The following is a 72,089-nucleotide window of genomic DNA, read 5'->3' as shown; positions in this document are numbered from 1 at the left end:
CAGGAGACGGGCAGCGCTAACAATGGGGGTGCTGCGTGTCATTAAAAAGGAAAGTCACACCTCAGGGACATTGTAATGGTCTGTAATGAGACACATTTTGTACTTGTTAAGTTCCACGTGTGCAAGCAGAAAAAGTCAGCCACCTTGTACAAATGCAGCAGTACTGCTGTACAAGGTGGCTGTTATACATAGAAACACCTGGGGGGGTGGGGGGCAGGCTCCCTTCAATTTCAGTTCATGTGCCTGCGTGGCGTTTGCAGGACACGTTGCCAGCTACACAGCAGGGGAACAGCTGGCGGTGCTGAACCCCACTAACACATTGGCTGGTGTTTTTCTCTGTGCAGCTAGCATGTCCGGGCAGAAACTGGCGTTGTTTGAGCCCAGGGTCAGCAGGAGGAGGAGAGGAGCAAAGTGTAGGCCGAAGCCTGCACTGGTGGCAGCTTTTGGTCAGTTGTGCCAGCGTGGCTTGTGCTGGACACGTTGCCGACTACACAGCAGGGGAACAGCTGGCGTTGCTGAACCCCACTAACACATTGGCTGGTGTTTCTCTCTGTGCAGCTAGCATGTCCGGGCAGAAACTGGCGTTGTTTGAGCCCAGGGTCAGCAGGAGGAGGAGAGGAGCAAAGTGTAGGCCGAAGCCTGCACTGGTGGCAGCTTTTGTTCTGTTGTGCCAGCGTGGCTTGTGCTGGACACGTTGCCGACTACACAGCAGGGGAACAGCTGGCGTTGCTGAACCCCACTAACACATTGGCTGGTGTTTTTCTCTGTGCAGCTAGCAGTTCCGGGCAAAAACTAGCGTTGTTTGAGCCCAGGGTCAGCAGGAGGAGGAAAGGAGCAAAGTGTAGGCCGAAGCCTGCACTGGTGGCAGCTTTTGGTCAGTTGTGCCAGCGTGGCTTGTGCTGGACACGATGCCGACTACACAGCAGGGGAACAGCTGGCGGTGCTGAACCCCACTAACACATTGGCTGGTGTTTCTCTCTGTGCAGCTAGCATGTCCGGGCAGAAACTGGCGGTGTTTGAGCCCAGGGTCAGCAGGAGAGGAGCAGAGTGTAGGCCGAAGCCTAGTTGAACCAATTTCAAAGGTTACCTTTAACCCCCCCTCAGGTGTTGCAAGGTACAAGAGCCACACCTTGTGCAGCATTAATGCTGCACAAGTAAAAGGTTGCTCTATTTGTTTTGCTCCTTGCACACGCTGACTAAAACACGTACACTATTTAGCCCATTATACTGTCAAACAGTTGTGGAGGCGTGACTTGTCTTTTTAAGGAGACGCAGCACAGGTGTCAAAATTTGCACCTAGGTACTGGGCGCAGATTCCTGAGCGTTGTTATTTGCTGTACAGGAGTCTGCGCTATTGTGATCCCTTGGCCATGCGCTGTGAGCGCTTCCTGTCTTCTGATCTCATTTCATGTTGGCCGTTGCGGTTAGCGATGGACATGAATCCCAGACCCACAGTGTGTTTTCAAAAAATCACAATGCGTGGCTGGGATTCGTGGCCTTGTGCAGTAAATAGGTTTGCCGCTTACACATGTCCTTACACCTGCTCCAGACTGGGCGGCCTCAGCTGATCCCTTATCGCCTACCACAGCCAGGAGGCCGCACAGTCTGAAGAAGGCGGAAGGAGATGAGTTAAGACAGGCGAACATATGCACTGCTCGTGCCCATAAACCACACCCTCGCTGACAAAATAAATATGACAACGAGGGGCGTTGTTTCTAGCAGGGCGGATGCACAGGCGCAGCCAGCTAACCATGATGACAAAAGACGGGAAACGCTACCAAGGGGGGTGCTGCGTATCATTAGAAAGGAAAGTCACACCTCAGGGACAGTGGAATGGTCTCAATGAGACACATTTTGTACGTGTTGAGTTCCACGTGGCCAAGGAGAAAAAGTCAGCCACCTTGTACAAATGCAGCAGTACTGCTGTACTAGGTGGCTGTTATACATAGAAACACCTGGGGGGGTGGGGGGCAGGTTCCCTTTAATTTCAGTTCCTGTGCCTGCATGGCGTTTGCAGGTCACGTTGCCGGCTACACAGCAGGGGAACAGCTGGCGTTGCTGAACCCCACTAACACATTGGCTGGTGTTTTACTCTGTGCAGCTAGCACTTCCGGGCAAAAACTAGCGGTGTTTGAGCCCAGTGTCAGCAGGAGGAGGAGAGGAGCAGAGTGTAGGCCGAAGCCTGCACTGGTGGCAGCTTTTGTTCTGTTGTGCCAGCGTGGCTTGTGCTGGACACGTTGCCGACTACACAGCAGGGGAACAGCTGGCGGTGCTGAACCCCACTGACACATCACCTAGTGTTTTTTCTGTGTAGACAACACTTCCAGGTGGCAACTGACAGTGTTGAAACCCAGGGAATCAAAGAGGAGCAGAGTGTAGGCCGAAGCTTGCAGTGGAGCAAGTTGAAAGTGAACCTTTAACCCCCCCCCCCCAGGCATTTGTTGCTGAAAGAGCCATCTTGTACAGCAGTAATACTGCACATGGAAAATGGTGGCTCCGAAAATTATGCTCCTTGCAAACGCTGAAGTACACACTCATATAATGTGTCCCCTCACACCGTCAAACCATCCCGGAAGTGGGACTTTCCTTTGTAATGTGACACAGCACAGCCATCATTCCAACCCCCTTGGTGCCGGGCGCCACCTCCTCAACGTTGTTTGGTTCTGTCACGGAGCCCGCGCTGTAATGTTATCCCTTGGCCATGCACAGTTAGCGGTGCCCGTCTTCTGACATCATGTAGGTGTCAGGCTGGCAGTGCCTGTGCGTCCAAGCTGCCCGAGATCCAACCTTGCAGTGTCATCTAATGTAGTCCCACTGCGGGCCAGGGATCAATGGGCATGCGCAGTGCATATCATCGCCTCTCACTCACCTCCTTCCTGCTTCTTCAGACTGTGCGGCGTCACGGCCGTGGCATGCTATTAGGGATCAGCTGACGCCGCCTAGTCTGAAGAAGCGTGAAGAAGGGGAGTGAGAGGCTAGTATATGCACTGCGCATGGCCATGGATACCAGGCCCACTGTGGGATCACATTAGACGACACTGCGAGGTGGGATTTCGGGCAGCGTTTACGCACAGGCGCAGCCAGGACGACAACAAATGATGTCAGAGGACGGGCAGCGCAAACTGTGCATGGCCAAGGGATAACATAACAGCGCAGGGTCCATGACGGAATCAAACAACGCTAAGGAGGCAGCGCACGGTGCCAAGGGGGTAGCAATGACGGCTGTGCTGCGTCACATTACAAAGGAAAGTCCCACCTCCGGGACGGTTGGACGGTGTGAGGGGACACATTACATGAGTGTGTAGTTCAGCGTTTGCAAGGAGCATAATTTCAAGAGCGACCTTTCCCTTGTGCAGTATTAGTGCTGCACATGGTGGCTCTTTCAGTAACAAACGCCTAGGGGGGGGGGGGACAGGTCCCCTTACATTTTAGTTGTGCCAGCGTGGCGGTCGCATGACACATTGCCGGATACACAGCTGGGGATCAGCTGACGTTACTGAACCCCAATAACAGAGGAGCGACTGTTGACTGTGCACACAGCACTTCCAGGCACCAACTGGCGGTGTTAGAGCCCAGGGACAGCAGGAGGAGCAGATTGGAGGTATTGCCGCACACACAGCTGGGGATCAGCTGACGTTACTGAACCCCAATAACAGAGGAGCGACTGTTGACTGTGCACACAGCACTTCCAGGCACCAACTGGCGGTGTTAGAGCCCAGGGACAGCAGGAGGAGCAGATTGGAGGTATTGCCGCACACACAGCTGGGGATCAGCTGACGTTACTGAACCCCAATAACAGAGGAGCGACTGTTGACTGTGCACACAGCACTTCCAGGCACCAACTGGTGGTGTTAGAGCCCAGGGACAGCAGGAGGAGCAGAGGAACAGAGTGTAGGCCGAAGCCTGATTGGAGCAAGTTGAGAGGAAACCTTTAACCCCCCCCCAAGACGTTTGTAGCTGAAAGAGCCATCTTGTGCAGCACTAAGGATGCAAAAGGAAAAGGTTGCTCTTTTAATTATGCTCCTTGCAAACACCGAAGTAAACACTAAAAATGTGTCCCTTTATACCGTTAAACCGTTCCGGAGGTGCGAATTTCCTTCGTAATGGGACACAGCACAGCTGTCATTCCTATCCCCTTGATGCCGTGCGCTGCCTCCTCAGCGTTGTTTTAAGCTGTCACGGAGCCTGCGCTGTTCTGTTAGCCCTTGGCCATGCCCAATTAGCGCTGCCTGTCTTCTGACATAATTTGGTGTCAGGCTGTCAGTGCCTGTGCGTCCACGCTGCTCCAGATCCCACCTCGCAGTCTCATCTAACGTAATCCCACTGCGGGCCTTGGAACCATGGGCATGCACAGTGCATAACCTCGACTCTCACTCCCCTCCTTCCCTCTTCTTCAGACTGTGCGGTGTCATGGCCGTGGCATGCTAGGGATCAGCTGACGGCGCACAGTCTAAAGAAGGCGGAGGGAAATGAGCGAGAGCCCGAGGGGAAGATATGCACTGCGCATGCCCATGGATCCCAGGCCCGCAGTGTGACTCAATCAGAAGACACTGCGAGGCGGGATCTCGGGCACCGCGGCCGCACAGGCGCAGCCAGCCTGACACCAAATTATGTCAGAAGACAGGCAGCGCAAATAGGACATGCCCAAGGGATAACAGAACAGCGCAGGCTCCGTGACAGCTTAAAACAACGCTGAGGAGGCAGCGCATGGCACCAAGGGGGTAGGAATGACGGCTGTGCTGCGTCACATTACGAAGGAAAGTCCCAGCTCCGGGACGGTATAACGGTATCAGTGAACACATTTTATAAGTGTTAAGTTCGGCGTGTGCAAAGAGCTAAAAAAAAAGAGCTACCTTTTCCTTGTGCAGCATTACTGCTGCACAAGATGGCTCTTTCAGTAACAAACGACGAGGGGGGGGGACAGGTTCCCTTACATTTAGGTTGTTGTGCCAGCGTGGCGGTCGCAGGACACATTGCCGGCTACACAGCTGGGGATCAGCTGACGTTACTGAAACCCAATAACACTGGGTCGTATGTTTTTACTGTGCAGCCTGCACTTCTGAGCCGCAACTGGCGGTGTTGGAGCCCAGGAATAGCAGTTCAGGTGGTAGAAAGATGAACACAGCAGGAGACCTGGATGACACCCAATTACTTAATCAGGCAGAGGAGTGGCAAATTCCTGCGAGATCCAGGCCTGGTTCATTTTCAGGAAAGTAAGCCGGTCAACGTTATCGGAGGATAGTCGCATGCGACGGTCTGTTAGTACACTACCTGCGGCACTAAAGACACGTTCCGATAAGACACTAGCCGCAGGGCAAGCCAGCACCTCCAATGCATACTGGCTTAGCTCTGGCCATGTATCCAGCTTAGAGACCCAAAACTTGAACGGGGAAGAGCCGTCTGGGAGTACAGTAAGAGGGCAAGCCATGTAGTCTGTCACCATCTGACGGAACCGTTGCCTCCTGCTGACTGGAGCCGCCGGTGATGGTGTAGACATTTGGGGCGGGCACACAAAAGTGTGCCAGAGTTGTGCCATACTGGGCTTGCCTTGGGCAGAGGCACTGCTTCTGCTCCCTCTTTGGGCAGAGCCTCCCCCACTGCCTCGACGCACTGAGCTGCTTTGTAAAGCACTAGCAGCACTCCTCTCAGTTGGACAGGAGAAGATGATGGAATTCACCAGTGTGTCGTGGTACTCCCGCAATTTACGCTCCCGGGTCAACGCAGGGATGAGGTTTTGGACGTTGTCCCGGTAGCGAGGATCGAGGAGGGTGAACACCCAATAATCAGGCATGTTGAGAATGTGGTCGATGCGGCGGTCGTTTCTCAGGCACTGCAGCATGAAATCCACCATGTGCTGCAGAGTGCCAACTGGCCCAGAAACGCTGTCCCCTGCTTGAGACATGATCTCTGCCCGCTCGTCATCACCCCACCCTCGCTGTACACACTGACCACTGGACAATTGTGTCGCTCCCTCCTCTGGACGGAGCTCTTCCTCCTCCATTGACTCCTCCTCATCCTCCTCACAAATTGGCCCCTGCGTACCCCTTTGTGAGGAACCACGTGGCGCTGACTCTCCAGAAGCTGATGGAAAAGGTGACTCCTCATCCTCCACCTCTTCCACCACATCATCCCTTAACCCTTGCAAAGTTTGCTGAAGCAGGCAGATAAGGGGGACAGTCATGCTGACTAGTGCATCATCTGCACTTGCCATCCACGTGGAATAATCAAAAGGACGCAAAACCTGGCAGACGTCCTTCATAGTGGCCCACTCTGTGGTTGTGAAGTCTGATCGGCGCTGATTGCGACTTCTTTGCGCCTGATGCAGCTGGTACTCCATAACTGCTTGCTGCTGCTCACACAACCGCTCCAACATATGTAACGTGGAATTCCACCGGGTAGGTAGGTCACATATGATGCGGTGTTCCGGAAGGCGGAATCAGCGCTGCAGAGCAGCAATGCGGGATCTGGCCAAGCTGGAACGCCGCAAGTGAGCACACTCTAGGCGGACCTTGTGCAGCAGGGCATCAAGATCCGGATAGTCCCTCAGAAAACTCTGCACAACCAAATTTAGCACATGTGCCAGACATGGGATGTGAGTGAGGTTGCCAAGGGCCAAAGCTGCCACCAGATTTCGGCCATTGTCACACACTGCCATGCCTGGCTGGAGATTCGCTGGCAGTAACCACACATCGCTCTCCTGCTTTATGGCATTCCAGAGCTCCTGCGCTGTGTGGCTTCGATGCCCCAATGAAACTAGTTTCAAGACGGCCTGCTGACGTTTGGCCACGGCTGTGCTCATGTCGGTCATAGGTAAACGTTCACGGGTCCATGTGGGGGTGGACTGTGACGGATCCTGCAGAGAGGAATCAGAGGAACTGGTGTAAGAGGAGGAGTCGATGCGTACAGACTGGATTCCTGCAATCCTTGGAGTGGGCAGGACACGTCCTGCGCCACTCGCACGATCTGTACCTGGCTCAACAACATTAACCCAATGGGCAGTGAGGGAAACATATCGCCCCTGTCCATGCTGACTGGTCCACGCATCGGTGGTGAGGTGGACCTTGCAACTGACGGCGTTCAGTAGCGCATGTTTTATGTTTGCCTCAACATGCCTGTGCAGGGCAGGGACAGCCTGCCTGCTGAAGTAAAAGCGGCTGGGCACCTTGTACTGTGGGACTGCCAATGCCATCAAGTCACGGAAGCTGTCAGTCTCCACCAGCCTGAACGAGAGCATTTCCAGGGACAACAGTTTGGCAATGCCTGCATTCAGAGCCTGTGCTCGGGGGTGGTTGGCCGAGAATGCCCGCCTTTTCTCCCATGCCTGTACTACCGATGGCTGTAGAGTAGACTGGGAGTGTGAGGATGACTGGGAAGGTGGTGCTGTGGGTGGAATTACACAAGGTCTCTGGGAGGAAGCCAAACCAGCTGTGCGTGAGCTGGAGGAAGAGGCAACACGAGCTGAAGAGGTGGTAGCTGCCGCTGTTGGTTGGCCTACATCTTCAGTGTGTTTCTGTAACTCCACCGCGTGCCTGGTCCGCACATGTTTCCACATATTTGTGGTATTGAGGTTGCTGACATTTTTCCCTCTTTTTACTTTATGATGACACAGCTTGCATTTGACAAAACAAATGTCATCTGCAACTGTGTCAAAAAAGGACCAGGCACTGCAAGTCTTGGGAGCGCCCTTTTTGGCTTTGGAAAGAGACAGGCTCCTAACGGGTGCCAAAGTGGAGGCTACAGGCTCCGCAGTCTTCCCCCTCCCTCTCCCTCTTTGGCCCGTAAGAGGAAGCTCTTCCTCTGAGCTGCTCCCACCACCTTCCTGTTCCTCACGCCACGATGGGTCAAGGACCTCATCATCTCCACTACCCTCTGCCACCAACTGCTCCTCCTGGGTAGTCTCAGCAGCACAGTACGCACGAGAAAGCGGCACCTGAGTTTCATCATCAGATGCGTACTGCGCTGTGGTCACCGGAGGCACTTGCCCACCTGCCTCTTCAGAGTCAGAGAGAAAAAGCTGTTGGGCATCACTGCACACTGCCTCTTCTTCCATTTCTCCAATGCTGCTTGGCTGGCCCCCTGTTTCCAAGCCAAGAGATTCAGAGAACAGAAGTAGAGACGGCTCCTGTCCTGGGCTCTCTGACTGCCTGGCCAATTTGGCAGGTGGTGAAGAGACAGATGGCTGCTCTCCAGTGCTCTGTGCCTGAGAGGATGTGGCACTAACTGAAGTCGATGCCGAGGCGTTAGCTGCCATCCACCCGACAACGGCTTCAATTTGGTCTTCACGCAGCAGCGGTGCACGGCGCTCTCCGACAAAGCTGCGCATGAAGGACTGTTCCCTGCTGAAACTGAGTGACGACGAGTCACCGGCGCCCGCAGCAGGCACAGAATCACCACGTCCTCTCCCTGCTCCTCTCCCTGCTCCGCGCCCACGCCCACGTGTCTTACTCCCTGCCCTCTTCATCTTGGTTGACAGATAAAGATAAGCAGAAAAGTACTAAGGCCTTAGTGTGCTTATTCCTGTAATGCTCCTCCTAACAGGTGTAAGAAACACTAATGTTGTAAATTGTGGACTAAACTTTATTATTTTTCAAATGTGGCCTACACAAGTGTTAAGTTGTGTTTGGTGAACTTAACCTTTTTTTTGGTGCAGATCGGGCTACAGAGCTAGTTTAAATCACACGGAGACCGTGCAGACAGCCGTAAACGGCGCTGCAAGGCCAAAAAACCCTCCCCTAGGTTATCCTATATAGTGTTTTTCCACTATTTAGCTGGATACAAGTGGAAAGACACTAATAGGAATTTTTTTTTTCAAATTTTAAACTGGCTGCACTATTTGAAAAAAAGGAAATTGTTTTTCAAGGTATGAGGCAGTAACGCACCCTGAGCTGAATCCAACCGGCTATGGCTGCACACAGACTACAGGGCGAGCTGCGCTCACACAGAGACCGTGCAGACAGCCGTAAACGGCGCTGCAAGGCCCCAAAAAAAACCTCTAGGTTATCCTATGTAGTGTTTTTCTACAATTGAGCTGGAGACTGGTGGAAAGACACTAATAGGAATTTTTTTTTTTTCAAATTTTAAACAGGCTGCACTATTTCAAAAAAAGGAAAATTTTTCTCAAGGTATGAGCCAGTAACGAACCCTGAGCTGAATCCAACCGGCTATGGCTGCACACAGACTACAGGGCGAGCTGGGCTCACACGGAGACCGTGCAGACAGCCGTAAACGGCGCTGCAAGGCCAAAAAACCCTCCTCTAGGTTATCCTATGTAGTGTTTTTCCACTATTTAGCTGGATACGAGTGGAAAGACACTTATAGGATTTTTTTTTTTCAAATTTTAAACAGGCTGCACTATTTGAAAAAAAAGGAAAATTTTTCTCAAGGTATGAGCCAGTAACGAACCCTGAGCTGAATCCAACCGGCTATGGCTGCACACAGACTACAGGGCGAGCTGGGCTCACACGGAGACCGTGCAGACAGCCGTAAACGGCGCTGCAAGGCCAAAAAACCCTCCTCTAGGTTATCCTAAATAGTGTTTTTCCACTATTTAGCTGGATACGAGTGGAAAGACACTAATAGGAATTTTTTTTTCAAATTTTAAACACGCTGCACTATTTGAAAAAAAGGAAAATTTTTCTCAAGGTATGAGCCAGTAACGAACCCTGAGCTGAATCCAACCGGCTATGGCTGCACACAGACTGCAGGGCGAGCTGGGCTCACACGGAGACCGTGCAGACAGCCGTAAACGGCGCTGCAAGGCCCTAAAAACCCCCTCTAGGTTATCCTATGTAGTGTTTTTCCACAATAGAGCTGGAGACTGGTGGAAAAACACTAATAGGAAATTTGAGAAAAAATGTGCAGCAGGCTGCACTAAGAGCAAAAAAGAACAACTGTGTGAGGCAGTGTGAACCCCCCCTGAGCTGAATACAACCGGGTATATGGCTGCACACAGACTACAGAGTGAGCTGCACACACACACACACACACACACAGAGACCTTGCAGAACGCTGTTAAAACAGCGCTGCAAGGCAAGAGCAAGGTGAACAGTGAAGAACACACAGCGTTTTGCTAAATTAGCCTTTGGAAAGGAAAATAAAGCAATTAGCAAGCTCAACTGGCCCTCAGTTAGAACACAGCGTCCTGTCCCTAACTGAAATCACAGCAGAGTGAGCGCAAAATGGCGGCAGCGCTTTTTTATAGTGCAGAGTGACATCATTTCAGCAGCCAATCCCAGCCTTGCCAGTACTTACATGCCCACCATGCTAAACAGGATGTGCCCACACTTTCATTCATTCCTCATTGGCTGCTGCGTTCAATTTGAATTCTGGGAACTTCCGATTCCGGTATCCGATACGCGGGAAGTATCGGAATTCGGTATCGGAATTCCGATACCGCAAATATCGGCCGATACCCGATACTTGCGGTATCGGAATGCTCAACACTAATAGGCTCAGGTTTAAGCTCAGGTAATACCGCCAAATGGTGCACAGATTTACGCTCGCGCAAGCGTCGACCGATCTGAATGGCCAAAGACATAGACTCATTCAGACCAGCAGGCATAGGAAATCCCACCATGACATCCTTAAGGGCTTCAGAGAGACCTTTTCTGAAAATAGCTGCGAGCGCACCTTCATTCCACTGAGTGAGTACGGACCACTTTCTAAATTTCTGACAATATACCTCTATTTCATCCTGACCCTGACACAGAGCCAGCAAATTCTTCTCTGCCTGATCCACAGAATTCGGCTCATCGTACAGCAATCCGAGCGCCAGGAAAAATGCATCGATATTACTTAATACAGGATCTCCTGAAGCAAGAGAAAATGCCCAGTCCTGAGGGTCGCCACTCAAAAAAGAAATAACGATCCTAACTTGTTGAACTGGGTCACCAGAGGAGCGAGGTTTCAAAGCCAGAAATAGTTTACAATTATTTTTGAAACTCAGAAATTTAGTTCTATCTCCAAAAAACAAATCAGGAATAGGAATTCTCAGTTCTAACATAGAATTCTGAACCACAAAGTCTTGAATACTTTGTACTCTTGCCGTGAGCTGATCCACACATGAAGACAGACTTTTAATGTCCATTGCTACACCTTGTGTCCTGAACCACCCAAATGCAAAGAAAAAAAAATGGTCTCAGAACTTCTTTTTTCCCTCTATTGAGAATCATTAGTACTTGTGGCCTCCAGTACTGTTATGAAAGGTAATTCAGTACCACAATGGATATAGAGGTCAGCGCACATACAGTGACCTGGCAATAACCCAAAAAACAAGAACGAGCTCTGAGACGTGGGAACTCTGTTGACCGCAATCCCTAATCCTCTCCAACCACACTAAAGGTAGCCGTGGATTGCGCCTAATGCTCCCTATGCAACTCGGCACAGCCTGAGAAACTAGCTAGCCTGAAGATAGAAAAAAAGCCTACCTTGCCTCAGAGAAATACCCCAAAGGAAAAGGCAGCCCCCACATATAATGACTGTGAGTTAAGATGAAAAGACAAACGTAGAGATGAAATAGATTTAGCAAAGTGAGGCCCAACTTTCTGAACAGAGCGAGGATAGGAAAGGTAACTTTGCGGTAAACACAAAACCCTACAAAAAACCACGCAAAGGGGGCAAAAAGACCCTCCGTACCGAACTAACGGCACGGAGGTACACCCTCTGCGTCCCAGAGCTTCCAGCAAGCAGAAAAAAACAAATTGACAAGCTGGACAGAAAAAAACAGCAAACAAATAGCAAAGTGTAACTTAGCTATGCAGAGCAGCAGGCCACAGGAACGATCCAGGAGGAAACAGGTCCAATACTAGAACATTGACTGGAGGCCAGGATCAAAGCACTAGGTGGAGTTAAATAGAGCAGCACCTAACGACTTCACCACATCACCTGAGGAAGGAAACTCAGAAGCCGCAGTACCACTTTCCTCCACCAACGGAAGCACGCAGAGAGAACCAGCCGAAGTACCACCTGTGACCACAGGAGGGAGCTCTGCCACAGAATTCACAACACACGAGCTCTGCTAATGCAGCTGTGCTTGTGGCTGTAAACCCCAGCGAATGAAGGTAATGTAGGTCATTGACCTATAGTTACCTTCATACGCGGTGATGCGCCCCCCTGCTGGATGTCCTCACATGACCTCGAGCCTGGGAACTTTTCCCACGCTCCAAGGACATTCAGCATGGGGCGCATCACCGCGAATGAAGGTAACTACAGGTCATTGACCTATATTACCTTCATTCGCTGGGGTTTACAGCCACGAGCACAGCTGCATTAGCAGAGCTCGTGGCTGTAAAATATTTTAACCCCTTCAGATGGATTTACAACGTGGGACGTTACAGATCTACGGAAGGTATGTATATTGTTGGTTTATTATTTTTTATTTGTTACAGAGCGAGGGTCTTCAGGCAGTGGATTGAGCGTACAATAAAATATTACAACAAACTGTGTGTTTATTTCTTTCATATACTTTTTAATATTGTGTGTGTGGTTTTTTTTAACTCTTTCATACAATTGGATTAATAATGGATAGGTGTCAGAATTGACGCCTCTCCATTATTAATCTGGCTTAATGTCACCTTACAATAGCAAGGTGGCATTAACCCTTCATTACCCCATAACCCACCGCTACACGGGAATGGGAAGAGAGTGGCCCAGTGCCAGAATACATTTCAAAAAAACCTGATCTGCACATCCAAACATAGACTGAGTGTGAACAGGTGCTGAACCCAGAGTCGCCAACTCGTATATAGTTAAATAAATAGGGCAGCACACTGCAGCGCCAAAACATGCAAACTTGAAAAAACGAAATTTGAACTGCATTACTGCACTAGAAATATGAAAAATGAGAGCTTTTAGCGCACAAAAATGGCCAATTTTATGTGTACCTCGTAGCCACGTTAAGGCATCTCTCTTATACGAGGTCCTACGTTTGACCTACCTCACTGAGAATAAACGTCTCCATCTGAATGGGTACATGTAAAAACCTCTTCTTGGACTCAAATTCTCTCTCTATGTGGAGGGGTATTGGACCTACTATAATTAAAACACCTGAAGCTAGGAGGCGGGGAGTGCACGATCAGAAGGCTAGAGAATACATTTCAAAAAACCTGATCTGCACATCCAAACATAGACTGAGTGTGAACAGGTGCTGAACCCAGAGTCGCCAACTCGTATATAGTTAAATAAATAGGGCAGCACACTGCAGCGCCAAAACATGCAAACTTGAAAAAACGAAATTTGAACTGCATTACTGCACTAGAAATATGAAAAATGAGAGCTTTTAGCGCACAAAAATGGCCAATTTTATGTGTACCTCATAGCCACGTTAAGGCATCTCTCTTATACGAGGTCCTACGTTTGACCTACCTCACTGAGAATAAACGTCTCCATCTGAATGGGTACATGTAAAAACCTCTTCTTGGACTCAAATTCTCTCTCTATGTGGAGGGGTATTGGACCTACTATAATTAAAACACCTGAAGCTAGGAGGCGGGGAGTGCACGATCAGAAGGCTAGAGAATACATTTCAAGAAACCTGATCTGCACATCCAAACATAGACTGAGTGTGAACAGGTGCTGAACCCAGAGTCGCCAACTCGTATATAGTTAAATAAATAGGGCAGCACACTGCAGCGCCAAAACATGCAAACTTGAAAACACGAAATTTGAACTGCATTACTGCACTAGAAATATGAAAAATGAGAGCTTTTAGCGCATAAAAATGGCCATATTTATGTGTACCTCGTAGCCACTTTACGGCATCTCTCTTATACGAGGTCCTACGCTTGACCTACCTCACTGAGAATAAAGTCTCCATCTGAATGGGTACATGTAAAAACCTCTTCTTGGACTCAAATTCTCTCTTTCTGTGGAGGGGTATTGGACCTACTATAATTAAAACACCTGTGGCTAGGAGGCGGGGAGTGCACGATCAGAAGGCTAAAGAATACATTTCAAAAACCTGACCTGCACATCCAAACATAGACTGAGTGTGAACAGGTGCTGAACCCAGAGTCGCCAACTCGTATATAGTTAAATAAATAGGGCAGCACACTGCAGCGCCAAAACATGCAAACTTGAAAAAACGAAATTTGAACTGCATTACTGCACTAGAAATATGAAAAATGAGAGCTTTTAGCGCACAAAAATGGCCAATTTTATGTGTACCTCGTAGCCACGTTAAGGCATCTCTCTTATACGAGGTCCTACGTTTGACCTACCTCACTGAGAATAAACGTGTGCTGCCCTATTTATTTAACTATATACGAGTTGGTGACTCTGGGTTCAGCACCTGTTCACACTCAGTCTATGTTTGGATGTGCAGATCAGGTTTTTTGAAATGTATTCTCTAGCCTTCTGATCGTGCACTCCCCGCCTCCTAGCTTCAGGTGTTTTAATTATAGTAGGTCCAATACCCCTCCACATAGAGAGAGAATTTGAGTCCAAGAAGAGGTTTTTACATGTACCCATTCAGATGGAGACGTTTATTCTCAGTGAGGTAGGTCAAACGTAGGACCTCGTATAAGAGAGATGCCTTAACGTGGCTACGAGGTACACATAAAATTGGCTATTTTTGTGCGCTAAAAGCTCTCATTTTTCATATTTCTAGTGCAGTAATGCAGTTCAAATTTCGTTTTTTCAAGTTTGCATGTTTTGGCGCTGCAGTGTGCTGCCCTATTTATTTAACTATATACGAGTTGGCGACTCTGGGTTCAGCACCTGTTCACACTCAGTCTATGTTTGGATGTGCAGATCAGGTTTTTTGAAATGTATTCTCTAGCCTTCTGATCGTGCACTCCCCGCCTCCTAGCTTCAGGTGTTTTAATTATAGTAGGTCCAATACCCCTCCACATAGAGAGAGAATTTGAGTCCAAGAAGAGGTTTTTACATGTACCCATTCAGATGGAGACGTTTATTCTCAGTGAGGTAGGTCAAACGTAGGACCTCGTATAAGAGGTCTTTTCTGGGGTGGCTGGGGCAGATGTTTTTAGCCAGGGGGGGGCAAAAACTGTGGACCCTCTCCAGGCTATTAATATCTGCCCTCAGTCACTGGCTTTACTACTCTGGTGGAGAAAGTTGCGCGAGAGCCAATTTTTTCCGCGATTTAACCCTTAAATTTAAGAGCTATAGCGCCGAAATTTTGCATATACACACTACTAACATTAGTAGTGTGGAATATGCAAAAAAAGGGGGCCATGACATGGTTTACTGTATGTAAACCATGTCTCATATCATGTCGGGTTTTGGCAGGAGAAATGAAAAGCCGGTAATTGAATTACCGGCTTTTCTGCTATATCGCCCTGAAGGAAATGTAAAAAAAAAAGCCCATAGACTTACATTGGGTTTCGAGTTTTGGCCGATCCCCAACCCCAACTTTTCAATAGGATCGGCCGATTTCACTCAACCCGACTTTTGAGAAAGTCGGGTTTCGTGAAACCCGACTCGACCCTGAAAAACTAAAAGTCACTCAACCCTAGTAACCAGCTGGTGCAGTCTGACGCTTGGGAGTCTTTGTCCAGAGATCATCCGACTGAGCATGTCCGTGATGTGGAATCTGCTCATTGGTGGTTGGACATTTGCTGCTCTGGTGAGGTGGCAGCTCCGGATTCGCCCACGGACGACTTCTCGGCTGACTGGGTATGAGTGTTTGGGGTGGAGCCTAATGTACAAAAAGTTTCCATCGGCGCACGCAAGCGCGCTGGTATCACTTATGTGTGGTGTAATCGAGTGGATATGCTACCACTCTGTCGGCACGTTTGAGTGTGTCATTTTAGTATCTGAGAGCACCTATGTAGGCAGGTAGGGCTAGGACTGTGTAAATTTCCTTGGCTTAGCATCTGTCTCCTTCTTGTGTGCAGTTAGCACAGTTGAGTAACAGAGCAAGTCCAACCCTCAGGCAATTCTACTCAGGGAAAGCAACAGGGTCCTGCACCTAGAGTTCCAGGTGTTCACTTCCTTGACTCAGTATCTGCTTTATTACCCATGTGCGGTTGGAACAATCTACTTGCAAAACAGGCTAAACCCACGTGATAGTTCCCTGTGACTTTTAACAGGGTTTAGTACTTTGCTTACTTTTTTCAGTATCACTCTGTGCCGTAACGGAGCTGGGTACTCTGAGTCCCGTTCACACTGCGCAGCATTTAACACAATACATTTAAGTTGATCGCTTGCTGTTTGGTCCCGCCATTGTTCACAAGCAGCAGTCATACATCTCTGCACAGTGGATCCCGGGTTGTGATTGCACTTTATTATTTATTTTTATTTTAGTGCAATCCACCAACCCTAACATCAGTATCATAATGGAAAAGTTGTTGGAAATTCTTAATTGTCCTCAATGTATCTGCTGTAGTTTCCGTTTGATGATTCTCTGTACTTCGGACATGTAGGTCCCAACTGGTTGGTAAGAATTTGGTGGGTTGTAATTGATGGGTTTGTTTAGTTGTAATTTTTGAAGAGTAAGTAAATCAGTAAGAGATATGGTATCACTTCTACCCATGTTATCAGAAGAACCTTGATCGTTGATACGCTTAGATGGTTTATTATGATAATCTTCAGAGAAGTGAACCTTGAGTTGGAGAGACCTAAAAAAATGATGTATTTCTTGATTGAGTGTAAATTTGTTAAAAGACGAAGTTGGACAGAAGAGAGACCCCTTTGAAGAACAGACAATTTGCACAGTGAAAGATTGTTAGATTTTGTTTATTCAGCAAGCATGGCATAATGCAGTTGAAATGCTGTAATTTTCTTTGGGACGTCTTCTGTACCGAACTTAGTCCGCCGGGGTTAGGGTTGAGCGACTTTTATTTTTATGGGATCGGGTCGGATTTCACGAAACCCGACTTTTTCAAAAGTCGGGTCGAGTGAAATCGACCGATCCTATAGAAAAGTCGGGGTCGGCCGAAACACGAAACCCAATGCAGTGCATTGGGTTTCTAATGGTTCCCAGGGTCTGAAGGAGAGGAAACACTCCTTCAGGCTCTGAGATCCATATTATTGTGTAAAATAAAGAATAAAAATAAAAAATATTGCTATACTCACCCTCGGACGCGCCCTGGTTGTAACCCGCAGCCTTCCTTCCTAAGAATCAGCGCTTGAAGGACCTTTCGATGACGTCACGGCTTCTGATTGGTCACGTGAGCGGTCACATGGGCGTCACGCGACCAATCAGAAGCCGTGACGTCATCGAAAGGTCCTTCAAGCGCTGATTCTTAGGAAGGAAGGCTCCCGGTTACAACCAGGGCGCGTCCGAGGGTGAGTATAGCAATATTTTTTATTTTTATTCTTTATTTTACACTTAAATCTGAATTCCGATACCAATTCCCGATATCTTAAACATATCGGGAATCAGTATCGGAATTCCGATTCCAGATTCAGAAGATCGCCGACCTCATGGCCGACCCCACACAGGGGTCGGGTCGGGTTTCATGAAACCCGACTTTGCCAAAAGTCGGCGACTTCTGAAAATGGCCGACCCGTTTCGCTCAACCCTAGCCGGGGTATGTAAAAACTGGCCCGGTATATTCACTTGGGCAATAAAAGCGTCAGTTTCAGATTGATTATAAGACAAAGTGTTGAAAGACATTGTGTCTCTGAAGCTAAATCCCCCAAAAGATTAAATTATATGTAGTGAACAAGGGGATCATCAATCTTCTGTGCTAACGCTGTCAGGAAAGGTGTCAATTAAGCTAAGAGATAAATTTGTGGCACAGAATGGATAGCTTGCAAAAGTTTGTATTTATTTGATATAAACACATACAGGTCCTTCTCAAAAAATTAGCATATAGTGTTAAATTTCATTATTTACCATAATGTAATGATTACAATTAAACTTTCATATATTATAGATTCATTATCCACCAACTGAAATTTGTCAGGTCTTTTATTGTTTTAATACTGATGATTTTGGCATACAACTCCTGATAACCCAAAAAACCTGTCTCAATAAATTAGCATATCAAGAAAAGGTTCTCTAAACGACCTATTACCCTAATCTTCTGAATCAACTAATTAACTCTAAACACATGCAAAAGATACCTGAGGCTTTTATAAACTCCCTGCCTGGTTCATTACTCAAAACCCCCATCATGGGTAAGACTAGCGACCTGACAGATGTCAAGAAGGCCATCATTGACACCGTCAAGCAAGAGGGTAAGACCCAGAAAGAAATTTCTCAACAAATAGGCTGTTCCCAGAGTGCTGTATCAAGGCACCTCAATGGTAAGTCTGTTGGAAGGAAACAATGTGGCAGAAAACGCTGTACAACGAGAAGAGGAGACCGGACCCTGAGGAAGATTGTGGAGAAGGACCGATTCCAGACCTTGGGGAACCTGAGGAAGCAGTGGACTGAGTCTGGTGTGGAAACATCCAGAGCCACCGTGCACAGGCGTGTGCAGGAAATGGGCTACAGGTGCCGCATTCCCCAGGTAAAGCCACTTTTGAACCATAAACAGCGGCAGAGGCGCCTGACCTGGGCTACAGAGAAGCAGCACTGGACTGTTGCTAAGTGGTCCCAAGTACTTTTTTCTGATGAAAGCAAATTTTGCATGTCATTCGGAAATCAAGGTGCCAGAGTCTGGAGGAAGACTGGGGAGAAGGAAATGCCAAAATGCCTGAAGTCCAGTGTCAAGTACCCACAGTCAGTGATGGTGTGGGGTGCCATGTCAGCTGCTGGTGTTGGTCCACTGTGTTTCATCAAGGGCAGGGTCAATGCAGCTAGCTATCAGGAGATTTTGGAGCACTTCATGCTTCCATCGGGTGAAATGCTTTATGGAGATGAAGATTTCATTTTTCAGCACGACCTGGCACCTGCTCACAGTGCCAAAACCACTGGTAAATGGTTTACTGACCATGGTATTACTGTGCTCAATTGGCCTGCCAACTCTCCTGACCTGAACCCCATAGAGAATCTGTGGGATATTGTGAAGAGAAAGTTGAGAGACGCAAGACCCAACACTCTGGATGAGCTTAAGGCCGCTATTGAAGCATCCTGGGCCTCCATAACATCTCAGCAGTGTCACAGGCTGATTGCCTCCATGCCACGCCGCATTGAAGCAGTCATTTCTGCCAAAGGATTCCCGACCAAGTATTGAGTGCATAACTGAACATTATTATTTGATGGTTTTTTTGTTTGTTATTAAAAAACACTTTTATTTGATTGGATGGGTGAAATATGCTAATTTATTGAGACAGGTTTTTTGGGTTATCAGGAGTTGTATGCCAAAATCATCAGTATTAAAACAATAAAAGACCTGACAAATTTCAGTTGGTGGATAATGAATCTATAATATATGAAAGTTTAATTGTAATCATTAAACTTTCGAAATCGGCTAAATAAGATTAAAATAGATAAATCTCCGGGTCCGGATGGCATACACCCACGAGTACTAAGGGAACTAAGTAATGTAATAGATAAACCATTATTTCTTATTTTTAGGGACTCTATAGCGACAGGATCTGTTCCGCAGGACTGGCGCATAGCAAATGTGGTGCCAATATTCAAAAAGGGCTCTAAAAGTGAACCTGGAAATTATAGGCCAGTAAGTCTAACCTCTATTGTTGGTAAAATATTTGAAGGGTTTCTGAGGGATGTTATTCTGGATTATCTCAATGAGAATAACTGTGTAACTCCATATCAGCATGGGTTTATGAGAAATCGCTCCTGTCAAACCAATCTAATCAGTTTTTATGAAGAGGTAAGCTATAGGCTGGACCACGGTGAGTCATTGGACGTGGTATATCTCGATTTTTCCAAAGCGTTTGATACCGTGCCGCACAAGAGGTTGGTACACAAAATGAGAATGCTTGGTCTGGGGGAAAATGTGTGTAAATGGGTTAGTAACTGGCTTAGTGATAGAAAGCAGAGGGTGGTTATAAATGGTATAGTCTCTAACTGGGTCGCTGTGACCAGTGGGGTACCGCAGGGGTCAGTATTGGGACCTGTTCTCTTCAACATATTCATTAATGATCTGGTAGAAGGTTTACACAGTAAAATATCGATATTTGCAGATGATACAAAACTATGTAAAGCAGTTAATACAAGAGAAGATAGTATTCTGCCACAGATGGATCTGGATACGTTGGAAACTTGGGCTGAAAGGTGGCAGATGAGGTTTAACAATGATAAATGTAAGGTTATACACATGGGAAGAAGGAATCAATATCACCATTACACACTGAATGGGAAACCACTGGGTAAATCTGACAGGGAGAAGGACTTGGGAATCCTAGTTAATGATAAACTTACCTGGAGCAGCCAGTGCCAGGCAGCAGCTGCCAAGGCAAACAGGATCATGGGGTGCATTAAAAGAGGTCTGGATACACATGATGAGAGCATTATACTGCCTCTGTACAAATCCCTAGTTAGACCGCACATGGAGTACTGTGTCCAGTTTTGGGCACCGGTGCTCAGGAAGGATATAATGGAACTAGAGAGAGTACAAAGGAGGGCAACAAAATTAATAAAGGGGATGGGAGAACTCCAATACCCAGATAGATTAGCGAAATTAGGATTATTTAGTCTAGAAAAAAGACGACTGAGGGGCGATCTAATAACCATGTATAAGTATATAAGGGGACAATACAAATATCTCGCTGAGGATCTGTTTATACCAAGGAAGGTGACGGGCACAAGGGGGCATTCTTTGCGTCTGGAGGAGAGAAGGTTTTTCCACCAACATAGAAGAGGATTCTTTACTGTTAGGGCAGTGAGAATCTGGAATTGCTTGCCTGAGGAGGTGGTGATGGTGAACTCAGTCGAGGGGTTCAAGAGAGGCCTGGATGTCTTCCTGGAGCAGAACAATATTGTATCATACAATTATTAGGTTCTGTAGAAGGACGTAGATCTGGGGATTTATTATGATGGAATATAGGCTGAACTGGATGGACAAATGTCTTTTTTCGGCCTTACTAACTATGTTACTATGTTACTATGTTACTATGTATTACATTATGGTAAATAATGAAATTTTACACTATATGCTAATTTTTTGAGAAGGACCTGTATATAGAAGATAACAGAACCCAACGTTTCAGCCATTATTTGGCCTTTATCAAGGTTATCTCAATAAAGCAAAAGATACCAAGTTAGATAACTAATGTATACGGCCATATGCAAACACAAAAACAGGACAATATCTTTTGAAAAAATGTAATAGAGAAAGGGGTTTCTTATTGTCAAGTGAATCACAAAGCTGTAAAGACAATGTCTGAATTATAAGAAATCCAAGAAGAAACAGTTGGAAATAGAACGACAGAAAGGAAAACAAAGAGATAAGAAAACAGAGACAGGTTCAAAATAACCATACCTGCTATTTGCAATCTTAGTAGGAGTCACAGCTTCGGGATCACGCTGACATCTGACAGCATGACCCCAGCAGCGCACTGACTGACGGTCTTGCCGGCGGTAGCATAACCTAAGATAAGAACCCCCGAGCCAGTTTTTCCCACGCTGTCACACAGATGACCAAACACCATAGGAAGCCGGTAAAATGTAAAGCAAAAACTCAGCAAATTTGACCGACTCAACTGATGTCAATGGATGTGGAAATGCAAAAAGAATAGACAAAATGCACTGCAAATATGCCCCGACATTTACCAATGGTGTGCACAACAATTCAGGATTGTCATTGAATAAGCTTGCATAAGGATTCCAGAGCGTTTTTGGCCCATTTCCGTGCAGAAAAAATGCAGCAAAAACACGTAAAAAATGCACTGTGGGCACATAGAGTTACCAGACAATACGCTTATTGAAGGTTCCTTGTATGGCTTTTCTGATGTCGTTATTCCTCAGACTGTATATAATGGGGTTGACCAAAGGGGTAAAGACAGTAAATAGCAAAGATAAGATTTTATTCATGGTGACTGTTTCTCTTCTTGTAGGAATGACATAAACAATGAACATGGTCCAGTAGAATATGGAGACCACAATGAGGTGGGAGCTACAGGTGGAGAAGGCTTTCTGTCTTCCGGTACTGGATGAGATCCTTAAGATTGCTAAAACTATGTAGGTATAAGATAATATAATAATTGTTGTAGGAATAAGAAGATTAGGAATACCGATTACATAAATCCCCAGGTGAAAATTATAGGTGTAAGAACAGGAAAGTTCTAGTAAGGGGACAATGTCACAATATAGATAATCCATGATGTTTGGACCACAAAAATTCAATTTTGCAGTTTGTATGATGTAAATTAAAAAAATTGAAAATTCAAGCAACCAACAAGTAATAGACAATGTCACACAATGTGCACTGGTCATGATAGATGTGTAACGGAGAGGAATACAGATGGCCACATACCGGTCATAAGACATCACAGCGAGGAGAAGACATTCAAATGCTTCAGAGACGCAAAGAAAATAAAACTGAGTGATGCAATCAATAAAAGTAATGGTCGCCCCATTATTCAGAATTATATGGAGCATGTTGGGGACAATATCGGTGATGACCAAGATGTCACTGACGGACAGCTGTGAGATGAAGAAATACATTGGAGTGTGGAGGATCTTGCTGGTGGACACCAAGATGATGATCAAGACATTTCCAAATATTGTCCCACAGTAAATCATGTGAAAAAGACAAAATAGAACAATTCTCAAACATTGGCTGACTTGAAATCCTAAAATGAAAAACTCAGTGACGGCAGTCAGATTGTTCTCCTGTATGTAGAACAAATGGTCAGTATGTTATATATATGAGGCAGGTAAATATATTGCAGTAGGCTTCCAGAATACGTAATGTTTTATAATAATAATAATATTTGATGCATTTGATATAAAACGAACCTCTTAGTAATTTCCTTTATTAAAAATTAGTTAAACCAGGAAATAACATCATTTATTGTATATGCAGAAATGATCAAGAAAAATGTATAACACTGTAAGAACATAAACTACTTCCCGTACACCCTTAGACCATAGATGTCAGGGTGCTCTGCAATGATGTTCTAAAATGTGACTGTAGAGAAAGCATCTGCATGAAATAATGGAGCTATTGAAGTGGGGAGCAAGCTGTCAAACATTGCTGGACTTCCCATGGAGAAGGCAGAGATGGTTCAATACCAACTCTGCGCCCCTGGTCACTGTGTTCATAGAGATAAATGAACATGTACACATTAGGAAGTGTTAACATCACTTATTGCTAGTGTTGAGCGATACCGTCCGATATTTGAAAGTATCGGTATCGGATGGTATCGGCTGATATCCGAAAAATATTGGATATCGCCGATACCGATATCCGATACCAATACAAGTCAATGGGACACAAATATCGGAAGGTATCCATAATGGTTCCCAGGGTCTGAAGGAGAGGAAACTCTCCTTCAGGCCCTGGGATCCATATTCATGTGTAAAATAAAGAATAAAAATAAAAAATATTGATATACTTACCCTCGGACGTGCTCTGGTTGTCACCGCTGCAACCGCCATGCTTCCCTTCCTAAGAATGAGCGCGTTAATGACTTTCGATGACGCCGCGACATCAACGAAGGTCCTTAACGCGCTCATTCTTAGGAAGGGAAGCATGGCGGTTGCAGCGGTGACAACCAGGGCGCGTCCGAGGGTAAGTAAATCAATATTTTTTATTTTTATTCTTCATTTTACACATGAATCTTAATCCCGATACCGATTCCCGATATCACAAAAATATCGGAACTCGGTATCGGAATTCCGATACCGCAAATATCGGCCGATACCCGATACTTGCGGTATGGGAATGCTCAACACTACTTACTGCTCTTCCCCATCATGTTATCAGAAGGAGCTTGGAGGAAGCAGGAGCTGTTGGGTCCTAGAAAGCAAGGATCAGCTTAGAAGTTGAAATTTTAATAAGACACTTAATGATAGCACTTGTATCTTGAATATTTACCGTGCATATCACACAATGTGAGAAGAATCTGAATCAGAATTGATTGTGTATCATCATATAGAGCATTAATAATGATACTTACATCATTTTTGATATTCATTTTGGAAAGTCTGAATTACTGTTTTGGAATCTTTACCTTTATTGAAGAAATGTCTCAAAGGAAACAACGTCAAAGTCATTATGAATGGTCATCGGATGCATGAATGTGAGCCATAGCGGAGCCCGGTGTCCTGGAGATTTTTATATTGTATATGTACGGTGAGGCACCAGGTAAGATATGTCTTAGGAGATTTGTTATGTTGTCTCATGAGCCCCAATTGTTTAGGGCAATATCTAGAGAGAAATTAGTTTAAAAATTGTACAGACTACAAAGTAAAATGAAAAATTGTTTTAGAGAGTTAAATGGATTAAATGGACAGTTGTAAAATGTTTGTAAGAATTTTAGTGAATAGATATGTTTTCTACTTTTATTCTTCAATTCAAAAATCTATTGTGAATTCACTTGAATAGCAGCTGAGATGCAGAACTCGGGAGTGGCCACTAAACCACTTGTAGACAAAGTGTGGATCAATAATAGGCACGGCACTCACCAATAGGCACGTCACTCACCAATAGGTACAGCACTCATCAATAGGTACGTCACTCACCAATAGGTATGGCACTCACCAGTAGGTACAGCACTCATCAATAGAAACGGCACTCACCAATAGTTATGGCACTCACCAATAGGTATGACACTCATCAATAGACATGGTGTTAAGACTGGCGGAATGCACCAAATAATAATATTATAGAATATGAGGTGCGTTCGCAGTCCGGGGTCCACCGTGCAGAGATGACACCTGCTGCTGAGTAATTGCGGATGGACGCTTGCTCACACGTGGGTTAGACTTCACCCAGTGTGAATAGAAGCGAACTCTGCTGCTTCACAAAGATGCAATAAATACGCTGCACCCTGTTAGCAGTCACAGGGTGAAGCTGAAGGACCCTAGTGGGATCCCTATGGATCACCCCACTAAACTGGTGATTGGACTCGCTCTGACCCTCGGTGGCTTTTGAGCCCGTGCCTGAGGATGCCCTGATTCAAATGCTGAGTACAAGTGCAAGTTCCCGTCCTACACTGACCGGCTGTCAGGAAAGCGCACTGATTACGCCCTGTGCCGTATAAGCGGGCACTGCGATTGGATGCTGCAACATGTGCTAGGTGTGCAGGTTGCACTGTCGGGTGCTAGATAGCTTCCACCATTCGTGAGCAGTCATCAACACAAGGAATGGGAATGATTAAGGCTCTTTCATCCATCGACATACATCCATCTACACACAACGTTATCAAGTTTATAAAAGCGCATGGCCGAGCGGCAATGCAAACCTTTTATAGCAGTAGTGCTCCAGGACCTTCCAGATGGTCCAATAGGAGCTCCAACAGGACCTGAGCACGTGACCCCCCGACCTCCAATGGGAGGTCGTCCCATGGGCATGCTCAGTATGGGAAAAGCTGGACTTAGTCCCTGAAATGCCTGCTCACTGCTGATCAGTGCTGTCTACAAAGGCAGAGCCTGGAGAGGCAACAGTAACCAATCGCACGGTATTAGCTTCAGCCAGACACTGGGATCTACATCTCTGCTGAGCAGACTCCACTGCGGCTGGAGGAGAATGGGAGACCGCAGTAGACATGATTTGAGATTACCCCTGTGCAGCAGCGGGAACTCGACACCTAACACACGGCACTCATCAATAGGTACGGCACTCACTATTATTCTTTCAAAAGTTATTGTAAGAAAAATACATACATTGTTTGACCATTCGGGTATGTTGAATTGCAAATAAGTAAGCACTGCAAGTCTGTCTGCCTCAAAGGTCATGTAATTTTGATAGAATAAAAGTTTTAACCCCTTCACCCTCAAGCCTGTTTTCATTTTCACGACTGGGTCACATTTTAAAATTCTAACCAGTGTCCATTTATATAGTAAAACCTATGGAACACTTCAACGGATCCCACTAATTCTGAGAAAGTTTTCTTGTGACATATTGTACTTTGTGATCGTGGTAAACGTTCTTTGATATGACTTCCGCTTGTTTGTGGAAAAATTGGAAATTTGATGAAAATATGGAAAGTTTTGCAATTTTAAAACTTTTAATTTGTATGCCTTTAAATCAGAGAGTTATATTACACGAAATAGTTAATAAATAACAATTCCCACATGTCAACTTTATATCAGCACCGTTTTTGAAATATTATTTTTTTTATTAGACAGTTATAAGAGTTAAAATTTGACCAGAGATCTCTAATTTTTCCGACAAAATTTACAAACCATTTTTATTAGGGACCACCTCAAATTTGAAAGTGACATTGATTGGCTGATGTGACAGAAAATACCTAAGAGTGACACTATTCTAAAAACTGCACCACTCAAGTGCTCAAACCACATTGAAGAAGTTTATTAACCAATCAGGTGCTTCACAGGAATTTTTGAAATGTGTAAGGAAAAAATTAACATTTAACTTTTTGTCACAAAAATGTTACTTTAGACACAATTTATTTTTTAATTTTGCAAGGGTGACAGGAAAAAGAAGACCCCAAAATTTGTTGTGTAATTTTTCCGGAGCATGCCGACACCCAATATATGGGGGAAACCACTGTTTGGGCACACGCTCAGAAGGAATTGATTTTTTTGGAATAATTAGCGGTCACCATGATGCATTCGGAGAGCCCCTGATGTGCCTAAACAGTGGAAACCCCAAACAATTGACACCAGTTTTGAAAGCAGACCCCTCAGGGAACTTATAAATAATAATCTTTATTTTTATAATCTTTATTTTTATATAGCGCTAACATATTCCGCAGCGCTTTACACACATTATCATCACTGTCCCTGATGGGGCTCACAATCTAGAATCCCTATCAGTATGTCTTTGGAATGTGGGAGGAAACCGGAGTGCCCGGAGGAAACCCACGCAAACACAGAGAGAACATACAAACTCATTGCAGATGTTGTCCTGGGTGGGATTAGAACCCAGGACCCCTGCGCTGCAAGGCTGCTGTGCTAACCACTGCGCCACCGTGCTGCCCAGGACGCTAGGAAAAGCGTCAGTGCAGAATACAATACGCACATATATGGCGACTCAAAAATCCAATAATCAAAAATTAGGAGACACACGAGTCAAAACTGGCCACAATATATAATCAAAAAATAGTTTTTATTAAATAATCAAACTTACAAGTATATAGTAATCAAAAAAAGAACTATAAAGTGCATAGCAACTAAATCTGAGGGTACATCCAAGTCACCCATTAATCCAGGACAGGGCCCTAATGAGTATAGAACAATAATATATTCGATAATAAATATCAACCTACAAATGCTGCTCACATAAGGGCTGTATGGCCTAAAGCCTGTGGTGATCCCAATAGAAAAGAGTATATTCACAGTGGCCACATTCACATTACATGGAACACCACATGCTTCAAGCGTACAAATAGTCACACAAAAGAATCAAATAGTTAAGTTACCCATGTGTGATTAAGGGGTCCTGCCTGGGTCCTGGGTGACGTTCCCCAACGCGCGTTTCGCGTCCTATGGTTACCGCTTCTTCAGGGGGCGTGGTCTAATACGGATCTACATCCGGTTTAAATAGTGTGCATTCCCGATCACATGATCGGGTAATTACGAAGTGCGCAAGCGTGGGACGTCGGACTTGCACCGCACTGCGCTCCAAACCTCATTCCCGGCCCGCACGCCCAGGTCACGTGAGCGAGCTGACGTCACGCCCACACCACGTGACCCGGGACAGCCGCCAGGGAGAAGCCAGAACGCAGCTAGGTCCTCTTGCCCGGCCTGCTCGCCAACCTCTTCCTGGGATTCTGGGAGAGGGAGATTTTTGGCGGAGGGGGGCCGCAGGCCAGTGACCATGTGCAGTGCTGGCTGCGATACATCGATGACTTGCTCATTATATGGCAGGGGCCCGATGATGCTTTGCATGAATTTATGAAACAACTTAATGATAACCCATACAATATCAAATTAACGTATCAGATGAGCAAGACTGATGTGGATTTCCTTGACATCAAGATTGAGGTTGACAAAGATAGGTATCTGCAGACGGATGTCTTTAGGAAATCCACATCGGTCAATGCTCTGTTGCATGCTGATTCGGGTCACCCATATAGTACCACCCCAGTAGTACCGTCCCAGTTGGTCAGCACCTTAAGATGAAGCGGATCTGCTCTTCTACTACCAAATTTGAGGCCCAGGCGGCAGATCTTAGAACCAGGTTCCAATCAAGAGGTTACAGTAACAGGAGTATCAAAAGAGGTTATCTAAAAGACAAATATACATCACGTGAGGAATTGTTGTGCCCAAGTATTAATAACATCAGTCGGAAGTGTAGGGAGACGTCTAAACAACAGGACGTAGTAAGATTTATCTCTACCTACAATGGGGAATGGGCCACTATGAGGAGATGTCTCCAGAAATATTGGGACATCCTCAAAAGTGACCCGGTGCTCTCTAGATACCTCAATGATTATCCTGCAATGACCGCAAAAAGGAGCAAAAATCTTAAAGATCTATTGGTGTCAAGCCACTATACTCCGAGAGTTAGCAGGTATAATTTTGGATCTGGTGGACCACCCAAGGGATGTTTTCCATGTGGTGATTGTATTTCATGTCCGAACATCTCTCGCATGGCCACTTTTGAATCAGTTGATGGGAAAATTTTTCCCATCAACTATCATATAACGTGCAACACCACGCAAGTTGTATATTACGCTGTATGCAGTTGCCCCAAAATCTATGTAGGGTTAACATCTCGACGCTTGGGTACACGCATACGTGAACATGTGCGTAATATAGTGGCAGCGAGGGATGAGACGGACATGACTAAACTTAAAACTATACCACGACATTACAAACAACATCATGGATGTGACCCCAGATCCTTTATGGCACGTGGTATTGACCACATTCAATGTGGTATCAGAGGGGGCAATATTGGACGTATTTTAGCCCAAAGAGAATGTCGTTGGATCAGCATACTGGGTACCATGGCACCCATGGGACTTAATGAAACCCATGGGTTCTCCTCTTTCCTGTAAAGTGGTTATCTCTGGGGACATTCCCGAAGTAGGGTCTCTTCTTTGTCTCTGTCATATGCCATCGGTTTTAATATGGTATCTTTTTATTTTTTTATTTTAGTGTGCATATATTTACATCCACGCTTATAAGGCTGCTGATGTTGATGACTACCGATTGGATAAACCCAGTGATTGAAGAATCTTTAAGGTCGTCCGGAAAAAATCAAAGATCGGAAATGATATAACATTCAACACTAAGGACATCAGATGCTTACATGTTGGAAACATTAGATGGCGTATGTGATTTGTTAGTCAACAGTGAATAATAGAGCACATGTGGTTTCCATACAGATATATGCCCCATACACCAGCGGTTCACTAAGCGTGCATGTCTTTATATTTTAATTTTTTTCTTCGATTTATTTTTAGTTAGTGTTTATGTGCATCATGATCGTGTATCCATCTATTTGGGGATATTGTGGCCCATCTGGTTAGTTTTTATGCATGAGTTACTAGTCATTTAATTTGCATTTAGAACAACACACCAGTGAGGTATCATTGGTTACTTTGTCATGGTATGTTTACTTGTAATCACTCTATGCCCCTTTTATCACTTTAAGCCTTTTAGATTTATTCTGCAGTGGTGTTAAAACATCCACTGATGTAATAATGGGGACTCAACACTCAGAGGAACCTATATAGCCTATTTCCTATATTAGGTAAATGGGCACATTTATGTGTTACCAGCACAATAAGTTCACTTAAGCACTTTATAGGCACTGTCACTTTATTCACTTTATTCATATATATATGTACGCAGGTACTTGGATCTAGCTGCGCTCTGGCTTCTCCCTGGTGGCCGTCCTGGGTCGCGTGTTGTGGGCGTGATGTCTGCTCGCTCACGTGACCTTGGCGTGCAGGCCGGGTATGAGGACCTAGCTGCGCTCTGGTCTCTCCCTGGCGGCTGTCCTGGGTCGCGTGTTGTGGGCGTGATGTCTGTTCACTCACGTGACCTCGGCGTGCAGGCCGGGCAAGAGGACCTAGCTGCGTTCTGGCTTCTCCCTGGCGGCTGTCCCGGGTCACGTGGTGTGGGCGTGACGTCAGCTCGCTCACGTGACCTGGGCGTGCGGGCCGGGAATGAGGTTTGGAGCGCAGTGCGGTGCAAGTCCGACGTCCCACGCTTGCGCACTTCGTAATTACCCGATCATGTGATCGGTAATGCACACTATTTAAACCGGATGTAGATCCGTATTAGACCACGCCCCCTGAAGAAGCGGTAACCATAGGACGCGAAACGCGCGTTGGGGAACGTCACCCAGGACCCAAGCAGGACCCCTTAATCACACATGGGTAACTTAACTATTTGATTCTTTTGTGTGACTATTTGTACGCTTGAAGCATGTGGTGTTCCATGTAATGTGAATGTGGCCACTGTGAATATACTCTTTTCTATTGGGATCACCACAGGCTTTAGGCCATACAGCCCTTATGTGAGCAGCATTTGTAGGTTGATATTTATTATCGAATATATTATTGTTCTATACTCATTAGGGCCCTGTCTTGGATTAATGGGTGACTTGGATGTACCCTCAGATTTAGTTGCTATGCACTTTATAGTTCTTTTTTTGATTACTATATACTTGTAAGTTTGATTATTTAATAAAAACTATTTTTTGATTATATATTGTGGCCAGTTTTGACTCGTGTGTCTCCTAATTTTTGACCCTCAGGGAACTTATCTAGATGCGTGGTGAGCACATTGAATCCCTCGATTCTTCATAGAAGTTTATAACATTTGTGGAGATCAGACTGAACTAAAACAATCCATCTTGTCTTCTTCCTGAGAAATCTCGCTTACAACAAGATACATTTCTGCTGACTTGACATTTCCTTTTATGGAAGTAATCATGTGTGCATTCCTTCTTTCAATAGCAGCCTTTATTCACCTTCTAGATGATGTAACTTTCTACTGATAAAGACTGGTATAGATTGTTTATGTAAGAGATAGTGAAATATGAGCGCTTGTGCGCATGTCTGTAAAAGAATAATTATTTTCTATATAAAGGGAGGGCAAAGCCCAGAGAGAGAGATGTGCTCCTGGGCTTCCCCTGTATATGATCACACAATACCTTGTTTGCGTGTCATTTACTCAGGATCCCTACCTCTAGTAAGCCAGGGACTGAGAAGGACTTAACATTTCTTTGGCGCACCGAACGGGGACCCGAGATGAGAGTATTTGCTCGAGATTCACCTGCGGATACGGACAATGGAGATCTGGGATAATGGACGGCAAATGAACTGAAAAACCTGGCCAGGTAAGAGACATTATTAGTTCTCTTTTATCTGCCTTGTATTATCCGAAAGATCTCTATGAGCCGTGTCACGCTGGGTTAGTCTAGTAGTGAGTAGATACCTATAAAACTCGGGTTACTATATTGTATAGATTTATGAGTCCTGTCCCTGGCAGTGTGTGAACAGAGTGAAGGTTGTGGAATGTTGTGAAAGAAGAGCAAAAGTGCGTAGAAAAATAAGCCGAAATAGTTGGGGTATAAGCCTTATACACGGAAGTCAGCCTAACTGGGTCATGTGGTTGCGTCCTTTCGGGAGACCTCCGCCCATGCTTGACTCTCATTTAAGTGCTTAACCTCCTTCATTTCTGGATAAGGTTTGATAGAATGAGCCCAGGACGCGGGTCCATGAGCCTGGGACAAGTATGCTAACTGACACAGAAAGTTTTGTGATCTGTATGGTGTTGCTGGGTCTGTTTGCGTGCATAATAGCACTTAAGTACATTCTGCACATTAGAAAGAATGGAGCAGATCAGCCCTTCAATATTTTAGCTCCCTAGGAGAGAAGGCAACGAGACATCACCTAGGATAAGTGATTGTCCAAACGTCACCTGGGGTAGAAATAGCTAATATTGAAAAAAAAAAGAAAAATGGGAAATAAACAGACAAAAACCGTCTTAGGACAAGTGGAAGCAGCAGATATCATACAGGAAAGATGTGGGAAGACAGTCAGAAGTCAGATTAGAAGGGTAAGAGAAAAATTGGGAATTTCAGAAGCACTTATGTTTAGCACTGAATGGGAAAGACTGAGTAAAGAACGAGGTGGAATTATCAAAGACAATGGGTGGGAAGAAATCATACACTGTATGATAGAGGTCTCAAAAACAGCTAAAGAGGAGAATTGGAAGTATGATCCAGACACTTCCAAATGGATTATGGGGAAGGGAAAAAGTTGTGACATAATCCCACCACCTTACCTAGATCCAAAAGCCCAATCATTTGTACCATCTGGAGGAGCAGAAGGAGGAAAACAATTTCCAGCCTTGTATCCCAATCTTGGTGGGGTAGGAGGATGGGTATGTTCACACTGTGGACAACAAAATCCAGATTGGAGAAATGATTGCCTAGTCTGTGGTACACCTAGACATGGCGCTGTACTTGCCCCTGTTAGGGTAGTACCAAGACCCTTTAGGGAACCTGGTGCTGACGGGGTAATGGGAACTAGATATCACCAGACCCGACAGTATTTTCCTTGGTCCCCCGCTGAAGGTATGTCCCTCCTGCATAATGCGCCTGATCCCACTCAATATCCCATCCGATTTGCACAATACATACAACAAATCATGCAGACTCATGCTGGGGTCTGGGCGGACGGGGAAGAATTATGTAGAATGAAAATGTCCCCCGGACTTTTTCAGGAATTATTGACACACCTACAGCCCAATAGACCAGTGGCAGAAGGGGGTGCCTTACAGACAGAAGCATCAGGTACCCAGTTCACAGAGGCATTAATAATTTTCATGAGAGAAAAACAGAGGGAAAGGGGATCTACGGGTGTGATTATGCAGAAATTTGGGCAAAGTATTGAAGAATATAGTCAAGAATTAGAAAATAGCTTTAGGGATGAAGGATTGGATTTGACTGATGCTTCAGTAAGGAGACTTTTTACAAAACAATTAATAGAGGGGCTAGATCCGAAAATCAGAGAAAAATTTAAATCCTCTACTCCAGATTGGAGAACAATTGAACAACCAAATATTGTGAAACAACGATGTTTAGGAATAGTCATGGATATGAGAGAGAATCGTAAGCCTGTTAGAATAGCACAAGCTAATACAGGAGGAAGAGTGAGACACAACTTTCCTTGCCACTACTGTAAAAAGCCAGGTCATTTCCAAAGAGAGTGCAGGAAGAAGTTGGCAGATATAAAGTCAGGCAAATTTGTTCCCAGAAATAACCCTCCCCAAACGGACAACCAGCAGAAATCTACCATCATAGATGGTCCCATACCAGATTCAGATTGACTCGATGTGTTACAAACTTCCCTACCAGCTAGAAGACCTATGATACAGGTGAATGTGGGGGGGAGAGAGATTCCATTTTTGATAGATACAGGTGCAACTTCCTCAATTTTGAATCAAGATTTTCTTCCGAACCCGGAAGATATTTCAGAACAAACAACTTTTGCTGAGGGTTATGATGGGGTAATTCGAACACTGCCATATACTGTGCCCCTAGAGGTCTCATTAGGACCTAAATGTTTTGCATCCAGATTTTTGTATGCCAGAGGTGCCCCAACATGTTTGTTAGGAACTGATGTCCTAAAGAAATTAGAAGCTAACATCAATTTTAGGGAAGATGGCACAGTTATACTGACTATCCCTGATGATGCAGAAACATTAGAACAATATGTTAGAATTCAGGCTTTTGAGGATTATACTGAAGAAAAAGAGTACACCACAGATCTAGACCTCTCAATGGTCCCAGAAACACTGTGGGCACAGGGTGACACCGATGTGGGACTATTGCATATCTCTCCTGTAAAACTATCTGTGCAACCAGGAACTGTTCTCCCACAGCTCAGACAATACCCTGTGAGTGCCCAGCAGGAACTAGCGATTACAAAACAGATAGAGGGATATAAAGAGAAAGGAGTTTTGGTAGAGATACAATCACCTGCTAACACTCCTCTGTATCCAGTCAAGAAGAGAACTCTTGATAAGAGTTCTATGCCCAAATATCGTATGGTACATGATTTAAGAGAAATAAACAAAGTTCTAGATCCAATCACCCCAGTTGTACCCAATCCTCATACGTTACTATCACAGATACCAGCCAGTTCTCAAGTATTTACTGTAATAGATCTTTCAAATGCATTTTTCTCGGTTCCTTTACACCAAGATAGTTGGCATTTGTTTGCATTTACATTTAAGGGCAAACAGTTGGCGTGGACACGCCTTCCACAGGGAATGATACACTCCCCTACTCTTTATTCAAATGCCCTACAAACAGTCCTCCAGAGGTTTGAACCCGAACCACAGGTAGTAATTTTGCAGTATGTGGATGACCTACTACTTTGCTGCCCAGATCTAGAAACTGCAGAAAGGTCCACTGTGAGTTTACTATGTTTTTTAGAAAAAGAAGGGTGTAAAGTGAATAGACAAAAGCTACAAGTTTGTCAGACCAAAGTGGTCTTTCTAGGTCATTGCATTTCTCAAGGTAAAAAGCATCTTACACCACAAAGAACTGAAGCAATAAGACAGATGAATGAGCCTAGAAATCATAAACAGCTACGAGCATTTTTAGGAATAGTGTCTCATTGTAGACAATGGATTATACATGCAAGTCAACTAATGCAACCACTGTATGACTGTGTAAAAAGTGAACCTTATTTGTTGACAAAAGAAGGTCAGATTTCATTCCAACAATTAAAAGATGCCCTTGTTTCAGCTCCAGCGTTAGGGCTACCAGACTACACCAAACCGTTTCAGCTTATGGCTGCAGAAGTTGATTCCCATGCTACAGGAGTTCTTACCCAGAAGCATGCAGGGAAACAAAGACCAATTGCATATCTTTCAGCAAGGTTAGATCCCGTAGCTAGAGCAGCGCCAACCTGTGTACGTGTAGTTGTTGCTGTCTCACTATTGTTGGACAAAGCATCAGAAATTGTCCTAGAGCATCCACTCACAGTTCAAACTACACATGATGTTTATGGGATATTAAACCAGGTCCAACCAAAACACATTTCCATGGCCAGACATTTGCGGCTACAGTGTTCTTTGTTGCTCCCCTCTACTATCACATTTGCTAGACTTCAGACTCTCAATTTAGCTACACTGCTACCTCTCGAGTCTGAAGGGGGGAATAAGGACACTGATACACACACAAATTTTTTCCCTACAGACACACATGATTGTACAGAGCTCATTTTACAAGAAACGGTAGGCTTACCCAATGTATCCGAAACACCACTTCAAAATCCAGATTTAGAGCTGTTTATAGATGGTAGTAGGTTTGCAGATGACACAGGTAACTTCCATACAGGGTATGCAGTTGTGTCAGAATCTGAAACTCTCAAAGCAGAACCACTTCCACCGAAACAATCTGCACAAGAAGCAGAACTAACAGCATTGATTGAAGCTCTTAAAATAGCTGAGAACCAGACAGCTAATATATACACTGATTCTAGGTATGCACATGGTATTGTGTTTGATTTTGGAGTAATCTGGAGAGCTAGAGGTTACATGACAGCGTCAGGACAACCTGTAAAACATGCTTCTCTGATCAAACAGATCTTAGAGGCTGCACAAGAAACAAAAGAAGTAGCAGTAATCAAGGTAGCTGCACATGTGAGACTCGACACTAGGGAATCTAGGGGAAATGATAGGGCTGATAAAGCAGCCAAAGCAGCAGCTGTCAAACCCTTACAACAGGTTCATACTGTAAACCCCACAGAAAATACTGAAGATAGACTGAGACAAGCACAGGAAGATGCAGGAGAAGAGGAGAGGGACAGGTGGAAAAAGGAAGGAGCAGAAGAACAAGCGGGAATTTGGAAGAAAGATGGACTAATATGTCTACCTAGAGCCTGGTATCCGATTGTAGTTGGTGGACTGCACCACCCTACTCATGTGTCTGCAAATGCAATGACACTACTGGCAAAGCAAGTCTGGTTGGCTCCAGGTTTTGGCAACTATGCAAGAGACTATTGTGCTGCATGCGCTATATGCCTGGCACATAATCCCGGACAGACAACAAAGACCCCTATGAAGCACCACGTCCGACCTCTCTACCCGTTTCAGCGATTACAAATAGACTTTATCCAGCTGCCAAAAAGTAATGGGTATGAGTATGTGTTGGTATGTGTGGACATGTTCTCGGGGTGGCCAGAGGCCTATCCAGTTCGGAAGGCTTCAGCTAAAAACACTGCTGTAAAGCTAGTTGCCGAACTGATACCCCGTTACGGTCTCCCTGAAGTGATCGAGTCAGATAGGGGTACTCATTTTACTGGAGAAATATTTCAAAATGTACTGAAAATGTTGGGTGTTGAAAGTCAGTTACACACTCCGTATCATCCTCAAAGTTCTGGTAAGGTAGAACGCATGAATGGAACTTTAAAATTAAAAATACAGAAAGCCATGGCTGAAACAGGAAAGCCTTGGACAGAATGCCTTTCACTGGCCCTTTACTCAATACGCAATACCCCAAGGGGTAAGACTAAACTGTCTCCATATGAAATTTTGTTTGGCAGGACTGCCAATTTAGGATGTTATTTTCCACAGCAACTTGTGTTAAATATTGAGTCATTGACTTCTTATGTGCAAAATCTTCAGAAACAATTAACTAAGGTGCATGCACAAGTTTTTGCTTCCCTTCCAGATCCTGACAACACTGAAGGAAGTCACAAGTTGGAACCAGGTGATCAAGTCTATGTAAAAAGACACACCAGAAAGGCTCTAGAACCAAGGTTTGACGGACCCTTCCAAGTCCTGTTGACAACACCTACATCAGTCAAGCTTGAAGGAAAGGCATCATGGATACATGCAAGCCATTGCAAGAAAAGCAGTATAAACTCATGATATTGATGTTAATAATGATAACCTCAACGGAGGCGTGGGATAGACTGAATTCTCTAGCCCCTTTGAACAATAGATTCGTACAACATCATAGAAAATTAGTGCATGACTTGTTAAACAATACACAAACCCTGACAGATTGTTGGATCTGTACCCATTACTTATTGCAAAACAAAGAAAAGGTTGCGAGAGTTAAACGGAAGAATTAATACTAGATTTGATTCTCTTATTGAATACAAGCATGTACATGTGTAATACCAAATAAAGGCTTTGTCTTTGGCCCTGTGGTAATGAAATAAATAAAAGAAAATGTCAAAGGGGGGAATTGTGGAGATCAGACTGAACTAAAACAATCCATCTTGTCTTCTTCCTGAGAAATCTCGCTTACAACAAGATACATTTCTGCTGACTTGACATTTCCTTTTATGGAAGTAATCATGTGTGCATTCCTTCTTTCAATAGCAGCCTTTATTCACCTTCTAGATGATGTAACTTTCTACTGATAAAGACTGGTATAGATTGTTTATGTAAGAGATAGTGAAATATGAGCGCTTGTGCGCATGTCTGTAAAAGAATAATTATTTTCTATATAAAGGGAGGGCAAAGCCCAGAGAGAGAGATGTGCTCCTGGGCTTCCCCTGTATATGATCACACAATACCTTGTTTGCGTGTCATTTACTCAGGATCCCTACCTCTAGTAAGCCAGGGACTGAGAAGGACTTAACACATTGAACCGTAAAAATAAAAAAAATATTTTTTCCCCCAAAACATGTTTTTTGCCCCAAATTTTGCATTTTCGCAATAGTAACAGGAGAAATTGCACCATACAATTTGTTGTGAATTTTCTCGTGTATACAAAGATAACCCAGATGTGGGAGTAAAACACTGTTTAGGCTCAGAAAACAAGAAGTGACCTTTTGGAAGACCTAGATAGAATTGGTCTCCCGGTGTCATGTCTCACATCGAGAGCCCATGATTTGCCTGAACAGTTTAACATACCCCACAATGACACCATTTTGCCAGCCAAACCCCTCAAATGTGTAATGAGCATCATGAACCCCCAGCTGCTTCACAGAAGTTTATTACGTAGATCAGTGAAAATAAGAAAAATCACATTTTTACCCATGAAATGTTATTTTGTCCCAATTTTTTTAATTTACCAAGAACAGCAGCAGAAAACGGCCATCAAAATGAATTGTGCAATTTCTCCTGAGTACCCTGATACCGCATACGTGGTGGAAAACAACATTTGAGGCACAGTGCAAAGCTAAGGAGGGAAGAAGCGCCATATTGAAGTTCACATTTTGCCAGTCTGGTTTGAAGGTGCCATGTCACAATGGCAGAGCCTCTGAGGTGCCAGAACAGTGGAAACCCCCAATAAGTGACCCCATTTTAGAAATTACATGTCTGAATTAATTCATCTGGGGGTGCTGTGATCAAATTGATGCCACAGTTGGGTCACATAATTGCATATCATTGGGCAATGAAGATGGAAATACTTATATTTTTACCACAAAAATTTTGTTTTAGCAACAGATTTTACATGTTCACATTGGAAAATGGGTAAAAATGGCACAATTTCTGCTGGATGTAGAAATACCACAACTGTGACATTACAATACTGCTTAGCCACACAGCAAGACTTGGGAGGGACATACCGCTATTGGCAAATATTGTTCTGCCGATTCTCGTCGAAAGACTAAGTATTACTGCTATAGAAGGGGCATCCTGGAGCGAGGAATTTCCTGGAATAGTTTGCGGACTCCATATTCAGAGCCCCTAACTGCTAGAAGAGCAGAATCCTCCCTCAAGTGATCCTATATTGGAAATTATGCCCCTTTGGCAATTTATCTACAGGTGTCATAACGATTTTGACTCCATGGGAGTTTTCCAGAAATAAGCAGCAGTGGATGTTGCTGAATGAAAATTGCAAACTGCCATTATGGTGACCAGTACTTTGTCGCGAGGGGACATTTGGATTTCGGAGCACAGAATTTGCTGAATTTCTTTTGCAGGGGCAAGGCCATTCAGATTTTCCATAGCCTTTGTGCTACCAGTGATGTGGAAACCCCTTTATCTCTGTTAACATGACACGGACCTGAGTGGAAATTTGATTTTTTGTGGCTTGAATTGAATCTTTTATTGGGATCATTTTATATAACAATTTAGATCACATTTATCTCGAACTCTACGCTAAGCACTTATTTAGAGGTTTCACTTTAAATGTTTGAGTGATATAATTCAAATAAAAGTCCGAGGGAGGCACGCCCTATAATGAAGTAGCAGAATAACTATGGACTCCTTCTCGCAACCACACTGGAACTCTTTTAGAGAAACAAGTTGCATTTTGTGCGGTCTGTGGGTGCGCCAAAACGACACGTCCTCATACATCCGCATGTCCCGCGTACCCAATCTTAGAGACAGGTATGCAGGACTCAAGCTGAAGTATGCGGTAGTAGGCAGGGCTTAGCAGAGGAAGTACGCAGCCCTCCGCAATGCCCCGATGGGCAAGTGTGAACATAACATACATAGTAACATAGTAACATAGTTAGTAAGGCCGAAAAAAGACATTTGTCCATCCAGTTCAGCCTATATTCCATCATAATAAATCCCCAGATCTACGTCCTTCTACAGAACCTAATTGTATGATACAATATTGTTCTGCTCCAGGAAGACATCCAGGCCTCTCTTGAACCCCTCGACTGAGTTCCCGGCCTTAGAGACTTTTTCCTGTCTCCCATCAATCATTCACATATAGATAATAGCATTTTGGTACTCCCTGATATTTTCTGTCACCTTTTCCTTTAAGCTCACTGTATTTTATTGACTCTTGTCCTCCTGGTGGTTTCCATATTCTACTGGACGATGTTCATTGTTTATGGCGTTCCCACAGGAAGAGAAACAGTCACCATGAATAAAATCTTATCTCTGCTGTCTTTACCCCTTTGGTCAACCCCATTATATACAGTCTGAGGAATAACGACATCAGAAAAGCCATCCAAGGAACCTTCAATAAGCGTGTTGTCTGGTAACTCTACGTGCACAAAGCGCATTTTTTATGTTTTTCTGCACGGAAATGGGCCAAAACTGCTATAGAATCCTTATGCAAGCTTATTCAATGACAATCCTGAAGTGTTGAGCACACGATTAGTAAATTTCTGTGCGTTTTTGCAGTGCAATTTTTCTGCATTATGTCTATTCTTTTTGCGTTTCCACATCCATTGACATCAGTTGAGTTGGTCAAATTTGCTGAGTTTTGTTTTGCATTTTACCGGCTTCCTATGGTGTTTCCCACACTGTCATCTGTGTGACAGCGTGGTAAACACTGGCGTGGTGGTTCTTATCTTAGGTAATGCTACCGTCGGTAAGACCGTCAGTCAGTGTGCTGCTGGGGTCATGCTGTCAGATGTCAGCGTGATCCCGCCGGTACTGTCGCTCAGAGTGCTGCAAGATCATGTTGTCATATATTAGCGTTACCCCACAGCTATGACTGTAACCCGCAATAACACTACCGCCCGTACTGTTGGTCACAGCGCTGTGGGATCATGCTAGCAGATGTCAGCGTGACCCCGCATCTGTGACTGTAACCCCCAGGCTGGGGCTGATGAGACTACTGCTCCCATTGGAATAAGTCTGCTGTCACTGATAACAAAGACAGTAGGTGACACTGATGGGAGATGGAGTCTCATCTGCCAGTGCCTGTGCTCACAGTTTAAAAAAAAAAGTTAAATTACATACACTTTAAAATAAAAATAAAAACAATTATGCTCACCTTAATGCCCAATCCCCAATGCCCTCGTCTCGTAGAAATAATGTAAAATAATAAACCAACATACACTCGCCTTTCCACCAGGTAATCCGGTGTCCCACGGCGATCTGGCGTGTAGAATAGAGATGAGTGAATATTTCGATGTTCGGATTACATTTGCCGAATTTGCAATATTCACCGATTAATTGGTCGAATATTCGTCGAACATAACCGAATGCCATTCAGCTCAATGGGAGGCAAAAACAAATGCATGCACAATACCTTATAACGGCCCCAAATGTTGCCAAAACTCATCAAATGTGGTACCGACACCAGGAAAGTGGCCTAAATTCGCCCACAGTACAAATTGTAGCACGGCACGGCAGCAATCAGCCAGGCATGAGGTATCGGGGTCTGGGACAGCATTTACAGCTTTAAACTGAATGTCATACTAAGATGAGGTGGGTGAGGGATCTGTGTAGGCCTCCTGTGCTGGGAGCCCTGATGCCACAAGCAACACCTCTACCTGCTTTCATGCTGAGCCACAGTCAGGTGGCACAAATATCAGTATTCTAGACTACCATTGTCAGAAATGTAAGGATAGTAACACGGGTAGTTGAGTCCATGAAGTGGAGGCCTGATGGTCTTGGAGGCCTACTGCTACAAGCAACACACATGAAGGAGACCCAACCAGGTGTGTTCAGAGTTCCAAAAATTATTGTCAGACACCAACAAAGTGGCATCAATTTCACCACAGTAGAAATAGTAGAATAGAGACCGACAGGTCTTCCACTACGTCCAATACAGCAGATGGGCACCCAACAAGGAGAGTTCACATTTCGAAAAATTATTGTCAGACGACACAAACGAAGTGGCATCCTTTTCACCAGAGTAGAAATAGGATAATAGGGACCAAGAGTTCTTTCACTGCACCCAATCCAGCAAATGGACATCCAAGACCTCTTTAACACACTAGATGCTACAAACTATTTTAAAGTCAGGTCCCCTAAAGTATGACACTAGGAACAGAATAATTATTTGTGGCCTCTCGATCGGGCCTCTATAACACACTAGATGCTGCAAACTACATTAACCATTTAACCCCCTGGCTTTTTTTGGTTTTGCATTTTTGTTTTTCGCTCCCCTGATTACCAGAGCCATACATTTTTTATTTTTCTGTCAATATGGCCATGCGAATGCTTGTTTTTTGAGGAACGAGTTGTAAGTTTGAATGACACCATTAGTTTTACCATGTCACATACTATAAAGCGGGAAAAAATTTCCAAGTGCAGTGAAATTGCATTCAAAAATGCAATCAGAACATGCTTTTTGTTTGTCTTTTTTACTAGGTTCACTAAATGCTATAACTGAGCTGCCATTATGATTTTACAGGTCAATTCGAGTTCATAGATACAAAACTGTTGTGAATTCTGCTCTTGGGTTCCCTCCAGTGGTGGTAGGTGGGAATGCAGTTGTCTCTGAGTCACAGTCCTGGCCAGGTGTATCTGCTAATTGCTGTTCTGACTGGGATATTTAAGTGTGCAGGATTCATTAGCCCTTTCCAGTTGTCAATGTTTCTTTGGAAGTATTGGATCTCTGCCTGGCCTCTCCTGCTTAGCTGCCAATTTCAGCAAAGATAAGTGTTTTGTTTTTTGTATCTGTGGCACACTGTTGTGTGCTTGTTTCAGTTTATTCCTGCTCTGTTTGTAGGATTCATTGGAGTTGCAGATATACGCTCCTACATCTTTAGTTGGATGTAGGATTTTATTTGTATATTCTGCTGTGGATTTTTTGAAGGGTTTTAATACTGACCGCACAGAATTCTGTCCTATCCTGTCCTATCTAGCTAGTGTGGCCTCCTGTGCTAAATCCTGTTTTTTCTGCCTGTGTATGTTTTTTCTTCTCCGACTCACCGCCAATATTTATGGGGGGCTGTCTATCCTTTGGGGATTTTCTCTGAGGCAAGATAGTATTCCGATTTCCATCTTTAGGGGAATTTAGTCCTCCGGCTGTGACGAGGTGTCTAGGTGTGTTAGGTACACTCCACGGCTACTTCTAGTCGCGGTGTTAAGTTCAGGTTTGCGGTCAGTATAGTGGCCACTTTCTCCAGTGAAAGTTCTCATGCAGCTCCTAGGTCACCGGATCATAACACAAAACATGTCTAGGTCTTTTTTAATCTAAGTGTTGAAAAAACTTCCAAACTTTGCTAAAAAAAAAAATTGCGACAATTTCCGATACCTGTAGCGTCTTCATTTTTCGTAATCTTGGGTTAGGCGAGGGCTTATTTTTTGCATGCCGAGCTGACATTTTTAACCCATTATCTACCAATGCCCTTTATTTGGGACGCTTAATCATTGATTCGCTTCTAGCAACCAAGATTTTATAATTTTTATAATTAGGTCCAATTTTTTGTGTTGTGTTTGTAATATGAACGTTTTCAGAATAGGAAATCATGTCATTGTCATTTTTAATTGAATATTGGGACTCCTGTTGTGAATTCTGTGGCAGAGCTCCCTCCTGTGGTCACAAGTGGTACTTTGGCTGATTCTCTCTGTGAGCTTCTGTTACTGGAGGGAAGTGGTACTGCGGCTTCTGAGTTTCCTCCCTCAGGTGATCTGGTGAGGTCGTTAGGTGCTTCTCTACTTAACTCCACCTAATGCTTTGATCCTGGCTTCCTGTCAATGTTCCAGTGTTGGACTTGCTTTTCCCTGGATCATTCCTGTGGCCTGCTGCTCTGCATAGCTAAGTTCTTCTTTGCTATTTGTTTGCTATTTTTTCTGTCCAGCTTGTCTATTTTGTTGCTGGAAGCTCTGGGACGCAAAGGTTGTACCTCCGTGCCGTTAGTTCGGTACGAAGGGTCTTTTTTGCCCCCTTTGCGTGGTTTTCTTTAGGGTTTTGTGTAGACCGCAAAGTTACCTTTTCTATCCTCGATCTGTTAAGAAAGTCGGGCCTCACTTTGCTGAATCTATTTCATCTCTACGTTTGTCTTTTCATCTTAACTCACAGTCATTATATGTGGGGGGCTGCCTTTTCCTTTGGGGTATTTCTCTGAGGCAAGGTAGGCTTATTTTCTATCTTCAGGCTAGTTAGTTTCTCAGGCTGTGCCGAGTTGCATAGGCAGAGTTAGGCGCAATCCACGGCTGCCTCTAGTGTTGTTTGGAGAGGATTAGGGATTGCGGTCTGCAGAGTTCCCACGTCTCAGAGCTCGTTCTATGATTTTGGGTTATTGTAAGATCACTGTATGTGCTCTGACTGCTATGTCCATTGTAGTACTGAATTGCCTTTCATAACAGTACAGGAAGCCCAAAGCACTAATGATTCTCAATAGAGGGAAAAAAGAAGTTCTGAGACCATTTTTTTTTCTTTGCATTGTTTTTTGCCTTTTTTTTCCCCTAGACATTTGGGTGGTTCAGTACACAGGTGTAGCGATGGACATTAGAAGTCTGTCTTCATTTGTGGATCAGCTCTCGGCAAGAGTACAAAAGATTCAAGACACTATTGATCAGAAAGCTATGTTGGAACCAAGAATTCCTATTCCTGATTTGTTTTTTGGAGATAGAACTAAGTTTCTGAGTTTCAAAAATAATTGTAAATTATTTCTGGCCTTGAAACCTCGCTCCTCTGGTGATCCAGTTCAACAGGTTTTGATTGTTATTTCTTTTTTGCGTGGCGACCCTCAGGACTGGGCATTTTCTCTTGCGCCAGGAGATCCTGCATTGAGTAATATCGATGCGTTTTTCCTGGCGCTCGGATTGCTGTACGATGAACCTAATTCAGTGGATCAGGCAGAGAAAAATTTGCTGGCTCTTTGTCAGGGTCAGGATGAGATAGAGGTATATTGTCAGAAATTTAGAAAGTGGTCCGTGCTCACACAATGGAATGAATCTGCGCTGGCAGCTATGTTCAGAAAGGGTCTCTCTGAAGCCCTTAAGGATGTCATGGTGGGATTTCCTATGCCTGCTGGTTTGAATGAGTCTATGTCTTTGGCCATTCAGATCGGTCGACGCTTGCGTGAGCGTAAATCTGTGCACCATTTGGCGGTATTACCTGAGCTTAAACCTGAGCCTATGCAGTGTGATAGGACTTTGACCAGAGTTAAACGGCAAGAACACAGACGTCTGAATGGGCTGTGTTTCTACTGTGGTGATTCCACTCATGCTATCTCTGATTGTCCTAAGCGCACTAAGCGGTTCGCTAGGTCTGCCACCATTGGTACGGTACAGTCAAAATTTCTTCTGTCCGTTACCTTGATCTGCTCTTTGTCATCGTATTCTGTCATGGCATTTGTGGATTCAGGCGCTGCCCTGAATTTGATGGACTTGGAGTATGCTAAGCGTTGTGGGTTTCTCTTTGAGCCCTTGCAGTGTCCTATTCCATTGAGAGGAATTGATGCCACGCCTTTGGCCAAGAATAAGCCTCAATACTGGACCCAGCTGACCATGTGCATGGCTCCTGCACATCAGGAGGTTATTCGCTTTCTGGTGTTGCATAATCTGCATGATGTGGTCGTGTTGGGGTTGCCATGGCTACAAGCCCATAATCCAGTATTAGATTGGAAATCCATGTCGGTGTCCAGCTGGGGTTGTCAGGGGAACATGGTGATGTTCCATTTCTGTCAATTTCGTCATCCACCCCTTCTGAGGTTCCAGAGTTCTTGTCTGATTACCGGGATGTATTTGATGAGCCCAAGTCCGATGCCCTACCTCCGCATAGGGATTGTGATTGTGCTATCAATTTGATTCCTGGTAGTAAATTCCCAAAAGGTCGACTGTTTAATTTATCCGTGCCTGAGCATGCCGCTATGCGCAGTTATGTAAAGGAATCCCTGGAGAAGGGGCATATTCGCCCGTCATCGTCACCATTAGGAGCAGGGTTCCTTTTTGTAGCCAAGAAGGATGGTTCGCTGAGACCTTGTATAGATTACCGCCTTCTAAATAAGATCACGGTTAAATTTCAGTACCCCTTGCCATTGTTATCTGATTTGTTTGCTCGGATTAAGGGGGCTAGTTGGTTCACCAAGATAGATCTTCGTGGTGCGTATAATCTGGTGCGAATCAGGCGAGGAGATGAATGGAAAACTGCATTAATACGCCCGAGGGTCATTTTGAGTATCTAGTGATGCCATTCGGACTTGCCAATGCTCCATCAGTGTTTCAGTCATTTATGCATGACATCTTCCGAGAGTACCTGGATAAATTCCTGATTGTGTACTTGGATGACATTTTGATCTTCTCGGATGATTGGGAGTCTCATGTGAAGCAGGTCAGAACAGTTTTTCAGGTCCTGCGTGCTAATTCTTTGTTTGTGAAGGGATCAAAGTGTCACTTTGGTGTGCAGAAGGTTTCATTTTTGGGGTTCATCTTTTCCCCTTCTACTATCGAGATGGATCCTGGTAAGGTCCAAGCTATCCATGATTGGACTCAGCCGACATCTCTGAAAAGTCTGCAAAAGTTCCTAGGCTTTGCTAATTTTTATCGTCGCTTCATCTGCAATTTTTCTAGTATTGCCAAACCATTGACCGATTTGACCAAGAAGGGTGCTGATTTGGTCAATTGGTCTTCTGCTGCTGTGGAAGCTTTTCAAGACTTGAAGCGTCGTTTTTCTTCTGCCCCTGTGTTGTGTCAACCAGATGTTTCTCTTCCGTTCCAGGTCGAGGTTGATGCTTCTGAGATTGGAGCAGGGGCTGTTTTGTCGCAGAGAGGTTCTGATTGCTCAGTGATGAAACCATGCGCTTTTTTTTCCAGGAAGTTTTCGCCTGCTGAGCGAAATTATGATGTGGGCAACCGAGAGTTGCTGGCCATGAAGTGGGCATTCGAGGAGTGGCGTCATTGGCTGGAAGGAGCTAAGCATCGCGTTGTGGTCTTGACTGATCATAAGAACTTGACTTATCTTGAGTCTGCTAAGCGGTTGAATCCTAGACAGGCTTGTTGGTCGCTGTTTTTTGCCTGTTTTGACTTTGTGATTTTGTACCTTCCGTGCTCTAAAAATGTGAAGGCGGATGCTCTGTCTAGGAGTTTTGTGCCCGACTCTCCGGGTTTGTCTGAGCCGGCGGGTATCCTCAAGGAAGGAGTAATTGTGTCTGCCATCTCCCCTGATTTGCGGCGGGTGCTGCAAAAATTTCAGGCTAATAAACCTGATCGTTGTCCAGCGGAGAGACTGTTTGTCCCTGATAGGTGGACCAATAAAGTTATCTCTGAGGTTCATTGTTCGGTGTTGGCTGGTCATCCTGGAATCTTTGGTACCAGAGAGTTGGTGGCTAGATCCTTTTGGTGGCCGTCTCTGTCGCGGGATGTGCGTGTTTTTGTGCAGTCCTGTGGGATTTGTGCTCGGGCTAAGCCCTGCTGTTCTCGTGCCAGTGGGTTGCTTTTGCCCTTGCTGGTCCCGAAGAGGCCTTGGACACATATCTCTATGGATTTTATTTCTGATCTTCCCGTTTCTCAAAAGATGTCAGTCATTTGGGTGGTCTGTGATCGCTTTTCTAAGATGGTCCATCTGGTACCCTTGTCTAAATTACCTTCCTCCTCTGATTTGGTGCCATTGTTCTTCCAGCATGTGGTTCGTTTACATGGCATTCCAGAGAATATCGTTTCTGACAGAGGTTCCCAGTTTGTTTCAAGGTTTTGGCGAGCCTTTTGTGGTAGGATGGGCATTGACTTGTCTTTTTCCTCGGCTTTCCATCCTCAGACTAATGGCCAGACCGAACGAACCAATCAGACCTTGGAAACATATCTGAGATGCTTTGTTTCTGCCGATCAGGATGACTGGGTGTCCTTTTTGCCTTTGGCTGAGTTCGCCCATAATAATCGGGCCAGCTCGGCTACCTTGGTTTCGCCATTTTTCTGCAATTCTGGGTTCCATCCTCGTTTCTCTTCAGGACGGGTTGAGTCTTCGGACTGTCCTGGTGTGGATACTGTGGTGGACAGGTTGCAGCAGATTTGGACTCATGTAGTGGACAATTTGACCTTGTCCCAGGAGAAGGCTCAACGTTTCGCTAATCGCAGACGCCGTGTGGGTCCCCGACTTCGTGTTGGGTCTCTGGTTTGGTTGTCTTCTCGTCATATTCCTATGAAGGTTTCCTCTCCTAAGTTTAAACCTCGTTTCATTGGTCCGTATAGGATTTCTGAGGTTCTTAATCCTGTGTCTTTTCGTCTGACCCTTCCAGATTCTTTTTCCATACATAACGTATTCCATAGGTCATTGTTGCGGAGATACGTGGCACCTATGGTTCCATCTGTTGATCCTCCTGCCCCGGTTTTGGTGGAGGGGGAATTGGAGTATATTGTGGAGAAGATTTTGGATTCTCGTGTTTCTAGACGGAAACTCCAGTATCTGGTTAAATGGAAGGGTTATGCTCAGGAAGATAATTCCTGGGTTTTTGCCTCTGATGTCCATGCTCCCGATCTTGTTCGTGCCTTTCATGTGGCTCATCCTGGTCGGCCTGGGGGCTCTGGTGAGGGTTCGGTGACCCCTCCTCAAGGGGGGGGTACTGTTGTGAATTCTGTGGCAGAGCTCCCTCCTGTGGTCACAAGTGGTACTTTGGCTGATTCTCTCTGTGAGCTTCTCTTGGTGGAGGGAAGTGGTACTGCGGCTTCTGAGTTTCCTCCCTCAGGTGATCTGGTGAGGTCGTTAGGTGCTTCTCTACTTAACTCCACCTAATGCTTTGATCCTGGCTTCCTGTCAATGTTCCAGTGTTGGACTTGCTTTTCACTGGATCATTCCTGTGGCCTGCTGCTCTGCATAGCTAAGTTCTTCTTTGCTATTTGTTTGCTATTTTTTCTGTCCAGCTTGTCTATTTTGTTGCTGGAAGCTCTGGGACGCAAAGGGTGTACCTCTGTGCCGTTAGTTCGGTACGGAGGGTCTTTTTGCCCCCTTTGTGTGGTTTTCTTTAGGGTTTTGTGTAGACCGCAAAGTTACCTTTTCTATCCTCGATCTGTTAAGAAAGTCGGGCCTCACTTTGCTGAATCTATTTCATCTCTACGTTTGTCTTTTCATCTTAACTCACAGTCATTATATGTGGAGGGCTGCCTTTTCCTTTGGGGTATTTCTCTGAGGCAAGGTAGGCTTATTTTCTATCTTCAGGCTAGTTAGTTTCTCAGGCTGTGCCGAGTTGCATAGGCAGAGTTAGGCGCAATCCACGGCTGCCTCTAGTGTTGTTTGGATAGGATTAGGGATTGCGGTCTGCAGAGTTCCCACGTCTCAGAGCTCGTTCTATGATTTTGGGTTATTGTCAGATCACTGTATGTGCTCTGACCGCTATGTCCATTGTAGTACTGAATTGCCTTTCATAACAGACTCCCTTTTCTGAACAATCCGTAAAATGAAAATTTCTAATTTGGCAAGTAATGGGATAATGATGCTATTTTGCTGTAGAGACAGTCTTTTGATTGCCCATTATTGCATTTTAATGAGATGTCTCTGTGACAAAAAAAAAACCCATTATTTTGGCATTTTTACTTTTTTCTCGCTACGCAGTTTGGCAAACAATTCTTTTTTTTATAGATCGGGCAATTCTGAACACGGCAATGCCAAATATGTTTAGGTTGGATTTTATTTTTATTGTTTTATTTTGAATAGGGTGAAAGGTGGGTGATTTGAACTTTTATATATTTTTAAAGATTATTTTAATTTTTTTTTTAACTTTTGGCATGCTTCAATAATCTCTATAGGAGACTAGAAGCAGCCATAGCCCGCTCGGCTCTGATACATAGAGGTGGTAGTCAGATCGCCAATATGTAGTAGAATTACTGACTTGCTATGAGCGCCGACCACTGGATGGCAGCCGTAGACGTCTCCTGGCGACCTCGGGTTGTCATGCCGACACACTGATGACCGGGGATCACGTGACGCAGGTCACCAGTGAGGGTATTTCCGGCGCGATTGTCAGGAGCACCATTTAAATGCCACTGTCAGAGTTTGAAAGTGGTATTTGACTACTTAATAGTCACGGGTGGATCGCAATTCCACCAATGGATATTGTGAGCACATGTCAGCTGTTCAAAACAGCTGACATGTCTGGGAAAGATGTGGGCTCACCGCCGGATCCCAAATCAAAGGGAGGGATACCGACATCGGTGTACTATTATGCCCGATGTCAGTAAGTGGTTAAAGTCATGTCCTGTACTGTATGACATTAATAACAGGATATTTTTTGTGGCCTCTGTATCAAGCCTCTACAGCTTAATTTAAACCCAAGCAAATGACAAAGTGTGATACAGCGGGTCGCTTAACTTTTTGCAACTGAAAATTAAATTTTTTTCAATGTGATTTAGGTCTGCAGACAGGTTCATATCACTGTCACAAAATGACAATGTGGGGTACAGCAGGCTGTAACACATTTTGAAACAGAAAAAATTCTAACTTTTTTAATGTGCCTTAGGCTAAGTTGACATTGCGTTAGTGCAGTCTGTTCAATGCATATGTTAAACGGACTGCGCTAATGCAAGTGCTGAATTTGGCACAGCACTAGCTCAGATGGAGCATCTGATAGCTCCATCTGCACTAGCAGTGATGGACCCGGAAACGCTGCAGCCCACGTCTCGAGTCCGTCACTCAATGATGGCACATCGCTAGCACACGCCCATGGTGGGCGTGCGCTAGCGATGCGTCCACCTTAAGAAGTAATGGCAGCATTAACGGACTACGTTACACCGTGCTATGCTGTGGTGTAATGTATTTCGTCTAACGGATCACAATAACGCAGTGTGAACCCAGCATTAGGTCTCCAGACAGTTTTATATGACCACAGCACTAAATGACAAGGTGGGATACAGCAGGCTGTTTCACATTTAGCTTATGAAAGAATATTAATTAGAATGCTATACTCGTGCATGGAGCACAATAGAAGCAGTGCACAACACACTTGTGGGACATGTGGACTGCTGGCTATATCTGTGGACCTCAGTAATGGCAGTTGGCAGAAGTTAAATTTAACAACCACAATGGACACTAGCTAGCTACACTATCTGACTGATATACAAACGCCTAGCTAACTAGCTAAAATCTTGATGTTATCAGTGGCATCGACCGGACCAGCCTCTCAGCGCTGTTACACTGTCAAAATGGAGCTAAAACAAGATGCTCGCTTTATATGGAGAGGGACATGGCATTTCAGCAGCCAATGACACAAGCCGTTGTGTCAGGAGATTGTAGGTGTTTCCTTGCCCTGATTGTCTAGACGAAATGTGCACACATAAAGTTAGGAAAAAAATTACTGTTTACAAGAATGTCGCTCCTCTGAGCTCTGCAAACCACCTCCACTCATCAAACACATGCCAAACGCTCATTATAAACCACTATTATCGTTGCTAAAGTGATGAAAATAATTTTCTGCACTTTTACTGAATGTTACAGATTTTTACCGATTTTATAAAATTTAGCTCATGTTTCCGATGACAAATCCGATTGTGCCATGTTCATGCCAAATTTATGTTTGGCGATCATTTTCCAAACAAGTTTGCTCATCACTAGTACTTGCATACATGTTGTCTAATAATTGGTTCAAATACCTTTACTGGTATTGAAGTAAGGCTCACTGGCCTGTTATTTCCTGCCTCAGTCTTCTTTCCTGTTTTCAAGATAGGGATAACATTTGCCCTTCTCCAATTTTCTTGGACTTCTCCTGTTCTCCAGGATTTTTAAAAGATTCTGGCTACTGGTTCTCTAATTTCCCCTGCTAACTCTTTCAGTTCCCTAGGATGTAATTCCTCTGGACCAAGAGATTTAGATTAATTTAAATGAGCTTATTGTTCCCTGACCATCTCTCTCTTTATGGATAGTATGAATTCTTTTATTCGTTCGATGGCCCCGTGAAGATTAGTTGATGTTACAATTGCTGTTATTAGATAACACTGGTGCAAAATATGCAAATTACCTCCTCAGAGAGGAAGAGTACTTGAACTCTGCAGTGCCACCTGTTGGAAGTAGCAATCCTACAAGTCACAATCAACTCTTTAACAAACCTTGCAATATGATTTAGGGTAAAAGCCAAATCAGAATCTTAATTTTCAGACCCGGCGTTTTGGCCCATTGGCTCTTGTCAGTGAAAAGTATGAGATCTGATTTGGCTAGGTGAGAGGCTCTGGACTGTGGTTTAAGGGGCGAAGTTTCTATTTGTGGAGAGTGACACACCAAGCTCTGGCTTGTCAAGGTAAGGAGGCTTATTTACCATGCAAAGTTACTCTGGGAAATTTTGTATGCAAATTGCCTCCTCAGAGAAAAAGACTTGAACTCTATTGCGCCAACTGTTGGTAGTAGCGATCCTACAAATCACAATCAACTCTTTAACGAGTCTTGCAACATGACTTAGGATAACAGCCAAATCAAAATCTCAATTTGCAGACACAGTGTTTCGAGTTATTGACCCTTGCCAGTGCAAAGTATGAGATTTTATTTGGCTAGGTGAGAGGCTCTGGACTGGGGTCGAAGGGGTAAAGTTTCTCCTTTTGGAGAGTAACATACCAGCTCTGGTCAAGGTAAGGAGCCTTATTCACCATGCAATGTTCCTCTGGGAATTTTTTTATGCAAATAGAAATTTAAAAATTTGGCCTCCTCAGCATCATTTTGACCACTTCACTGTTTTCATCCTGTAAAAATCCTATAGCATCTTAGACTTTCTTTCATTTTTGACATTGCTAGGTGTTGAATTCCCACCGCTGCACAGGGGGAATCTCGAACCATGTCTGCTGCGGTCTCCCATTCTCCTCCAGGCACAGTGGAACCTGCTCAGCGGAGACATCAGTCCCAGCTCAGCCTGATACTGTGTGAATGGTTACTGCTGCCTTTCCAGGCTCTGCCTTTGTAGCCAGCATTGGTCAGCGGCGAGCAGGCTTTTCACTGCTTTTCACACACTGAGCATGCCCACAGGAGGACCTCAATTGGTCCACCAGTACGGTCCTGAAGAGCTGCAATTATAAAAGGTTCACATGGCCGCACGGCAATACGCTAGTATCAAATGTGTTTGGCTTATGTCAGTGGATACTATACCACTCTATTCATATGTTGTGTGAGGCTGTAGCTTTGGAACTGTACACTCAGACAGACAGCTAGAGTCAGTCAGGGCAATTAGTCGCTTGGCTTAGCATCTGGTACTTTCATGTGTGCAGTTAGCACAGAAGAGTTCCAGAGCAAGCACCCACCTAGTTAGGGTAATAGTTTTGTGCACAGTGCGACTCTGTGAGGCAAAAGAGATCACTTCCAGTTCACACGGGGTGAAGCTTAACCCACATGTGAGCTCAGAGTTTATCCGCCGTTACTTAGCAGCAGATATCTCTGCATGATGGACTCCGGGCTGCGAACGCACCTTGTAGCTACCTAACTATACTCGGTGCATTCCCCTATCCCTAACAGTTTTCAAGTGCCAAGGTCTGGATAAGTAATGGTGGACGAACAGCGATTGCAGGGGTACATCAAGAAGCTGGAGGGCATGTTGGCGGCTCTCGAGCATGCAACCTCAGCTGTGGATATTACCGCAATAGCTGTTCAGGCTGCTAGCATGGCTGCAGCAACTTTAACCACTGCCACCCCTGTTCTGACCTTATTCCACCTCCCACTGCCAGAGAAATGCTCTGGTGACAGTAAATCATGTAGGGGTTTCGTGAACCAGTGCGGTATGCATCTCGAGCTCCTGGCTGCACATTTTCCCACAGAGCGGGCAATAGTGGGATTCATTATTTCTCTTCTGTCACAGAGGGCGTTGGAGTAAGCTACACCACTGTGGGAGCACAACGATCATGTGGTGCAGATGAGCACTCTGAAACATGTCTTTTTAGGACCTCGAATCACCCATGACTCTCCAACTGCTGACATTGACTCAGGGTTCGTTCATGGTCAGCCTTTTTGCCGTCCACTCCTGGACTTTAGCATCCGAGCTGGAGTGGCCATATAAAGCTTTCATCCTGGTATTTTGGAGGGGGCAGGTTGACCATATGAAGGACCATTTGGCCACTAGGGAGATTCCCGCCACACTGGAGGAGCTCATAGCAGTATCAACTCGCATCGACCTTCATTTTAACGAGCGAAAGTTGGAGCAAGCCCAGTGTAGGCAAAGGTTTCGGCTGGCTCCCACCTTCCCAAACCTCTGGAATCTCCGATCCAGGCGCTCAAGTCACACAAGGCCATAGAGGTGTCACGAGCGGGATCTAAGTCCCGGACCACTTGTGCACTTAAGGTCTATCATGTCTTCCGGCAATCATAACACCTTGCTTCCAGGTGTTCTCAGCGGTCAGGAAAACGTAAGCATCTAGTGGTAGTCAGAGGAGGTACACTAGACATGGCGACATTTTTTCTCCAAATTGTCCTTCAAGAGGACAACTACCATAGGCCCATCAACTCTTATGGTAGAGTTTTGCGTGGACTCCGGGGCAGAGGGCAATTTTATTTTATCTCCTTTCACCCAACAACACGCAATACCCCTGGTGATGCTCGCCAAACCTGTGACCGTTTGAGTGGTAAATGGGTCGATACCACTCTCACAGATTACACACCAAACCATTTCTTTTGCTCTTTCCATGTCTCCATCTCATCAGGAGATTATTTCCCTACTAGTCATTCCCGAGGGAATTGATGAGGTCCTGTTGGGGATACCATGGCTACGCTACCACTATCCTCATAAAGAGTGGTCCTCAGGGAGAATTCTGAGATGGAGTAAATCCTGTGAGGGTAGATGTCAGAGGGATTGCGTTCAGGTTACTACAACTGAGGTACCAGCAGATCTTTACTCTCTCCCCAAGCACTATTGGCCCTAAGCGGATGTGTTCTCCAAAAGGGCTGCGGAGACTCTTCCGCCTCACTGCCCCTATGACTGTCTTATTGACCTCTTGCCTGGTGCAGAACCTCCCCGGGGTCGAGTTTATCCGCTATCTCTTCCGCAGACAGAGGCAATGTCCGAGTACATCCGAGAGAAAATGGCAAGAGGATTCATTAGGAAGTCAGTGTCACCTGCAGAGGCTGGGTTCTTCTTTGTGCAGAAGAAGAGCTGATAACTACGTCCATGCATAGACTACAGGGGTCTTTACGCCATCACTGTTAAGAATAAGTACCCACTACCTCTTATATCTGAGCTCTTCGATAGAATACGAGGGGTGAGGGTATTTACTAAGTTAGATCTGTGGGGTGCTTACAACCTGATTCGCTTCCGTGAGGGGGATGAATGGAAGACGGCTTTTAACACCAAGGATGGGCAATATGAATATCTGGTGATGACTTTCGGTCTCTGTAATGCCCCAGCTGTTTTCCAAGACTTTGTGAATGACATCTTTCAGGATATGCTCACCACCTCAGTCATAGTCTATATGGATGATATTCTCATCTACTCTCCAGATATTGACGGAGAGATGTTTGCAAAGTCTTAGACCTCTTAGGGGCAAACTCACTCTACGCCAAGTTGGAGAAGTGTGTGTTTGACCCGGAGTCCTTGCCTTTCCTAGGCTTTATCTTCTCTGCCCAGGGATTGGCTATGGATCCGGCCAAGCTACAGGCTGTGATGGACTGGCATGAACCCCATTCTCTTAAAGCGGTGCAGCACTTTATGGGGTTCATTAATTACTATCGCCAGTTCATTCCCCACTTCTCAACTTTGGTAGCACCCTTGGTTGCCCTCACCAAGAAGGGAGCAAATCTTAGATTGTGGTTGGAGGAGTTCTCCAAGGCCTTTCTCGCTATAAAGTCACACTTCACTAGCGCTCCCATCCTACATCGCCCCGATGTAGATAAGCCGTTTATAATGGAGGTGGATGCCTCATCCGTTGGTGCTGGAGCAGTCCTTTTTCAAAAGAATGCTCAAGGTTGGAACCATCCTACCTTCTACTTTTCCAAGACCTTCTCACCAGCAGAGAGGAAATAATTCCATCGTGGACAGGGAGTTGCTAGCCATGAAGTTGGCTTTCTCAGAGTGGAGACACCTCCTGGAGGGGGCTCGCTTTCCCTTCCAAGTTTTTACAGACCACAAAAATTTGTTGTACTTACCAACAGCTCAGCGGCTCAATTCTCGCCAGGCCAGATGGTCCTTATTCTTCCCCAGTTCCATTTCACCCTCCATTTTCTCTCTGGGGAGAAGAACATTCGTGCCGATGCTCTCTCCCGCTCCGTAGTGTCATCATCATCAGAGGAGGAGCCTCGGCTTATTGTCCCTTCTGAGAGCCAAGGAACTTTGGCTCCGGTTTCGCTAGAGTCTGTGCCCTGGGCAAGACTTTTATACCATCAGGTTCTCTCTTGGGCTCATTCGTCAAGGGTGGGTGGACATTTTGGGACCAAGAGGACATTTTAGAATCTGGCGAGGACATACTGGTGGCCGCATATGCCTCGTGACATTGGGCATTATATTTGGGTGTGTGTCTCCTGCGCCAAGAATCGGTCTCCTCGGCAACGGCCTGCTGGGCTACTTTACCCCCTGCCGGTGGTAGACAGGTCCTGGGAGATGGTCGGGATGGACTTCGTGGTGGGCTTACCTAAGTCTCGTAGCTGCACCATTATCTGGCTAGTCACCGATCATTTTTCTAAAATTGTGCTCTAGGTGCCACTTCTGTGGTTACCTTCTGCACGGGCCTTGGCGGCGATGTTCATAAAACATATTTTCCGTCTACATGGCATGCCTGACAAAATTGTCAGTGACCGGGGTCCTCAGTTCGTGTCTCAGTTTTGGAGAGAGCTCTGTCGTTTACTCTGCATTAAGCTGAATCTCTCTTCTGCATACCATCCCGAGACAAATGGGTTGGTAGAAAGGACCAACCAGACTCTGGTGACATACTTGCGACATTTTGTCTCTGCTAGGCAGGATGACTGGGCATCTTTGCTACCTTGGGTGGAATTTTCTTTGAACAATGTCGTAGCTGACTCCACTGGGCAGACTCCATTTCTTTGAAGAGAAGGAATATAAACCAGCTCACCCGTGATGCATAAGTTGAGTTTCTGGCGTACGGACCCGCTGTGTCCAGTCATGTAGAATCCAAGAGAAGAAAATGTCCAGCTTCACTGAATCCATGAAAAAAAGTTTTCTTTATTCACAAACTTAATTATACATGGAGGATACAAACTTCAGCACAAACCATATGGGTAAGAATCTCAATGCGTTTCTGGAGACTAAGCTCCATTAATCAAGGAAACGCGTTGAGATTCTTACCCACATGAAGTCCCTGTGCCCATGCCCATGTCATCCACTGATTCCAGGGTGGTAGACTGGGCAGTGGAGGCACGTGACATTTGGGACCACACACAGGATGCCATTCGGGCCTCCAAGGAGATAATGAGGGTTTCTGCGGATGCACACCGACCTTCGCTCCTGGCGACTTAATGTGGGTCTCCGCCCGTAACATCAGGCTGCGAGTTGAGTCCAATATTTTTGAACCTTGTTACAATGGTCCTTTTAAGGTTCTGCAACAGGTTTATTCTGTGGTCTACCATTTGGCTATTCCTCCGCACCTTGGTATCACTGACTCCTTTCATGTTTCCCTCTTAAAGCCCGTCTATATGTCCCGGTTTTCCAAGTCATCTGCTGGGACATCGGGTTCATCCACGGAAGAGTAGGAGGTAAACTCTATCTTGGGGTGCAAGGTGGTATGTGGCAAGAAATACTATCTAGGAGGGGGCCCTAGGTGGGGGTAATGTTAGGTGTCGAGTTCCCGCCGCTCCACAGGGAGAATCTCAAAACTTGTCTGCTGTGGTCTCCCATTCTCAGCATCTGGCTCAGCCTGATACTGTGTGACTGGTTACTGCTGCCTTTCCAGGCTGTGCCATTGCAGCCAGCAATGGTCAGCGGCAAGCAGGATTTTCTGAGGCTTCTCTGAGGATTTTCTAAGTCCTGCTTTTCACGCACTGAGCATGCCCATGGGAGGACCTCTCAATGGAGGTCGGGGGTCACACGCTCAGGCCCTATAGCAGCTCCTATTGGTCCACCAGGTAGGTCCTGAAGAGCTGCAACTATAAAATGTTTGCATGGCCGCACGGCCATGCGCTAGTATCAAATGTGTTTGACTTATGCCAGTGGATACTATACCACTCTATTCATTTGTGGTGTAAGACTGTAGCTTCACTTCCTTGTTAGGTAATTCATATAAGTATCTATGACTGAAGTGTTAATTTAAATGCCTATTAAACTTTGGATTATGGGATTAATAAATTATAGGAATCACTGTATTCATCTAGGGCTGAAAAATTGTTGTCGACAATTCATTCTTACAATGAAAGCCGTAAAGACAAAAACCCAAATACAGTGGTAGAATTGTGGGAATTTTTCACCTTGTCTCCCCACTTGGAATCTCTTCACATTTCTCATTACATTATATGGAAACATTAATAATGACATTTAAATCTACAACTTGTCCTGCAGAAAACAAGCCCTCACATGGCAGTGTCAACAGGAAAAGAAGTTATGGGTCTTAGAAGATAAAAGGAAACTGTAAATGCATTAAAATGAAAATTGACCACATCATTAAGGTTTTAAATCGGTAACTCATTATGCAAAAGAGGAAGAAAAAATGAGAAAAAAAGATAACTTGCTATGGTCAGATATGAATGTTATTAAGGTTATTGAAGTTTGGGAGAAATATCCCAGTGATAGAAAATTACATTGAAGTTTTATAAGAGGAGAGGCACAAACATTTCTTCTTCATTGCTTTGTGATCTCAGAAGTAAACCAATTATTATATATTATTTTATTTTTTCCTGTTGCACTGAACCTCAGGAGATATAACACCATCTCCTTAGAGGGGTTGGAACCGCACATACATATACACAGGGAGTGAGATTACAGATTCTGCTCTGTTCACAGATCTATCTTATTGGGTCATATCATTTTACAGATACGGATCAAAATAACAGAATTTCTCTTCAGATTGGAAATTTAACTCTTATCTTGAGATTGAAATTAATTTGTAGATATGGAAATACCTGATGTAAGTACTGGAAGAACTCCCTGAGATATGACACGTGGCTTAGGACTATTCTCAACGACATTCAGTGATGCTTAGTTTTCATGACCTTAAGTGCACCATGAAAATGTTATTTCTTTTTTAACAAAACCAATATAAAGTCAAGATGAAAAGTGTTACAATGCAAAAGATCTAACCCCGGCACATTCCAAAAAGGTGAAGACAGAACTGTTGCTTTCAAAGTTTTTTTTAATATATCTTGTGCAAAAGAGAATGGTTTCCAACGTTTCTGCTCAGGCACGAGCCTTCGTCAGGATGATAACCTTATGGTAGTTATATCGTGTGTAGGTCCCGGGCTCTCAGATTGCCCTATGAAAGTCTGTCAAAAGTGGTCTTGATTGGCCAGCAGAATGGAATTACATGAAACTTTAGCCTTTCTATCTCTCAAAAGTAATGGAATGCACAAGTATTGTAAGAGGTAGTTAGACCACAATGAGCCTTATTCACTTTTCATAGGGAAGGCTGCAGCTGGCATGTGGCTCCCACCCGATGTCCTTGTTAGTGACCACTTCAGTGTGGAGACAAGGAGTGCTCACATAATAAGAATAAGGCTCATTGTGGTCTAACTACCTCTTACAATACTATATGAGCATTCCATTACTTTTGAAAGCTACAACGGCTAAGTTTCACGTAATTCCATTCTGCTGGCTAATCAAGACCACATTTGACAAACTTCCATAGGGCAATCTGAGAGGACCTACATACGATATACGTACCATAAGATTGTCATCCCGACGAAGGCTCATGTCAGAGCCAAAAAGTTGGAAACCATTCTCTTTTGCACAAGATGTATTAAAAAAAACTTTGAAAGCAACAGTTCTATCTTCATGTTTTTGGAGTGTGGCGGGGTTAGATCCTTTGTATTGTCTTACCGTTTTGCCCCTGAGCACCCAACAGTGGATGAACCTCATCCTATCCACTTTTATTATGACAAAAGTGTTGGAACCCTTGAAATTGTTCCAGAAAGTGAAATATTTCTCCTTCAAAGTTATTGCAATTACATATGTTTTGTTTTACACGTTTACTTGCTTTATGTGTATTGGAATAACACAAAAAAAACAGGAAAAAAGGGTATTTTGGACATCATTTCATACAAAACTCCTAAAATAAGCCAGACAAAATTGTTGGCAGCTCCAAAATTGTGGGTAAACAACTTTGTTTCAAGGATGTGAGGCTTGTTCACACTCACCTGTGGCAAGTAACAGGTGTGAGTATTATGAAAATCACATCTGAAACCAGATAAATAGGGGAGACGTTGATTCAATCTTTGCATTGTGTTTCTGTGTGTGCCACACTAAACATGGAGGACAGAAAGAAGAGAAGAGAACTGTGTGAGGACTTAAAACCAAAATGGTTGAAAAATATTAACATTCTCGTGGTTGCAAGTCCATCTCTAGATACCTTAATATTCTTTTAACCACAGAGCGTAATGTAATCAAGAAGTTTACAACCCATGGCACTATAGCTGATCTCCATGAACGTGGACGGCGGTAAAAAGTTGATGAAAAGTTGCAATGCAGGATAACGCGGAGGGTGGATAAGCCCCAATCAAGTACCAAATAAGTTCAAGCTTTCCTGCTGGCTCAGACTACATGAGTGTCAGCATGAAGTATCTGTCAATATTTCAATGAAAGTAAATGCTATGGCAGGAGACCCAGGAAGACCCCACTGCTAACACAGAGACATTAAAAGTTAGGTTACAGTTTGCTAAAATGTATGGGAGTTAGCCAAAATCCTTCTGGGAAAGCTTCTTATGAACAGATGAGACCAAGATAGAACTTTTTGGTAAAACACTTCATTCTACCATTTAATAAAATATGGAATGAGGCCTACAAAGAAAAGAACTCAATACCTAGAGTCAAATTTGGAGAAGGTTCAAAGATGTTTTCGTACTGTTTTGCTGCCCCTGACAATGCGTGCCCTGACTGTGTGCAAGGCATCATGAAAGATGAAAATTGCCAACAGATTTTATAATAATTTTAACAATAATCTTTATTTTTTACATAGCGATAACATATTCCACAGCGCTTTACAGACATTATCATCGCTGTCCCCAATGGGGCTCACAATCTAAATTCCCTATCAGTATGTCTTTGGAATGTGGGAGGAAAGCGGAGAACCTGGAGGAAGCCCACGCAAACATGGGGAGAACATACAAACTCTTTGCAGATGTTGTACTTGGTGGGATTTGAACCCAGGACTCCAGCGCTGCAATGCTATCCACTGAGCCACCATGCTGCCCTATCCAGTCACCAGTCACGCCCCATAGCTGGAATAACGAACCCCCATCTCCCGAATTAAATGCAGCCAACACAACCCCCAGCCATGGCGATCACAGGCGTGGATGCCGCAGACCGTCTTCACCCTCATCTGAAGATTCCCATCACCATCCTTGCTGTCCCTCTAACTGTCAGTATTCCCACTACTGACGCAAACACAGCTCATATAGGAGCAGCCATAGATCCCGTTCCTCCTGATGGCGTTTGCCATCCACAACCGACAGATCAGACACATCGGGGAGTCAAAATTGGCAGTGTCCGACGCATGAGGAAAGATGTCAATCTCACCGGTCACCCAGAGTGGTTACCTGGAGGCAACAAACGACAGCCCCATCACCTACCAGGTGGGGGCCGAAGCCCCACCAGCAGCGGTAGCCTCTCGTCCTCGAGCACATGACAGATCTCATCCATCACGTGCTCCGTCCTTGGCTGCTGCACAGGGAGAACTACCCATACCTCCTCGGTCCACCAGCCAGCACTGAACCGTCGAGGCAATAGAAGCCGAAGCTCCCCCCTCACCAGAGTTTGCTCGGCACCAGACCCAATGCAGCGGACAACATTCTCGTGCCACGGCGTTGGCCACTGGCCTCCCATCTTCATCTCCCCGGGCTGTCTGTCAGCACCAAAACAACGCCACAACCGGAACCAGAGTCCCTCCGTCTGGAGACACTCTGCCTGCACCTGACAGCGGTGAGTTCCTTGAATTTGGTGAGCGCTCTGTGATACAATATCTGGGAGAAAGTGTGCTAGCATCTGCGATCAAGGCCCTAGTTCAGCAGTTGACTCGCCCAGGCGTACCAACTGACACTAGCACCACCCAATCAGCTAGCCTTTACAAGGATGTATTTTTCTGTGGATTTAGCCCATTGGGCTCACATGTCGACTTAGAAACCAAACAAAAAATATGGCAAAATGATTACGTTGACATATGGTCATTATTATCAGCAGACCAACAGTCCGTAAACAAGGAAAGGAGGACAGGCGAGTGGCTACACGATAGGAACAAACCAAAAATAGCGCAAACTATGAATAACTGGCTTCAGGCCTTCACGGTTCTCCACTGCATCATAGGCCAAAAACATCCAGAATGCTATTCTGAATTATTTATTTATCAGGACCTAATTTATAATTCATATAAGTCTCACGGTGGGTCTGCATGGAAGCGGTATGACGAGGATTTTCGCAGGTGGTTAGCCATGCAACCAGATTTGGGCTGGGGCGTGAAAGCGATGGACGTATGGTCACGACTCATGCTGTCCCAAAAACAGCCCCCCTTTTAAGCAGCGAACACTTATTGCTCAGCAGCCGCAGGCCAGAATGCAGTGATCGTACGTGGACCAGGGCCTGTTTACTTTTTAACGAAGTATACTGCCGTTTCCATGGGTCCTGTAAATATAGACACGAATGCTCCTCCTGCGGAGGTGGACACCCTGCATCCAGGTGTGCCGCCAAGCAAACAGAGCACTCACAAGGCATAACCTCGTTGAACGCAACCGCAATGGGCCCATGGCTAAACCTTTATCCCAATATAGAAGCTGCACAGCAGCTATATTTTGGTTTTAAATGCGGCTTTTTTATCCCCTTCAAATTTAGCCAAACACGACTATGGCAAATAATCTAAAATTGTCACGCGAATTGTCTGAGATTTTACATAAAAAAATCCAAAAAGAGGTAGAACTAGACAGGATGGCGGGCCCATTTAAATCATTGCCATTCAAAAATTTCAGGATCTCGCCATTAGGTATTGTTCCAGAAAAAGAACCCGGAAAATATTGGCTAATGCATCACCTTTCCTACCCAAAAGGCGCCCCGGTTAATGATGCAATACCCACGGAGAAACGTCCATAACCTACTCTTTGTTTGACAGGGCAGTCAAGCTCGTGGGCACAGCTAGGCCCGGTGCCCTGCTGGCAAAATCCAACATAGAGTCAGCTTTCCACCTTTTGCCCGTGTACCCTGAATGCTTCCATTTATTGGGTTGTAAGGTGGACCAGCTATTTTATTTTGACATGTGGCTACCAATGGGCTGCTACATTTCCTGTCACTATTTTGAGCTTTTCAGTACGTTCCTAGACTGGGTAGTACGACATGAAACCAGCAGGAATTTAACAATTCACTTTCTCGATGATTTTTTGTTCGTTGGTCCCAGGGACTCTAATCTCTGCTCCTTCCTTCTCCAAAAGTTTAAGTTTATATCTCACAAAATCGGAGTACTACTATCACCGGAAAAAAAACAGTCGGCCCGTGTAACGTGCTGCCTTTCCTCGGCTTTGAAATAGATACCAATGCAATGGTTTTTCGATTACCAGCTGATAAACTACAAAAAACTCTGCAAATGGTTACAAGCTTCCACGAAGCAAAAAAAGTCACCCTACAGCAGATGCAGTCCCTGCTAGGATTGCTCAACTTTGCCTGCTGCGTAATGCCAGTGGGCAGAGCTTTTTCATGGCGAATATTGCTAGCAACCAAAGGCATTGCCAAGCCAGGCCACAGAATTAGACTCAACCGCTCCCAGAAGGTGGACTTGCTTGTCTGGAGAACATTCCTAGAATCCTACAATGGGCACATATGAGTCATGGTGCGGGAGACGCCAAGCAAAGATTTAGGCCTAGTGGTGGGTGTAAATATCACAGAGGGTTTTGCGGCAATCTACAAGAACCAATGGTGCAAAGGCACCTGGCAAGAATTATGGACCATGGCCATTTGGGGCCGCGACCCAGCACTGGTAGACATTTTTGCATAATTTATTAATTTGGGATCTTTTCACTCTGATATACCAAAACTGTAATTTTTTTAGTTTTTGATATTTTGCTATTTAATTTTGGAGAAAAAAGGGGAGATGAAGCAGCAATTGCTTGATCACCTATAGAATCACTAAGTTCCACAGTCAACACTCATGACACTCATGCTGAAAGAGAGAGCTCAGTTCCTGAGATGAACCATACATGAACATCTGCAATCACGGTCAGGTCCAAATAATAGACATTCAGGAAATCATCATAATTCATATTATTTTTTATATTGGTTCTTTTGCCATAAAAACAAAAATCATGCACCGTCAGGCAATGTCCTGGTGGCTCTAAACGTCTGACACATCCCACTAAAGTCTAAGCAAGCATCCTCTTATTAGTGATGCACTCTCTGGGCTGGGACCAATATGTTGGGCACAATAGTGACACTGTTCTAGTTGAACTCAGTCATTAGTAACTGTATCGATGCTAGAGCAGCGAAAGCTCAGAGGTCGAAGACCACTTTGATTATATTTTTGAAAAGGAAAGATGCCAAATGGTATAGTGAAGTCAAAAACCTTGGAATTTATACACCACACCATGTACTTGAAAAACTTCTTCTCCACGATGCTGCTAGTCATAGACCAACAACCAAAGGTAATATCGCCGCTTTATACTTTTCAATGCTGCTTATGTTAAATGTTAAATGTCGTAAATAGGTAGGTGAATTTATTTTTCAGCTAAACATCATCGAAAAGGACTATCACTATTCTGACCACAGTATAATATGTCCATAGAAAAGAAAATAATTGTTTTAAAAATTGGACCTGTTCATTTTTCTGTCTATTAAAAGTTGAGTGGTAGGGTTTTAACCTTGGAAAGAAAAAATTGAAAGATCGTATTATAAATTAAGTTTAAAGATTTGTTTGAGATTTTGCAATTACCTTCTCTCTATTTTATGGACGAGGTACAGTCTCGCCAGTACGATTCTTGTCTTGACTGTAATACAGTATGGGATCATGTCATGTGAAGTCGACTTAAGAATACTCAACTTTTTTATTTGCAGACAAACCTTACTGTGGTCGTAGAGCTCTTCCTCGTAGGATTTCAAGGCAGTCATGTTTTAAGAATTTTTTTGTTTCTTCTGTTTTTTCTTGTTTTTGTTGCAACCGTATGTGGAAATTTGATGATAATATTATTAGTCTCCTTCAGTAAAAACCTCCACACTCCAATGTACTTTTTCATCTCGCAACTGTCCATCAGTGACATCTTGTTAACCACCAATATTGTCCCAAACATGTTCCACGTCTTACTGAATAATGGAGGGGTTATCAGTTTTACTGGTTGTATCACGCAACTTTATTTTTTCAGCGCTTCAGAAGAATTTGAATGCTTTCTTCTCACGGTGATGTCCTATGACAGATATTTGGCCATCTGTAATCCTCTCCGCTATGCTTCTATCATGACAAGAGCATATTGCGTGATGATGGTTCTCGTAAGTTTGGTTTTGTGTTTTACTGTTTCAATCATTGTCACCACAACGCTATCAACTCTAACCTTCTGTGGAATGATTATTAATCATTTTGTCTGTGACACGGTTCCTTTAGTGGAACTTGCTTGTTCCGACACTTTCATCATCCACATGGAGATATATATACTTAGCATTCCCCTAGTGATTGCCCCTACTATAATAATTATAAGCTGTTATGTTAATATTATAGTTAACATCCTTAGGATCCCATCCAATACCGGTAGACAGAAAGCCTTCTCCACCTGTAGCTCCCACCTCACTGTGGTCTCCATATTTTACTGGACCATGTTCAGTGTTTATGTCGTTCCAACCAAAGGTCAATCTTCCACCATCAGTAAGATCCTATCACTGCTATATACAGTGTTTACTCCTTTGATCAATCCCATAATTTACAGTCTGAGAAACAAAGATATTATAAAAGCAGTACAAGCAACTTTTAATCAACAAATGTCTTAAAAATAGAAATTATTTCTCATAGCTGGTCATTAGGAGTAACAGGATAACGTAGATCTCTCCAGGTCCCTCTACATTTTTTATATGATCTTTTTTAATGTTGAATTCCTAAAACCAGACAGACATTCAAATAAATCTTGTCTACAACTGCCTACCCCCAAAAAAGTACAAATTACAATTAGCAAAAAAGGAAATAGTACTGGATCCTCAAGACTCCAAATGATGGTCAAAAATCAGCCTTCTATAGTTTCAATTAATATTGATCACAAAAAGTACAAATAACTGCCTCAAAAAGTTGATAAATAAGTTTGTCTGGTACAATATGCCCTGCTTGAACAATGTAATCCTTCTCCCCCATGGCTCCCATCTTTGCGGCGACAGTCCGGAACATAGAGACATTGTTAACCCTTCCACATCCTCCTCCTTCACGTTCTCTGGGACCATCACCTCCTCCCACAGAATATTCATTCAAAGTGTTCTCCAGCATGTTGTTGACCGGAATAGTGATGCTGTTGATGGCAAAGTCAGCGCTAACTGTTATGACCTGGTAATTAGGAGCACCCAGAATGACCTGATGGCTAAACTCACAGGACAAGCTCTGGGAAGTGGGAACTTTGCTGACCGCAATCCCTAATCCTATCACACACACTAGAAATAGCCGTGAGGCATACCTAACAGGCCTAGACGCCTCGGACACAGCCTAAGAACTAGCTAGCCCTAGAGAAAGAAAATAAAGCCTACCTTGCCTCAGAGAAATTTCCCCAAAGGAAAAGGCAGCCCCCCACAAATATTAACTGTGAGTAAAGATGAAAGTCACAAACACAGAAATGAAACAGGTTTTAGCAAAGGGGAGGCCAGACTAACTAAATAGACAGAGGATAGGAAAGGTATCTTTGCGGTCAGCACAAAACTACAAAAGACCACGCAGAGTGTGCAAAAAGACCCCCGCACCGACTCACGGTGTGGAGGCGCCACCCTGCATCCCAGAGCTTCCAGCTAGCAAGACAAAATCATGAAAGCAAGCTGGACTAGAAAACCATGAACAGAAAATAACAAACGGGGACTTAGCTTCTTGCAGGAAGAGACAGGTCTCCAGAAAAATCCAAGAGCGACTGAACCAGCACAGGAACATTGACAGCTGGCCTGGAGTAACGATCTGAGTGGAGTTAAATAGAGCAGCCAACCAAAGGATAAACCACGTCATCTGTGTAAGGAACCTCAAAAGCAGCAGCTTCACTCACATGGACAGAACTCGCCGAAGTATCATTCACCACCACAGGAGGGAGTTCAACAACAGAATTCACAACAGTACCCCCCCCCTTGAGGAGGGGTCACCGAACCCTCACCAGAGCCCCCAGGCCGATCAGGATGAGCCAAATGAAAGGCCCGAACTAGATCAGCAGCATGAACATCAGAGGCAAAAACCCAGGAATTATCTTCCTGACCATAACCCTTCCACTTGACCAGGTACTGGAGTTTCCGTCTCGAAACACGAGAATCCAAAATCTTCTCCACCACATACTCCAACTCCCCCTCGACCAACACCGGGGCAGGAGGATCAACGGAGGGAACCATAGGCGCCACGTATCTCCGCAACAATGATCTATGGAACACATTATGGATGGCAAAAGAAGCTGGAAGGTCCAAACGAAATGACACAGGATTAAGAACTTCAGAAATCTTATATGGCCCAATGAAAGGAGGCTTAAACTTAGGAGAGGAAACCTGCATAGGAACATGACGAGATGACAACCAAACGAAATCCCCAACACGAAGTCGGGGATCAACACAGCGCCGGTGGTTAGCGAAACGTTGAGCCTTCTCCTGGGACAATGTCAAATTGTCCACCGCATGAGTCCAAATCTGCTGCAATCTGTCCACCACCATATCCACACCAGGACAGTCCGAAGGCTCAACCTGCCCTGAAGAGAAACGAGGATGGAAACCAGAATTACAGAAAAAAGGAGAAACTAAAGTAGCCGAGCTGGCCCGATTATTAAGGGCGAACTTGCCAATGGCAAGAAGGACACCCAATCATCCTGATCAGCAGAAACAAAGCATCTCAGATATGTTTCCAAAGTCTGATTAGTTCGTTCGGTTTGGCCATTAGTCTGAGGATGGACAGCCGAAGAAAAAGACAAATCAATGCCCATCTTAGCACAAAAGGACCGCCAAAACCTCGAAACAAACTGGGAACCTCTGTCCGACACGATGTTCTCTGGAATGCCATGCAAACGAACCACATGCTGTAAAAACAATGGCACCAAATCAGAGGAGGAAGGCAATTTAGACAAGGGTACCAAATGGACCATCTTAGAGAAGCGATTACAAACCACCCAAATGACCGACATCCTTTGAGAAACAGGGAGATCAGAAATAAAATCCATGGAAATATGCGTCCAGGGCCTCTTCGGGACCGGAAAGGGCAAAAGCAACCCACTGGCACGAGAAAAGCAGGGCTTAGCCCGAGCACAAGTCCTACAGGACTGCACAGAAGAACGCACATCCCGTGACAAAGAAGGCCACCAAAAGGATCTAGCCACCAAATCTCTGGTACCAAAGATTCCAGGATGACCAGCCAACACGAATAATGAACCTCAGAGATAACTCTACTAGTCCATCTATCAGGGACAAACAGTTTCTCCGTAGGACAACGGTCAGGTCTATAAGCCTGAAACTTCTGCAGCACACGCCGCAAATCAGGGGAGATGGCAGACAAAATTACCCCCTCTTTAAGAATACCCACCGGCTCCGGAACACCCGGAGAGTCAGGTACAAAACTCCTTGACAGGGCATCAGCCTTCACATTCTTAGATCCCGGAAGGTATGAAACCACAAAATCAAAACGGGAGAAAAAGAGCGACCATCGAGCCTGTCTAGGATTCAACCGTTTGGCAGACTCGAGATAAGTCAAATTCTTGTGATCCGTCAAGACCACCACGCGATGTTTAGCTCCTTCAAGCCAATGTCGCCACTCCTCGAATGCCCACTTCATGGCCAACAACTCTCGATTGCCATCATCATAATTGCGCTCAGCAGGCGAGAATTTTCTAGAAAAGAAGGCACATGGTTTCATCACCGAGCCATCAGAACTTCTTTGCGACAAAACAGCTCCTGCTCCAATCTCAGAAGCATCAACCTCGACCTGAAACGGGAGCGAAACATCTGGCTGGCACAACACAGGGGCAGAAGAAAAACGACGCTTCAACTCCTGAAAAGCCTCAACGGCCGCAGAAGACCATCTGACCACATCAGCACCTTTCTTGGTCAAATCAGTCAACGGTTTAGCAATACTAGAAAAATTAGCGATGAAGCGACGGTAAAAATTTGCAAAGCCCAGGAACTTCTGCAGGCTCTTCACAGATGTCGGCTGAGACCAATCATAAATGGCCTGAACTTTAACAGGGTCCATCTCGATAGTAGAAGGGGAAAAAATGAAACCCAAAAATGAAACCTTCTGAACTCCAAAGAGACACTTTGACCCCTTCACAAACAAGGAATTTGCACGAAGGACCTGGAACACCATTCTGACCTGCTTCACATGAGACTCCCAATCATCCGAAAAGACCAAAATGTCATCCAAATATACAATCATGAATCTATCCAGGTACTCTCGAAAGATGTCATGCATAAAGGACTGAAACACAGATGGAGCATTAGAAAGCCCGAATGGCATAACCAGGTACTCAAAATGGCCCTCGGGCGTATTAAATGCTGTTTTCCATTCATCGCCTTGTTTAATTCGCACAAGATTATACGCCCCTCGAAGATCTATCTTGGTGAACCAACTAGCTCCCTTAATCCGAGCAAACAAATCAGACAGCAGCGGCAAAGGATACTGAAATTTGACTGTGATCTTATTAAGAAGGTGGTAATCAATACAAGGTCTCAAAGAGCCATCCTTCTTGGCCACAAAAAAGAACCCTGCTCTCAATGGTGACGACGACGGGCGAATATGACCCTTCTCCAAGGATTCCTTTATATAACTTCGCATAGCGGCGTGCTCTGGCACAGATAAATTAAACAGACGGCCCTTAGGAAACTTACTACCAGGAATCAAATTAATAGCACAATCGCAATCCCTATGATTAGGTAGGGCACCAGATTTGGGCTCTTCAAATACATCCCGGTAATCTGATAAAAACTCAGGGACTTCAGAAAGAGTGGAAGGCGAAATAGACAACAATGGAACATCACCATGTACCCCCTGACAACCCCAGCCGGACACAGACATAGATTTCCAATTTAACACTGGATTATGGACCTGTAGCCATGGCAACCCCAAAACGACCACATCATGCAGATTATGCAACACCAAAAAGCGAATATCCTCCTGATGTGCAGGAGCCATGCACATGGTCAATTGAGTCCAGTACTGAGGCTTATTCTTGGCCAAAGGCGTAGCATCAATTCCTCTCAATGGAATAGGATACTGCAAGGGCTCCAAGAAAAAACCACAGCGCCTGGCAAACTCCAAGTCCATCAAATTCAGGGCAGCGACTGAATCCACAAATGCCATAACAGAATAGGATGACAGAGAGCAAATCAGAGTAACGGACAAAAGAAATTTAGACTGTACAGTACCAATGGTGGCAGACCTAGCGAACCGCTTAGTGCGCTTAGGACAATCGGAGATAGCATGAGTGGATTCACCACAGTAAAAACACAGCCCATTCCGACGTCTGTGTTCTTGCCGCTCAGCTCTGTTCAAAGTCCTATCACACTGCATAGGCTCAGGTCTATGCTCAGAGAATACCGCCAGATGGTGCACAGCTTTGCACTCACGCAAGCGCCGATCGATCTGAATGGCCAAGGACATAGACTCATTCAGACTAGCAGGCGTGGGAAATCCCACCATGACATCCTTAAGGGCTTCAGAAAGACCCTTTCTGAAAATTGCCGCCAGGGCACACTCATTCCACTGAGTAAGCATAGACCACTTTCTAAACTTCTGGCAGTACACCTCCGCTTCATCCTGACCCTGACACAAAGCCAGCAAGATGTTCTGCCTGATCCACTGAATTTGGTTCATCATAAAGCAATCCAAGCGCCAGAAAAAACACATCAACATCACGCAATGCAGGATCTCCTGGCGCAAGGGAAAATGCCCAGTCTTGAGGGTCACCACGCAACAAGGAAATATTGATTTTTACTTGTTGAACGGGGTCACCAGAGGAGCGGGGTTTCAAAGCTAGAAACAGTTTACAATTATTTTTGAAATTCAGAAACTTAGCTCTATCTCCAGAAAATAAATCCGGAATAGGAATTCTAGGCTCTAACATAGGATTCTGAACCACAAAATCTTGAATGTTTTGTACCCTTGCAGTGAGATGATCCACACAAGAGGACAGACCTTGAATGTCCATCACTACACCTGTGTCCTGAACCACCCAAAGGTCTAGGGGATAAGAAAGACAAAACACAGTGCAAAGAAAAAAAATGGTCTCAGAGCTTCTCTTATCCCTCTATTGAGATTCGTTAATACTTTGTCCAGCTGTACTGTTATGACCTGGTGGTTAGGAGCACCCGGAATGACCTGATGGTTAAACTCACAGGACAAGCTCTGGGAAGTGGGAACTTTGCTGACCGCAATCCCTAATCCTATCACACACACTAGAAATAGCCGTGGGGCGTACCTAACAGGCCTAGACGCCTCGGACACAGCCAAGAACTAGCTAGCCCTAGAGATAGAATATAAAGCCTACCTTGCCTCAGAGAAATTTCCCCAAAGGAAAAGGAAGCCCCCCACAAATATTAACTGTGAGTAAAGATGAAAGTCACAAACACAGAAATGAAACAGGTTTTAGCAAAGGGGAGGCCAGACTAACTAAATAGACAGAGGATAGGAAAGGTATCTTTGCGGTCAGCACAAAACTACAAAAGACCACGCAGAGTGTGCAAAAAGACCCCCGCACCGAATCACGGTGCGGAGGCGCCACCCTGCATCCCAGAGCTTCCAGCTAGCAAGACAAAATCATGAAAGCAAGCTGGACTAGAAAACCATGAACAGAAAATAACAAACGGGAACTTAGCTTCTTGCAGGAAGAGACAGGTCTCCAGAAAAATCCAAGAGCGACTGAACCAGCACAGGAACATTGACAGCTGGCCTGGAGTAACGATCTGAGTGGAGTTAAATAGAGCAGCCAACCAAAGGATAAACCACGTCACCTGTGTAAGGAATCTCAGAAGCAGCAGCTTCACTCACAGCCACCAGAGGGAGTCCATGGACAGAACTCGCCGAAGTACCATCCACGACCACAGGAGGGAGTTCGACAACAGAATTCACAACAGCTAACCATCTTAGTATCCATTTTGAAACTGCGCAGAAGGGTGCAGAGGTCCTTCATCTTTGTCCATTCCGCAAGCTTGATTTGCACCGCGTCCAAACTGCATTGGCCCAGGCTATGCAAAATGACATTCTGCATCAGGGTTCATCACTGCTGCTTCAGTTCGGCAACATTTGCACAGGGGAATTCTGCCATGTCAGCATATTAACCAGTTAGCCAGTAAAATGAAAAACCTCTGTAGTGATGCAAGTCGATGACCTTCTGGGTGTGATTGGTGAAAGTGAGCACACAGCAACCGTGCTTTCTGCAGCAGCTCATCCAGGCAGAGAAATTGCTGCACCACCA

The 72,089-nt window shown here is 44.8% G+C and overlaps 2 protein-coding genes across 2 annotated transcripts; one reads left to right on the top strand and one right to left on the bottom strand.

Moving 5' to 3' along the window:
* Positions 1 to 16,327: 16,327 nt before the first annotated feature.
* LOC138653735 (olfactory receptor 2A1/2A42-like) lies at positions 16,328 to 61,996 on the bottom strand. Its single transcript, XM_069743347.1, has 4 exons — positions 61,890 to 61,996; positions 59,655 to 59,694; positions 21,726 to 22,651; positions 16,328 to 16,577 (listed from the first exon to the last, which is right to left on the bottom strand). The coding sequence occupies exons 1-4, from the start codon at positions 61,994 to 61,996 to the stop codon at positions 16,328 to 16,330; spliced, it is 1,323 nt and encodes a 440-aa protein (XP_069599448.1).
* A 2,026-nt stretch (positions 61,997 to 64,022) lies between these two features.
* LOC138653736 (olfactory receptor 1500-like) lies at positions 64,023 to 65,460 on the top strand. The gene is made up of 2 exons (XM_069743348.1): positions 64,023 to 64,130; positions 64,540 to 65,460. The coding sequence occupies exons 1-2, from the start codon at positions 64,023 to 64,025 to the stop codon at positions 65,458 to 65,460; spliced, it is 1,029 nt and encodes a 342-aa protein (XP_069599449.1).
* Positions 65,461 to 72,089: the final 6,629 nt, after the last annotated feature.

Source organism: Ranitomeya imitator, unplaced genomic scaffold (genome assembly GCF_032444005.1).
Source record: "Ranitomeya imitator isolate aRanImi1 unplaced genomic scaffold, aRanImi1.pri SCAFFOLD_355, whole genome shotgun sequence".
Taxonomy (NCBI): Eukaryota; Metazoa; Chordata; class Amphibia; order Anura; family Dendrobatidae; genus Ranitomeya; species Ranitomeya imitator.
Note: the sequence above shows the minus strand (reverse complement) of the source record. Positions and strands in the feature narration are given on the sequence as shown.

Coding starts and splice junctions, on each gene's coding strand:
- LOC138653735 (XM_069743347.1), bottom strand. CDS start 61,996: ATGAGTCGTGACCATACGTCCATCGCTTTCACGCCCCAGCCCAAATCT. Junction 22,652..59,654: donor ACACCTGTTACTTGCCACAG/GTGAGTGTGAAC, acceptor TTCTACATACAG/GAGAACAATCTGACTGCCGT. Junction 16,578..21,725: donor TTCAATAAGCGTATTGTCTG/GTAACTCTATGT, acceptor TCATTTTTTTAG/GTCTCTCCAACTCAAGGTTC.
- LOC138653736 (XM_069743348.1), top strand. CDS start 64,023: ATGCCAAATGGTATAGTGAAGTCAAAAACCTTGGAATTTATACACCAC. Junction 64,131..64,539: donor TCATAGACCAACAACCAAAG/GTAATATCGCCG, acceptor TTTTATTTGCAG/ACAAACCTTACTGTGGTCGT.